The sequence below is a fragment of the Hordeum vulgare genome, chromosome 7H (assembly GCF_904849725.1).
Source record: "Hordeum vulgare subsp. vulgare chromosome 7H, MorexV3_pseudomolecules_assembly, whole genome shotgun sequence".
Lineage (NCBI taxonomy): Eukaryota > Viridiplantae > Streptophyta > Magnoliopsida > Poales > Poaceae > Hordeum > Hordeum vulgare.
Genome location: NC_058524.1, coordinates 280534919 through 280607007, shown reverse-complemented (window position 1 = coordinate 280607007; position 72089 = coordinate 280534919). Strand labels below are relative to the sequence as shown.

General features: G+C 47.1%; 1 protein-coding gene across 1 annotated transcript; it reads left to right on the top strand.

The window, feature by feature from the left end:
* Positions 1–27139: 27139 nt before the first annotated feature.
* Positions 27140–42721, top strand: LOC123413622 (14-3-3-like protein GF14-A). Its single transcript, XM_045106559.1, has 4 exons — positions 27140–27721; positions 27815–27937; positions 42193–42309; positions 42398–42721. The coding sequence occupies exons 1-4, from the start codon at positions 27236–27238 to the stop codon at positions 42449–42451; spliced, it is 780 nt and encodes a 259-aa protein (XP_044962494.1). The 5' UTR covers positions 27140–27235; the 3' UTR covers positions 42452–42721.
* The last annotated feature ends 29368 nt before the right edge of the window (positions 42722–72089 follow it).

Sequence of the window (72089 nt, the reverse complement as noted above, 5' to 3'; positions counted from 1 at the left end):
GTTAAGGAACGCTGTTTTGACGTCCATTTGCCAAATTTCATAATCATAAAAGGCGGCAATTGCTAACATGATTCGGACTGATTTCAGCTTCGCTACGGGAGAGAAAGTCTCTTCGTAGTCAATTCCTTGAATTTGTTGAAAACCCTTTGCGACAAGTCGAGCTTTGTAAACAGTTACATTACCGTTTGCATCAGTCTTCTTCTTGAAGATCCATTTATTTTCTATGGCTCGCCGGTCATCGGGCAAGTCCACCAAAGTCCATACTTTGTTCTCATTCATGGATCCTATCTCGGATTTCATGGCTTCAAGCCATTTGTTGGAATCTGGGCCCGCCATTGCTTCTTCATAGTTCGAAGGTTCACCGTTGTCTAACAACATGATTTCCATCACAGGGTTGCCGTACCACTCTGGTGCGGAGCGTACCCTTGTGGACCTTCACGGTTCAGTAGTAACTTGATCCGAAGCTTCATGATCATCATCATTAACTTCCTCTTCAGTCGGTGTAGGCACCACAGGAACAACTTCTTGCGTTGCGCTACTTTCCTGTTCGAGAGGGGGTGTAATTACCTCATCAAGTTCTACCTTCCTCCCACTTACTTCTTTCGAGAGAAACTCTTTCTCTAGAAAGGATTCGTTCTTGGCAACAAAGGTTTTACCTTCGGATCTAAGATAGAAGGTAACCCAATAGTTTCCTTAGGGTATCCTATGAATACGCATTTCTCCGCTTTGGGTTCGAGCTTTTCTGGTTGAAGTTTCTTCACATAAGCATCGCAGCCCAAAACTTTAAGAAACGACAACTTAGGTTTCTTGCCAAACCATAGTTCATACGGTGTTGTCTCAACGGATTTAGACGGTGCCCTATTTAAAGTGAATGCTGCAGTTTCTAATGCGTATCCCCAAAATGATAGCGGTAAGTCGGCGAGAGACATCATAGATCGTACCATATCTAATAAGGTGCGATTACGACGTTCAGACACTCCGTTGCGCTGCGGTGTGCCAAGCGGCGTTAGTTGTGAAACGATTCCACACTTCCTTAGGTGTGTGCCAAACTCGTGACTCAAATATTCTCCTCCACGATCAGATCGTAGACATTTAATTTTTCTGTCACGCTGATTCTCAACCTCACTCTGAAATTCCTTGAACTTTTCAAACGTCTCAGATTTGTGCTTCATCAAGTAGATATACCCATACCTACTCAAATCATCGGTGAGAGTGAGAACATAACGATAACCACCGCGAGCTTCAACGTTCATTGGACCACACACATCGGTATGTATTATTTCCTATAAGTCGGTGGCTCTCTCCATTATTCCTGAGAATGGAGTCTTAGTCATCTTGCCCATGAGGCACGGTTCACATGTGTCAAATGATTCAAAGTCAAGAGACTCTAATAGTCCATCAGTATGGAGCTTCTTCATGCGCTTAACGCCGATATGACCAAGGCGGCAGTGCCACAAGTATGTGGGACTATCATTATCAACTTTGCATCTTTTGGTACTCACACTATGAATATGTGTAACATCACGATCGAGATTCATCAAGAATAAACCATTCACCAGCGGAGCATGACCATAAAACATATCACTCATATAAATAGAACAACCATTATTCTCTGACTTAAATGAGTAGCCGTCTCGCATTAAGCAAGACCCTGATACAATGTTCATGCTTAAATCTGGTACTAAATAACAATTATTAAGGTTTAAAACAAATCCCGATGGTAGATGTAGAGGTAGCGTGCCGACGGCGATCACATCGACCTTTGAACCATTCCCGACGCGCATCGTCACCTCGTCCTTGGCCAGTCTCCGCTTATTCCGCAGTTCCTGCTTTGAGTTGCAAATGTGAGCAACAGCACCGGTATCAAATACCCAGGAGCTACTACGAGCGTTGGTAAGGTACACATCAATAACATGTATATCACATATACCTTTAACGTTGACAGCCTTCTTGTCCGCTAAGTATTTGGGGCAGTTCCGCTTCCAGTGACATTTTCCCTTGCAGTAGAAGCACTCAGTCTCAGGCTTGGGTCCGTTCTTTTTCTTCTTCCCGGCATCTGGCTTACCGGGCGAGGCAACAGCTTTGCCGTCTTTCTTGAAGTTCTTCTTACCCCTGCCTTTCTTGAAACTAGTGGTCTTGTTGACCATCAACACTTGATGCTCCTTCTTGATTTCTACTTCTGCAGACTTGAGCATCGAGTACAACTCGGGAATGGTTTTATCCATCCCTTGCATGTTGTAGTTAAGCACAAAGCCTTTGTAGCTTGGTGGGAGAGACTGGAGGATTCTGTCAATGATAGCATCATCCGGAAGTTCGACTCCAAGTGAAGTCAGACGACCGTGTAACCCAGACATTTTGAGTATGTGCTCACTGACAGAACTGTTCTCCTCCATCTTACAGCTGAAGAACTTGTCGGAGACTTCATATCTCTCGACACGGGCATGAGCTTGAAAAACTAGCTTCAGCTCTTGGAACATCTCATATGCCCCGTGTTGCTCAAAACGTCTTTGGAGCCCCGTTTCTAAACTGTATAACATGCCACACCTGACCAGAGAGTAGTCATCACTCCGTGCTTGCCAGACGTTTAGAATGTCGTGGGCTGCTGCGGGAGCGGGAGGGTCACCTAGCGGCGCATTAAGGACATAAGCCTTTTTAGCTGCTTCAAGGATGAGCTTCAGGTTGCGAACCCAGTCCGCATAGTTGCTACCATCATCTTTCAGCTTGTTTTTCTCTAGGAATGCGTTGAAGTTGAGGTTGACGTTGGACATCTACAATATTTATAAAGACAACTTTTAGACTAAGTTCATGACAATTAAGTTCATTTAATCAAATTAAGTATGAACTCCCACTCAAATCGACATCCCTCTAGTCATCTAAGTGTTACATGATCCATGTTGACTAACCCGTGTCCGATCATCACGTGAGACGGACTAGTCACCATGGTGAGCAACTTCATGCTGATCGTATTCATCCATACGACTCATTTTCGACCTTTCGGTCTCTTGTATTCGAGGTCATGTCTGTACATGCTAAGCTCGTCGAGTCAACCTAGGTGTTTTGCGTGTGTAAATCTGGCTTACACCCGTTGTATGCGAACGTTAGAATCTATCACACCCGATCATCACGTGGTGCTTCGAGACAACGAACCTTCGCAACGGTGCACACTTAGGGGAATACGTTCTCGAAATTTTAAGAGGGATCATCTTATTATGCTACCGTCGTTTTAAGCAATAAGACGTAAAGCATGATAAACATCACAATGCAATCATATAGTGACATGATATGGCCATTATCATCTTTGCTCATTCGATCTCCATCTTCAGGCATCGCATGATCATCATCGTCACCGGCGTGACACCATGATCTCCATCATCATGATCTCCATCATCGTGTCTTCGTGAAGTCGTCACGCCAACTACTACTATCACTACTACTATGGCTAACCGTTAGCAATGAAGTAAATGTAGTAAGCACATGGCGTTGCATCTCATACAATAAATTAAGACAACTCCTATGGCTCCTGCCGGTTGTCATACTCATCGACATGCAAGTCGTGAAACCTATTACAATAACATGATCATCTCATACATCATACATGCAACATCACAACTTTGGCCATATCACATCACATGTCAAACCCTCCAAAAACAAGTTAGACGTCCTCTAATTGTTGTTGCAAGTTTTACGTGGCTGATTTGGGTTTCTAGCAAGAACGCCTTCTTACCTACGTGACAGCCACAACGATGATATGCCAAAGCTATTTACCCTTCATAAGGACCCTTTTCATCAAATCCAATCCGACTAGAGTAGGAGAGACAGACACCCGCTAGCCACCTTTATGCACGATGTGCATGTCTGTCGGTGGAACCAGTCTCACCTAAGCGTACGTGTAAGGTCGGTCCGGGCCGCTTCATCCCACTATACCGCCGGAAAAGAATAAGACTAGTAACGGCAAGAAAATTGACAAACCATCGCCCACAACTTTTGTGTTCGACTCGTGCATAGAATCTACGCATAGAAAGCCTGGCTCGGATGCCACTGTTGGGTAACGTAGCATAAATTCAAAATTTTCCTACGCATGTTCAGATCTTCCTACGGAGAGACCAGCAACGAGAGAGGGGTAAGAGCATCTTCGTACCTTTGAAGATTGCTAAGCGGAAGCGTTGCTAGAACGCGGTTGATGGAGTCGTACTCGCAGCGATTCCGATCTAGTGCTGAACAACGGCACCTCCGCGTTCAACACACGTGCAGCCCGGTGACGTCTCCCGCACCTTGATCCAGCAAGGAGGAGGGAGAGGTTGGGGAAGAAGACCAGCAACACGACGGCATGGTGTTGGTGGAGAGACGAGGTCTCCCGGCAGGGCTTCGCCAAGCGCCGGCAGAGAGGAGGAGGAAGAAGTGCAGGGTTGCGCCGAGGGAGAGGGAAAACTGTGTCCTCCAAAGGCCAAAAGTGCCCACTATATATAGGGGAAGGGGAGAGGGGGTGCCACCCCTAGGGTTCCCACCCTAGGGGGTGCGGCAGCCCTCCCAGATGGGGAAAGTGGCGGCCAGATGGGGAGGAGGGGGTGGCGCACCCCTCTGGTGGGCCTAAGGCCCACCTAAGTTAGGGTTCCCCCCTCTCCCCCCTTTTCTGGTGCACATGGGCTGGGTGGGGGGCGCACCAGCCCACTTAGGGGCTGGTTCCCTTCCCCACTTAGCCCATCTAGCCTCCCGGGGTCGTCACCCCCCTTCGGTGGTCCCCCGGGACCACCTCCGGTGGTCCCGGTACGTTACCGGTGATGCCCGAAACACTTCCGGTGTCCGAAACCATCCGTCCTATATATCAATCTTTACCTCCGGACCATTCCGGAGCTCCTCGTGATGTCCGGGATCTCATCCGGGACTCCGAACAACTTTCGGTAATCTCGTATAACAATTCCCTATAACCCTAGCGTCATCGAACCTTAAGTGTGTAGACCCTACGGGTTCGGGAGACAGGCAGACATGACCGAGACACTTCTCTGGCCAATAACCATCAGCGGGGTATGGATACCCATGGTGGCTCCCACTAGCTCCATGATGATCTCATCGGATGAACCACGATGTGAAGGATTCAATCAATCCCGTATACGATTCCCTTTGCCTGTCGGTATAGAACTTGCCCTTGATTCGATCGTCGGTATACCTATACCTTGTTCAATCTCGTTACCGGTAAGTCTCTTTACTCGTTCCGTAGCACGTCATCGTGTGACCAACTCCTTAGTCACATTGAGCTCATGATGATGTTCTACCGAGTGGGCCCAAAGATACCTCTCCGTCACACGGAGTGACAAATCCCGATCTCGATTCGTGCCAACCCAACAGACACTTCCGGAGGTACCCGTAGTGCACCTTTATAGTCACCTAGTTATGTTGTGACGTTTGATACACCCAAAGCACTCCTACGGTATCCGGGAGTTGCACAATCTCACGGTCGAAGGAAAAGATACTTGACATTAGAAAAGCATTAGCATACGAACAATACGATCTAGTGCTAGGCTTAGGATTGGGTCTTGTCCACCACATCATTCTCCCAATGATGTGATCCTGTTATCAATGACATCCAATGTCCATGATCAGGAAACCATGATCATCTATTGACTAACGAGCTAGCTAACTAGAGGCTTGCTAGGGACACATTGTGATATATTCATTCACACGTGTATTACTGTTTCCTCTTAATACAATTATAGCATGAACGATAGACGATTATCATGAACAAGGAAATATGATAATAACCATTTTATTATTGCCTCTAGGGCATATTTCCAACAAATGATGTGATGGACAAGACCCAATCCTAAGCGTAGCACTAGATCGTATTGTTCGTATGCTAAAGCTTTTCTAATGTCAAGTGTCTTTTCCTTCGACCGTGAGATTGTGCAACTCCCGGATACCGTAGGAGTGCTTTGGGTGTATCAAACGTCACAACGTAACTGGGTGACTATAAAGGTGCACTACGGGTACCTCTGAAAGTGTCTGTTGGGTTGGTACGAATCAAGATCGGGATTTGTCACTCTGTGTGACGGAGAGGTATCTCTGGGCCCACTTGGTAGAACATCATCATGAGCTCAGTGTGACTAAGGAGTTAGTCACACGATGACGTGCTATGAAACGAGTAAAGAGACTTACCAGTAACGAGATTGAACAAGGTATAGGTATACCGACGATCGAATCTCGCGCAAGTTCTATACCGATAGACAAAGGGAATTGTATACGGGATTGATTGAATCCTTGACATCGTGGTTCGTCCGATGAGATCATCGTGGAGCAAGTGGGAGACACCATGGGTATCCATACCCCGCTGATGGTTATTGGCCGGAGAGGTGTCTCGGTCATGTCTACCTGTCTCCCGAACCCGTAGGGTCTACACACTTAAGGTTCGATGACGGTAGGGTTATAGGGAATTGTTCTACGAGGTTATCGAAAGTTGTTCGGAGTCCCGGATGAGATCCCGGACATCACGAGGAGCTTGGGAATGGTCCGGAGGTAAAGATTGATATATAGGACGGATGGTTTCGGACACCGGAAGTGTTTCGGGCGTCACCGGTAACGTATCGGGACCACCGGGACCACCGGAGGTGGCCCCGGGGGTCCACCGGAAGGGGGCAACGACCCCGGGAGGCTGGATGGGCCAAGTGCGGGAGGGAACCAGCCCCTAGGTGGGCTGGTGCCCCCCCCCCCACTCAGCCCATGACGGAGGAAGAAGGGAGAGGGGGAGGAACCCTAGCGCAGGTGGGCCTAAGGCCCACCAGAGGGGTGCACCACCCCTCCTCCCCCCGTTGGCAGCCGCACCTCCCCCCATCTAGGGCTGCCCCCCCCCCCCCCAGGAGAGGGAAACCCTCAAGGGGGCGCAGCCCCTCCCTCCCCCTATATATAGTGGGCACTTTTGGGCTTTTGGAGAGAAATTTTTCCCTCTCCCTCGGCCCAGCCCTCCTCTTCTTTCTCCTCCTGTGTGTCGGTGCTTGGCGAAGCCCTGCCGGGAGACCTCGTCTCTCCATCGACACCACGTCGTCGTGCTGCCGGAGATCTTCCCCAACCTCTCCCTTCTCCTTGCTGGATCAAGGTGCGGGAGACGTCACCGGGCTGCACGTGTGTTGAACGTGGAGGTGGCATGGTTCGGCACTAGATCGGAATGACACCGCGATCTGAATCGCCACGAGTACGACTCCATCAACCGCGTTCTAGCAATGCTTCCGCTTAGCGATCTTCAAAGGTATGAAGATGCTCTCACCCCTCTCTCGTTGTTGGTCTCTCCATAGGAAGATCTGAACATGCGTAGGAATTTTTTTGATTTTATGCTACGTTACCCAACAGTGGCATCCGAGCCAGGTTTTCTATGCGTAGATTCTATGCACGAGTAGAACACAAAAGGTTGTGGGCGATGATTTTTCAATTGCTTGCCGCTACTAGTCTTATTCTTTTCCGGTGGTATTGTGGGATAAAGCGGCCCGGACCGACCTTACACGTACGCTTACATGAGACTGGTTCCACCGACAGATATGCACACCGTGCATAAAGGTGGCTAGCGGGTGTCTGTCTCTCCTACTCTAGTTGGATTGGATTTGATGAAAAGGGTCCTTACGAGGGGTAAATAGCTTTGGAATATCATCGTTGTGGCTGTCACGTAGGTAAGAAGGCGTTCTTGCTAGAAACCCAAATCAGCCACGTAAAACTTGCAACAACAATTAGAGGACGTCTAACTTGTTTTTGCAGGGTTTGACATGTGATGTGATATGGCCAAAGTTGTGATGTTGCATGTATGATGTATGAGATGATCATGTTATTGTAATAGGTTTCACGACTTGCATGTCGATGAGTATGACAACTGGAAGGAGCCATAGGAGTTGTCTTAATTTATTGTATGAGATGCAACGCCATGTGCTTACTACTTTTACTTCATTGCTAACGGTTAGCTATAGTAGTAGTGATAGTAGTAGTTGGCGTGACGACTTCATGGAGACACGATGATGGAGATCATGGTGTCACGCCGGTGACGATGATGATCATGCAATGCCTGAAGATGGAGATCGAAAGAGCAAAGATGATAATGGCCATATCATGTCACTATATGATTGCATTGTGATGTTTATCAAGTTTTTCATCTTATTGCTTAGAACGACGGTAGCATAATAAGATGATCCCTCTAAAAATTTCGAGAACGTATTCCCCTAAGTGTACACCGTTGCGAAGGATCGTTGTCTCGAAGCACCACGTGATGATCGGGTGTGATAGATTCTAACATTCGCATACAACGGGTGTAAGCCAGATTTACACACGCGAAACACCTAGGTTGACTCGACGAGCTTACCATGTATAGACATGACCTCGAATACAAGAGACCGAAAGGTCGAACATGAGTCGTATGGTTGAATACGATCAGCATGAAGTTGCTCACCATGGTGACTAGTCTGTCTCACGTGATGATCCAACACGGGTTAGTCAACATGGATCATGTATCACTCAGATGACTAGAGGGCTCTCGATTTAAGTGGGAGTTCACACTTAATTTGATTAAATGAACTTAACTGTCATGAACTTAGTCTAAAAGTTGTCTTTCTAAATATTGTAGATGGCCAACGTCAACCTCAATTTCAACGCATTCCTAGAGAAAAACAAGCTGAAAAATGATGGTAGCAACTATGCAGACTGGGTTCACAACTTGAAGCTCATCCTTGAAGCAACTAAAAAGGCTTATGTCCTTGATGCGCCGCTAGGTGACCCTCCCGCTCGCGCAGCAGCCCAAGACATTCTAAACGTCTGGCAAAGGCGGAGTGATGACTACTCTCTAGTTAGGTGTGGCATGTTATACAGTTTAGAAACGGGGCTCCAAAGGCGTTTTGAGCAACACGGTGCATATGAGATGTTCCAAGAGCTGAAGCTAGTTTTTCAAGGTCATGCCCGTGTCGAGAGATATGAAGTCTCCGACAAGTTCTTTAGCTGTAAGATGGAGGAGAACAGTTCTGTCAGTGAGCACATAGTCAAAATGTCTGGGTTACACGGTCGTTTGACTTCACTTGGAGTCGAACTTCCAGATGGTGCTATAATTGACAGAATCCTCCAGTCTCTCCCACCAAGCTACAAAGTGTTTGTGCTGAACTACAACATGCAAGGGATGGAGAAGACCATTCCCGAGTTGTACTCGATGCTCAAGTCTGCAGAAGTAGAAATCAAGAAAGAGCATCAAGTGTTGATGGTCAACAAGACCACTAGTTTCAAGAAGGGCAAGGGTAAGAAGAACCTCAAGAAAGACGACAAATCCGTTGCCGCGCCCGGTAAGCTAGATGCCGGGAAGAAGAAAAAGAATGGACCCAAGCCTGAGACGGAGTGCTTCTATTGCAAGGGAAAGGGTCAGTGGAAGCGGAACTGCCCCAAATACTTAGCGGACAAGAAGGCCGACAACGTTAAAGGTATATGTGATATACATGTTATTGATGTGTACCTTACCAGCGCTCGTAGTAGCTCCTAGGTATTTGATACCGGTGTTGTTGCTCACATTTGCAACTCAAAGCATGAACTGCGGAATAAGCGGAGACTGGCCAAGGACTAGGTGACGATGCGCGTCGGGAATGGCTCCAAGGTCGATGTGATCGCCGTCGGCACGCTACCTCTACATCTACCATTGGGATTAGTTTTAAACCTTAATAATTGTTATTTAGTACCAGCTTTGAGCATGAATATTGTATCAGGGTCTTACTTAATGCGAGACGGCTACTCATTTAAGTCAGAGAATAATGGTTGTTCTATTTATAGGAGTGATATGTTTTATGGACATGCTCCGCTCGTGAATGGTTTATTCTTGATGAATCTCGATCGTGATGTTACGCATATTCATAGTCTGAGTACCAAAAGATGCAAAGTTGATAATGATAGTCCCACATACTTGTGGCACTGCCGCCTTGGTCATATCGGCGTTAAGCGCATGAAGAAGCTCCATACTGATGGACTATTAGAGTCTCTTGACTTTGAATCATTTGACACATGCGAACCGTGCCTCATGGGCAAGATGACTAAGACTCCATTCTCAGGAATAATGGAGAGAGCAACCGACTTATTTGAAATAATACATACTGATGTGTGTGGTCCAATGAACGTTGAAGCTCGCGGTGGCTATCGTTATGTTCTCACTCTCAGTGATGATTTGAGTAGGTATGGGTATATCTACTTGATGAAGCACAAATATGAGACGTTTGAAAAGTTCAAGGAATTTCAGAGTGAGGTTGAGAATCAACGTGACAGAAAAATTAAATGTCTACGATCTGATCGTGGAGGAGAATATTTTAGTCACGAGTTTGGCACACACCTAAGGAAGTGTGGAATCGTTTCACAACTGACGCCGCCTGGCACACCGCAACGCAACGGAGTGTCGGAACGTCGTAATCGCACTTTATTAGATATGGTACGATCTATGATGTCTCTTACCGACTTACCACTATCATTTTGGGGATACGCATTAGAAACTGCAGCATTCACTTTAAATAGGACACCGTCTAAATCCGTTGAGACGACACTGTATGAACTATGGTTTGGCAAGAAACCTAAGTTGTCGTTTCTTAAAGTTTGGGACTGTGATGCTTATGTGAAGAAACTTCAACCAGAAAAGCTCGAACCCAAAGCGGAGAAATGGGTATTCATAGGATACCCTAAGGAAACTATTGGGTATACCTTCTATCTTAGATCCGAAGGTAAAACCTTTGTTGCCAAGAACGGATCCTTTCTAGAGAAAGAGTTTCTCTCGAAAGAAGTAAGTGGGAGGAAAGTAGAACTTGATGAGGTAATTGCACCCCCTCTCGAACAGGAAAGTAGCGCAGCGCGGGAAGTTGTTCCTGTGGCGCCTACACCAACTGAAGAGGAAGTTAATGATAATGATTATGAAGCTTCGGATCAAGTTACTACTGAACCGTGAAGGTCCACAAGGGCACGCTCCGCGCCAGAGTGGTACGACAACCCTGTGATGGAAATCATGTTGTTAGACAAGGTGAACCTTCGAACCATGGAGAAGCGATGGCGGGCCCGGATTCCAACAAATGGCTTGAAGCTATGAAATCCAAGATAGGATCCATGTATGAGAACAAAGTATGGACTTTGGTGGACTTGCCCGATGACCGGCGAGCCATAGAAAATAAATGGATCTTCAAGAAGAAGACTGATGCGAATGGTAATGTAACCGTTTACAAAGCTCGACTTGTCGCAAAGGGTTTTCGACAAATTCAAGGGATTGACTACGAAGAGACTTTCTCTCCCGTAGCGAAGCTGAAATCAGTCCGAATCATGTTAGCAATTGCCGCCTTTTATGATTATGAAATTTGGCAAATGGACGTCAAAACAGCGTTCCTTAACGGGAACCTTAAGGAAGAGTTGTATATGATGCAACCAGAAGGTTTTGTCGACCCTAAGGGTGCTAACAAAGTCTGCAAGCTCGAGCGGTCACTCTATGGGCTTGTGCAAGCATCTCGGAGTTGGAACATTCGCTTTAATGAAGTGATTAAAGCGTTTGGGTTCATACAGGTTGACGGAGAAGCCTGTCTGTACAAGAAAGTGAGTGGGAGCTTTGTAGCTTTCCTCATACTGTATGTGGATGACATATTATTGATGGGGAATAATATAGAGATGTCGGAGAGCATAAAGGCCTATTTGAACAAGAGTTTTTCAATGAAGGACCTTGGAAAAGCTGCATACATATTAGGCATCAAGATCTATAGAGATAGATCGAGACGCCTCATAGGTCTTTCGCAAAGCACATACCTTGACAAGATATTGAAGAAGTTCAATATGGAAAACTCAATGAAAGGGTTCTTGCTAGTTTTGCAAGGTATGAGATTGAGTAAGACTCAGTCGCCGACCACGACAGCAGATAGAGAGAAGATGAGTTCTGTCCCCTACGCTTCAGCCGTAGGCTCTCTTATGTATGACATGCTATGTACCAGACCTGATATAGACCTTGCCGTAAGTTTGGTAGGGAGGTACCAAAGTGATCCCGATATGGAACACTGGACAGCGGTCAAGAATATCCTTAAGTGTCTGAAAAGGACTAAGGAAATGTTTGTCGTTTATGGAGGTGACGAAGAGCTCGTCGTAAAGGGTTACGTCGACGCTAGCTTCGACACAGATCCGGATGACTCTAAGTCACAGACCGGATACGTATATGTTTTGAATGGTGGGGCAGTGAGCTGGTGCAGCAGCAAGCAAGAAGTCGTGGCAGCATCTACATGTGAATCAGAGTACATAGCTGCTTCAGAAGCGGCTCATGAAGGAATTTGGATGAAGGAGCTCATCACCGACCTTGGAGTGGTTCAAAGCACGTCGGGTCCAATGACTCTCTTCTATGATAACACTGGGGCCATTACCATAGCCAAGGAGCCCAGGTTTCACCGGAAGACGAAGCACATCAAACGCCGCTACAACTCCATCCAGGACCATGTTCGGAGTGGAGTAATAGAGATTTGTAAAGTACACACGGATCTGAATGTTGCAGACCCATTGACTAAACCTCTTCCACGAACAAGACATGATCAACACCATAATGCTATGGGTGTTCGATACATCACAATGTAACTAGATTATTGACTCTAGTGCAAGTGGGAGACTATTGGAAATATGCCCTAGAGGGAATAATAAAATGGCTATTATCATATTTCCTTGTTCATGATAATCGTCTATTGTTCATGCTATACTTATATTAACAGGAAACAGTAATACATGTGTGAATAAATAGAGCACAATGTGTCCCTAGCAAGCCTCTAGTTGGCTAGCTCGTTGATCAATAGATGATCATGGTTTCCTGATCATGGGCATTGGATGTCATTGATAACGGGATCACGTCATTGGGAGAATGATGTGATGGACAAGACCCAATCCTAAGCGTAGCACTAGATCGTATTGTTCGTATGTTAAATCTTTTCTAGTGTCAAGTGTCTTTTCCTTCGACCGTGAGATTGTGCAACTCCCGGATACCGTAGGAGTGCTTTGGGTGTATCAAACGTCACAACATAACTGGGTGACTATAAAGGTGCACTACGGGTACCTCTGAAAGTGTATGTTGGGTTGGTACGAATCAAGATCGGGATTTGTCACTCCGTGTGACGGAGAGGTATCTCTGGGCCCACTCGGTAGAACATCATCATGAGCTCAATGTGACTAAGGAGTTAGTCACACGATGACGTGCTACGGAACGAGTAAAGAGACTTACCAGTAACGAGATTGAACAAGGTATAGGTATACCGACGATCGAATCTCGGGCAAGTTCTATACCGATAGACAAAGGGAATTGTATACGGGATTGATTGAATCCTTGACATCGTGGTTCGTCCGACGAGATCATCGTGGAGCAAGTGGGAGCCACCATGGGTATCCAGACCCCGCTGATGGTTATTGGCCGGAGAGGTGTCTCGGTCATGTCTACCTGTCTCCCGAACCCGTAGGGTCTACACACTTAAGGTTCGATGATGGTAGGGTCATAGGGAATTGTTATACGAGGTTATCGAAAGTTGTTCGGATTCCCGGATGAGATCCCGGACATCACGAGGAGCTTCGAAATGGTTCGGAGGTAAAGATTGATATATAGGACGGGTGGTTTCGGACACCGGAAGTGTTTCGGGCGTCACCAGTAACGTACCGGGACCACCGGAAGGGGGCAACGACCCCGGGAGGCTGGATGGGCCAAGTGCGGGAGGGAACCAGCCCCTAGGTGGGCTGGTGCGCCCCCCCACTCAGCCCATGGCGGAGGAAGAAGGGAGAGGGGGAGGAACCCTAGCGGAGGTGGGCCTAAGGCCCACCAAAGGGGTGCGCCACCCCTCCTCCCCCCCTTGGCCGCCGCACCTCCCCCCATCTAGGGTTGCCCCCCCCAAGAGAGGGAAACCCTCAAGGGGGCGCAGCCCCTCCCCCCCCCCCTATATATAGTGGGCACTTTTGGGCTTTTGGAGAGACAGTTTTCCCTCTCCCTCGGCGCAGCCCTGCTCTTCTTTCTCCTCCTCTCTGCCGGTGCTTGGCGAAGCCCTGCCGGGAGACCTTGTCTCTCCATCGACACCACGCCGTCGTGTTGCCGGAGATCTTCCCCAACCTCTCCCTCCTCCTTGCTGGATCAAGGTGCGGGAGACGTCACCGGGCTGCACGTGTGTTGAACGCGGGGGTGCCGTGGTTTGGCCCTAGATCGGAATCACACCGCGATCTGAATCGCAGCGAGTACGACTCCATCAACCGCGTTCAAGCAACGCTTCCGCTTAGTGATCTTCAAAGGTATGAAGATGCTCTCACCCCTCTCTCGTTGCTGGTCTCTCCATAGGAAGATCTGAACATGCGTAGGATTTTTTTTTGAATTTATGCTACGTTACCCAACAGAAGTGACAACAATCGAATACTCACATTAGTCCGAAGAACTCGTACACTTATTATCGGTAACTCTCTATCTAGTTAGGAAATTCACAAAGAGACAAGAACCCCGAGGAGGAATGTTTGGGGGTTCGGTTATCCTTGCGCATCCTCGACTCATGGTAACGTGAGGGTATTCTATATATTCCAACCCCTCCAGGGGTTAGCGATCAATTTAGTAGCTAGAGGTCTCAACTAATTTTTAATTTTTGATAACCACACGGATTTCCCAAAATACGACACCTATCACTAATAGGCTAAAGCTCTTGGCACCAATATTCCAAACATTACTCAAATCAATACCTCAAAACTATTGCAAGTTAGTACTATACTTAAATAGCAACCTCAGATACCTACTTATGCAAGACACACAACTCAGTGCAACAAGCCAACTCTCTAAACAATATAAGCATGATAACTCAAGAGAGTTTCAAAATCAACCTAAATAAAAGCTCTTAAGAAGATAAGCATGAAAGCTAAGAGTTAAGCACGACAGTAGCTACGAAAAGATGAAGAACACAAAAAAAAGAATAAGCATGAAAAACTATGTTGTGTTCTAGAGTGGAATGGAGCGTGTCTCTCTCCCAAACAAGGTAGGCTAGGTTCCGGCTTGTTATGAATAGCAAGCAAAACTAAAACAAACTAAAAAGTAAATAGCGGGACGCTCCATGCATAGCACATATCATATGAAGTGATAAAAATATAGTATGGGGATGGACGACCTGATGATTGTTGATAGGGAAGGGGATGCACGGGGGCATCCCCAAGCTTAGACGCTTGAGTCTCCTTCGAATATTTCTTGGGATGCATGGGGGCATCCCCAAGCTTGAGCGTTTGACACTCCTTTATCTTCTTTCATCATCTATCCCATCGTAATACTTAAAAACTCCCTTCATACAAAACTCATCATAAGCTGATTAGAGTAGTTAGTTCCCTTAATAAAATAAATCAATACCTGCTGGAAATAAAGATTCTCATGAAAAGCTACTGATTCTCATGAATGCCAAAAGATTTTTGCAAATAAAAAGCAAGCTTAGGATTCGCAAAACAATGACAACACAAAACATGGCAGAATCTGTGAAAAACATGACAACAAGTAGTAAATAATTTATTTGGGGCACTTCTTCGACTCAAATCAAAAAACTCCGAACAGATGCCAGAAATACAGTTGTATAGAGCATGCTGTCAAAACAATTCGGATCAAAAAGATGAGTTGGTGATTTTTTTCCGTCAAGCAGACACAATTTGTTTCTGGACATCATGTCACAATTTTTGAACTTTCTTGCAAACGGAGGCTATAACTTGGCACAAAGCTTAAAAATAAAGATACAATGATGTTGCTACAGTAGTAACACACATCAAGACCACTAAAACAGAAAGTAAAAACATATTGGGTTGCCTCCCAACAAGCGCTTTCTTTTATGCCTTTGAGCTAGGCATAATGCAAGAAGATCAAGTGTTATCAACTCCAAAAGAATAGCTTGCCCGTGTAACGGACTCATGAGGTAACTTAATCTTCTTTCTAGGGAAGTGTTCCATTCCCTTTTTAAGAGGAAATTGGAATTTAATAATTTCCTCTTTCATGTCAATGATAGCACCAACGGTGCGGAGAAAAGGACGTCCCAAAATAATTGGACATGAAGGATCACATTCAATGTCCATAATAAGAAAATCAACGGGCACATAATTATCATTGACAATAATAAGCACATAATCAACTCTCCCTAAAGGTTTCTTTATGGAAGAATCAACAAGACGAACACCAAAAGCACATGGATCATAAGGTTTCCAATCAAGCATATCATACATTCTTTTGGGCATAACGAAGGCACTAGCTCCAACATCACACAATGCAAAGCAAGAGATATTATTAAATTTAATTTTGAACATAGGATCCCGACCATCTTCTAGCTTCCTAGGAATAGAAGTCTCTAGCTTGAGCTTCTCCTCCCTAGCTTTGATAAGAGCATTGGTAATATGCTCGGTGAAGGCAATATTGAGTGTACTAGTGTGGGGGTATTTAGCCATTCTTTGCAAAAAGGTGATGACTTCGGAGAGACTACAATTGTCAAAATCAAGGTTACTACCATTAATTAAAGTGATAGTAATGTCATCAAAGCTCATTCTTTTGGTAGTCTCTAAATTCATAGGACCTTTGTGACAGCCCGATGCCGACGTTCCAGAAGATTCCCCTCTCTTTCCGTTTTCGTCGTGTCTATTTTTATTTGTTGCATCATCATCGCATCATGCGCATCATCAGCATTGCATCGGCGTCTCCGTTGCCGTCCGTTTTCAAAACTTGCATCCGTTGTTAGTTGCCGGTTCGCGTCGTCGTCCGTTCTGAACCCGACCGCACTCGCACGCGCCCGCGGCACCGTCGAAACCCTGTTTTAAAAGTGTGTTTAAAACTTTCTCTGATCGAGGTGAAACTTGGCACGCGGTCGCGATTAGATATAGCTGGGCCGACTGTCGAATTTCGTCGCGATCGAAGACCGTCTGGTACCCGAAATGGCGCCCGTAGCGGCACCGTCTTCGGTTATTCGTCGGACGTCTGTCGGTGTTTTAAGAATTCGTTGCCATGCCGCCCGTTCTCCCTCTCCTCTCCGGATGTCTACACAACACGGCCGCTTAGCACGTCCCGCGTTCGGAATTGTTTAATTCCGACCGCGTGGTTGAAACCGGGGCGAAAAACTGCTAAACCTAGCCCCCCCCCCCATTTGTTATAAATAGCCCCCCTCCTAAATTTTAGGCAGCTAACCCTAGCCACCTCGGGATCCACGCCGTCCCGAAACCCTAGCCGCCCCCGACCTCCTCCCTGTCTCCCTCCTCCAGCCGCCGGCCCGCCAGGCCCAGATCGGGCCCGGCCGAGCCCATCCGCTGCCGCCGCCTTGCCCGAGGCCTCCCCTCGCGCCTCCCCTGGTTCCCATCGCGCCGCCGCCAGCAGCCAGTGGCCTCGCCGGAGCCGCCACCGGCCGGAGCCCCGCCGGCCTTCCCCTGCAGCACCGCCAGCAGTCGCCGACGCCCAGCCCCGGCCGCCTCGCGCCGTTCCTCGCAGCTCCTCGCCGGCCGCCGCCTCGAGCGCTCGCCGGAGCACCGGCCGCTCCTCCCCCCTGCAGATCCGGTCGGTCCCCAAGTCCCACGGCCGCTCCCGCAGCTGCCCGTCGCCGGCAAGAGCCGCCGCCAGCAGCCCCTGGTTGGGAGCGACAGGGAGCGTCGCCCTGCTCCCGCGACCACCGAGCGCCCGCTCCCGAGCGCCTCGCCTGGGCCGGCCTCCCGACCGCGGCCTGCTCCAGCGCGTCCCGGCCCAGCCGCTCGCTCCGCCGCGCGGCCCAGGTGGCGCCGAGCCGGCCCAATCACCCCGAGGCCCGACCGGCCTCCCTTGCCAGGCCGCCTCCGCCTCAGTCTGCATGGGCCGAGCCCACCCGGTGAGGCCTCCCTATACCCCGCCCCATCGCATTTTTATTATGCTGCGCATGATGTAGGCCCGTTAGTAATATAGTTGATTTCGGAATTATAATTAATTCCAGAAAAATATGACGATATTAAAACGGTCGTATCTTTTTATCCGTATGTCGGATCGCGATGAGTTGTATATGTTTTTCGGGTAGTTTTACGCGTAGAACCCGTTTATAAAACTTGCATAATCTTTCGGCGTAGTTTAACGTGTCCAATGCATAGATTAGCGTGCTGTCCCAATAGTATTTTGTCCGTATTTAATTTTCGTGCAAGTCCGTACTGCCCGTATCCCGTAGATTAAATGCCTATGGTTTAGGGGCTATTTTTCCATGTATTTTAGAGCGGTCGTAGGTATTTTTGCATGTAGGGAATTGCCTCTAGTTTATTTTCCCGTATATAGGGTATTTTCCCGCATTAATGTGTGGCTTTATTTTGTGTTGCAAACCCCACGTATTTTATATGTTTTCGGGGTAGAAGCTTTTGAGCAAGTTACTTCGCGTGATATTTTGCTTTGTTGCCCTTTTGTTTAATTCGTAGGATTTATTCAGTGCGTCGTTTGACGGAGTTGTCAACTAGAGAGTTGATCTTGGATGTTTGGATTAGCCCCTGGTATTTTTAGTTGCAATAGAAATGCATGTTTAGGTGTTGTTTGCTTGCTCTCAAGTTGATAGAAATAGTGCTGATTTAGAGGAGCTGAAATATTTCTAAGTCTGGAATCTGTTACATTTTGTTGCTGTCTTGTCTTGCTTGCATCTTGTGATCTATAGCTCTTCTGAGGTTGGTCCAATGGAGTTAGTTGTACCCCTTGTGTTTCTCTAGCATGATGTTAAGTTTCATGTCATTTGGAGTCCTGTAGCTATAGGTTTTGCTGCTGTCAATATTGCTTCAGGCTGAAAACTGCACTTTCACGAGGTGTTATTTTCACTAAGTCTGAAATAGTGTGTGGGAAGCCATTTTGTGACTTCTTTCCCTAGTGTTCCTTGCTGCCATGCTAGTTGTTGTTAGTTGTTCGTAGCAGTGCTTCTTGCCCTCTTCCATGCCATGCCTTGCTTGAGCATATCGGAGTTGTGTATCCGTAGTTGTGAGACGTAGAAATGCTATGTGGCTGATTTTGGCAGATTGTAGTGATTTCTTGTTTTGCTCGTAGTTTTCGAACCGTAGCTCCGATTTGATCGTGTCCTACATGGAACTTGCTTAGAATCTCGTGTAGTTTCATTTTCTCTTGTTGTTTGTATGATTTGAGGTGCTCGTAGCCGTCGTTGCACACATTTTGCATTCATGCCATCATATCTTGCGGTGCTTGTAACTTTTGATCCGTAGCTCCGTTGGAGATGTTCTTTATGTGTAGATTGCTTGAAATGACGCGTAGAATCACGTGAACCTATTTGTTTTGCTGTTTAAAAACCAATTAAATGTGTTAGATCAGATCTGGACAGAATTGTAAATTAACATGTGAGGTCGTTTCGGAGATGCTATATGTCATTTCCGACCTCATTTAAAATGCCTAGATAGGTAGTTTAATTTCCGCTTCACCTCTTGCATGTTTGACAACATTAATATTGCCGTGTAGATAACCGGGAGTGAACTAAATAATTAACGTGGAGTTTCGTCAATATGCAACTCGTGCATATTGAACTTCACTTAATGTGTAGTGTTTGATGTGTGATTTGCCATGTCGTGACTTGCATGTATTCAGTAGCTCATGCATCATATGTGTTGTGCATCGTGTGGTGAATTCCGTGTGTTGATTTGTGTTTCCGGTTTGCTTCGTCTCGATAGAGTTCCGCAGCGTGTCGGATGTGAGGACCCGTTCGACTACGTCGGTTCGTCTGCTTCACGGAGGCATTCTTCTTCCAAGCGGGATCTCGGGCAAGATGATCATTTCCCCAGATACCATTACTATCATTGCCATGCTAGTTTTATCGCTTCTATCGATTATGTCTCGTTGCCTACCACATGTCAAATATCAGCCTCTCAACAATGCCATGAAACCTTCAACCTGTTCAACCTAGCAAACCACTGAATGGCTATGTTACCGCTTGCTTAACCATGTTGTTAGCGTTGCTAGTTGCAGGTGCAGTTGCTTCCATGTGAAAACATGGGTTCCTTGTTATATCACCATATTAAATGCTACTTAATTTAATGCACCTATATACTTGGTAAAAGGTGGAAGGCTCAGCCTTTCTAGCCTGGTGTTTTGTTCCACCTTTGCCCCCTTAGTTTTCGGCTACCGGTGTTATGTTCCATAAACGAGCGCTCCTAACACGGTCGGGGTTGTTATGGGGACCCCCTTGATAATTCGTTTTAGATTAAAGCTGGTCTGGCAAGGCCCAACTTTGGTTCTACATTTGCCCAGCATAATAATTCTGTTAAATTGAAATGCATAGGGAGTTAGCGCTACCCGAGGAGTAATTTTACATAAACAGGGGGGCCACTGCTGATGGTGTTGGTCCCAAACGGTCTGCCTACGGGGCCACCGCGAGGAAACTCGAGGTTTGGCACCCGTAGCTAGTTCCACCCGTCGTATCCTGAGAACGAGATACGCGGCTCCTATCGGGTACGTCGACACGTCGGGCGGCCTTGCTGGATTAGTTTTACCTTTGACGAGATATCTTGTGCATCGGGATTCCGGTGAAGCTTTGGGTAATCTCAGAGTTGAGGTTTTCCACTAGGGAATCCGACGAGATCGCGAGTTTCATGATTGAGGATTTCTATGCGGCTTGTGGTAATTTGTGATGGACTAGTTGGAGCACCCCTGCAGGGTTAAATCTTTCGGAAAGCCGTGCCCGTGGTTATGTGGCAACGTGGAAACTTTGTTTAACACTGGTTCTAGATAACTTGAAGTTAACTTAATTAAAATATGCCAACTGTGTGCGTAACCGCGACTGTCTCTTTCGTGAGTTCCTTCTCCGATCGATGACACGGTGGGGTTATGACTGACGGAGGTAGGTGTTCAGGATCATTCATTTGATCATCTGTAGCTCACGTCCGCTATGCGTAGATTTTCCCCCTCATACTTCTTGTACTCGTAAGTTAGCCACCAAATATATGCTTAGCCGCTGCTGCAACCTCACCACTTAACCATATCTTACCCATTAAGCTTTGCTAGTCTTGATACCTTTGGAAATGAGATTGCTGAGTCCCCTGTGGCTCACAGATTACTACAACACCAGTTGCAGGTGCAGGTAAAGGTTACTTGACGCGAGCACGTTGATTGTTCATTTGGAGTTGCTTCTTCTTCTTCTTCTTCTTCTTCATCGATCTAGGATGGGTTCCAGGCCGGCAGCCTGGGATAGCAAGGATGGACGTCGTTCTTATTTTTCTCGTTTGTTTTCGTCCGTAGTCGGACCCTGCTCTTACTTTTGATGTTTATGTAATGTACTGAAGTGACTCTGATGTAGCTTGTGGCGAGTGTAAGCCAACTCTCTTTATATCTCTTATTTTCAGTACATGTACTTGTAACGATATCCATTCTTGCGACACGACGAGATGCGCTTCTATCCCTGACGAGGCCTTCGTGCCAATTTGAGGATAGGGTCGCATCTTGGGCGTGACAACCTTCTTGTCTTATAGATGAAGTATTAGCATCACCATTAATAGGTCCACTTGGACTAGGAGTGCGATGGGTGCTAAAAGTTTTGAGATCCTCAACAACTTGTATAGTAGCAATGGTAGTGTGTGTAGGAAGGCTCTTAATTCTCTCTTCCTCTCCTTGAGGTATAACCACTTCGGGTTTGGCTGCCATTTGATTTATCAAAGTGGGCTGTGTGTGAGACATATTGGAAACTTGGGTCTCCATGGTGGTGAGTCTAGTTTGGAGGTTGGAAATCTCACTATTCAGGCTCTCAAGTTGTCTTTCAATGTTTTGCAAAATAGAACTATGCTCGTTTAATTGTCTAGAGAAGACTTTGTTTTGTCCATATTGGGTGTGCATATAATTCTTTGTAGCCTTCTCTATCTCTAAAAGTTTCTCATAGGCATTCTATCATTAGGAGCGTCGCTATTCCCATAGTTGTTGGATGGGAAAGGTCTAGGATTGCTAGCAAAATTACTCCTATGTGCATTGTTATTGAAGTTGTTCCTAAAAAATAAAATTAACATCCACTTGCTCTCTTTCTTGAGCAACCAAAGAATTTAAAGGAACATCATGAGGATTAATAGGAGCTTGCTTACTAAGTAGAGTCTTGATCATGTCAACTTTATCATTAAGGGAGGAAATCTCCTCAACAGAGTTTACCTTCCTACCTGTTGGAGCTCTCTCGGTGTGCCATTGAGAATAATTTGTCATCATCTCATCCAATAGTTTTGTGGCAGCACCAAGTGTAGTTGACATAAAGCTTCCTCCCGCGACCGAGTCTAACAGATTCCGCGAGGTAAAGTTCAATCCTGCATAGAAAGTTTGGATAACCATCCAAGTAGTCGAACCATGAGTAGGGCAATTCTTAACTAGAGATTTCATATGTTCCCAAGCTTGAGCAACATGTTCATTATCTAGTTGGCTAAAATTCATAATGTTACTCCTCAACTGGATAATCTTAGCAGGCGGGTAATACTTCCCAATAAAAGCATTTTTGCACTTATCCCAAGAATCTATGGTATTCCTAGGCAAAGATTGAAGCCACACTTTAGCTCCTCCTCTCAAGGAGAAAGGAAAACGCTTAAGTTTAACAATATCACCATCTACTTCTTTACATTTTTTGCATATCACGGAGCTCAACAAAATTGTTCAAGTGCAAGGCATCATCATCTCGAGCACCGGAGAATTGATCTTTCATAACTAGGTTCAGCAAAGCAGGTTTAATCTCATAGGACGTGGCCTCAGTGGCGGGAGCAGCAATAGGTGTGCAGATAAAGTCATTGTTGTTGTGACTAGTGAAGTCAAATAACTTTGTGTTCTCGGTGGAACCCATACTAGCAACAACAAGCAAGAGCAAAGCAACTATTTTTTTGTGGTTTTTGGGTATAAGACTCTAAAGCAAAAACTAGAAAGCAAACTAACAAGACTAAAAAGCAAAGGTAAAATATAGTGTGCAACTCCCCTATCTTAAAGAGTGGAGTCCCCGGCAACGGCGCCAGAAATTCGTTTGATGACGAGTTGATGTATATACTTCTCGCTCCTCATTGGATACCCCAAGTGGAATGTGGAGATGTAGTCAGCAACAAATTTCTCTTACACGGAGACTGTAAGGTTTATCGAACCAGGAGTACTCCTAGGTTCATCAAGCAGGTGTCTTCCACCCTGGCGCTAGTAGAAGACGTGGACCTGCACACACAACAAATAACTTTGCTCCCAACGAGTACAAAGAGGTTGTCAATCTCTCCGGTCTTGTAGTTTGCAAAGGATCAAAACACAAGCGGGAAGGTAATAGTGATTGCAACGGAAAAGTAAAGAAAGTAGTAAATGATGGAGGTGTAAACAATGATGGTGATATGAACCGGAGTCACATGATGTTCACTAGTGATGTCTCTCTCCCAAAATACGATAAACAACTATGCTAGGGTAAACAAATCATAGTTGGTAAATTGACAGAATTATGATCGCACCGCAATGCTAATTATGCTCCTTGATAGTTAGAGGTTCAATAGTAATGGGCAATACGCCGAAATAAGTAGACCATTTATTCATCAGCATCTACTTACTAATCATCCACCTTGAGATATCTATCCATAACATTTCTCCGATATTAAGTTGCGAGCCCCATCCAAATTGTAAACTCAAAGCAACAAACAACTGCATTAACGAACTATGCGTAAGGTAAACAATCCTTGCAGCCTTGGTCACAAGCACCGTTGTTTTCTCCCTGGTGGCAAAAATCACATCCCCTAGTCTCATGTTTCTGTCACTCAAGCTAGACATCGAGGGGCCCGAACCCACAATCATGCATAACACTACCTCTTGGAGTTACGATCTACTACTTGGCCAAAGCAATAAAAAGTAATGGAGAACATGCAAGAATCACTAAGGAACATAATATAAAAGAATAATCAAATATATAACTCATAACAATCTAAACATAATCTCATAATCCATCGGATCCCAACAAACCGGACATAGCAATAGCAAGAAAATTACATAGATACCTTGATCATGTAGGGCAGCTCACAAGGACTAAACATTGAAGCACAAGAGTGGAGAGAAGACATCACATAGCTACTGGTCATGGACTCATGGTCCAAGGTAAACTACTCACGACATATCCGGGAGGCGTCCATGGTGGTGGAGAACCTCCCGGAGGTTAATCCTCCCTCCGGTAGGTTGCCGGGAAGAGGTCTCCTGACGCTCCCGATCTCGGAAGCGTTGCGGCGGCGGAATGATGGAGAAATTCGCGATTCTAGATAGTCTGCGAGGGTTTCCTCACGGAACACTAAATATAGGCCAAAGGAGGGCACCGGAGGAGGTGGGGCCCACCGAGGCGACCTCCTGGCGCGGCCTGGGGCCTGGCCGCGCGAGGAGGCCGCCTGGGAGGCCCTTGGCCTCAGCCTGTGCATTCGTTTTTTCGGTTTGATTCGGTTTGGTTTATACGGTTTTTATACTTCGGTTTATACGATTTTATACATAAATATGGTTCGATTTCGGTAATAACCATTTAATTTCGGTTCGGTTTCGGTAATAACCAAAATAACCAAAGTTGATGCGAATTTTTGAACTACACATAACCTTTTATCGCATGATTAGGTTAGTTTTTTCTTTTGTGTAGTGTGTACGTATATTAAATTACTATACGACATACATGATTTGGTGGCATATAGTATACCATACGCATGTACCAGATCGAGGCATATATGCGGTAGACTCAAGGATTATTTTACGTCAAAAAAATATATGCCACGAGAAACACACAGCGCTGCATAAAATACATGCGTGTAGTCCTCGTTCTAGCTGGGTCGCGACTCGCGAGCGTCCTTCAGCCACAACCCACACGCGCTAGGCAGCACAGGCCCAGGCGGCGAGGCCCAACCGCCCAAGCACAAGCCTGGCAGCATGGCAACCTCTAGCTCGTGCGCTACCCAGTAGCCACGCTCAGCATTTAGTCCCACCTCGCTCCGCGAGCAACGATGAGATGGCTTGACGTCTATAAAAGGAGGGGCGACGAGAACAAACATCTCATATCTTCGGTTGTTCAACACACAACCAAGCAAACTTCGGTTATTTCCGTTTAACCGAAAACTGATCAGTTTCTAAACGAAAAAACTGAATATTAAATGATTTTTATTTGGAAACTGAAACCGAACCTGAAACCCGAAAAAACAATAATTTCGGTTCGGTTTGGTTTTTGGTTGTCGGTTCGGTTTTGCACAGGCTGACCCTGGCCCTCCTTCGGTGATCCCGAAGGTTCTGTTTCGTTGATTCTTTTATATATTTTTTTTGGATTTTTTGGGTTTTAAAAAATTGGGGAAAACCCCCTGCAAAAAAGACATCAGCAGACAAAAACTGGCACTGGGTGTACTGAGTTAGTTGCGCTCGGCGTAGGATTAGGATGCCGCCATCGCAACACAAACGAGTTGCTTGTTGCAAACACGAAAGACGTTGCAACCGCACATTGCAACGCTAGTGGGTCGCCCCATTGCAACACATACGATGTTCGGGTCGATCATTCCAAACCCCGATGACGTTAGCAGTCACCTCACTGCAAGACGAATGATGTTATGGTCAGCCATTAGCGGGTGACATTAGTTGTCTCCCGATTGCAACAAAAATGATGTTGCAATTGCCCTCCGCAAATGAACGACATAAGTGGTCTCGCGATTGCAACACATACGATGTTGCGGTTAGCCATTCCAAACACGAGTGATGTTAGCGGTCGCCCATTGCAAGCGAATGACATTAGCGGTTGTTCTATTGCAACACCGAATTGATGTTGCGGTAGCCTATTGTAAATTGTAAACACAGGCGACGTTGTGGTCGCTCTAACATTAGTGATAGCTCCATTGCAACACAGACGATGTCGTGATCGCGCCATTGCAACACTACCGATGCAACGTCAATAAAACCTTGCAGCGGTATGGGTTCCCACTTACAAAGGTGGTGGCGCATGACACTTGCAACGCACCATCCCGGCTCGTGGTAGTGCCAATTAGCCTTTGCAACACACCCTCTCGACTACGCCAACTATAATATGTAGTGGTGCAGATCTTGCAACGTTTGACGGATGGGCTTGTAGTGTCATGTGTCTCACTTGCAGCACCGACGACCGACCTCACAACATCGTGCATCTAGCTTACATAAGTGACATGCGGTCAATAATATAAAACGAGTTTGCATTAATGATGCTTGAGTGAGCTGCAATAACAAAATGTAGCCACGTATCTCCATGAAAAGTGTGTGCTGGCTATCAAAGAAAGCATTAGGCTGGTTGTAATGGGTAGTATCATATACTAGTATCATGCATATGATACCACAATCGTTATGCATAGTACTATCATATGTTAGTACTCCATCCGTCACGGTTTAGAAGGCATGCTTGGAAAATCTCTAGGACCAAGGTAGTCACCGATTGGTTGTGAGATGTAGCAGGTGTAGATGCTAATGCGCCTAATCAACTGAGAAAATACTAATACTAATGTGTGAGCAACGAATTGGGAGGGCACATGCATGAATAATACTAGTACTAGTTAATAGGAGTAATTGCTTTCGTGCTTTAAACCTGGTCTATTTTGGAAACGCACGCATGTGCCTTCTAAACCGTGACGGAGGGAGTATCATAGGATGGTTCATTTATTGTCATGCAAGACACATAGTAGTACATCATTTAGTATGATACGGTATCATGATATGATACTCAAACCTCTATTTCTTCATTTAATTTTATGACACCTTATCAAAATTGTCTAGTTGGCATACATAATACTACCTATGATACTAACATTACGGGGCAGCCTTAGCTTGCTAGTGCCAAATCCTTTGATTTCGTGCTTCTTCGTGTTGTTATTTAACTATGTAATAAAAGCATTGCGTGTGTGAAGTAAAAGTAAAAAACAACTGAAAATAAACAGTCACGTAAAGCACCGTGTTGAGACAGCTTCACGATTTCAGGTTGCCATGCACAACATCTGAGACTCTGGATGGGCGTGGTTCAGGAATCGGATCGGGTCGAAGAGTGATGAAATCAAAAAATCACCCGCGGACTATTTTAAAGTTTTTCTCAAAAACCGCATGGCGCTCCTCTTCACCCACCCACTCCGCTTAGAAACCGCAACAGCCACACACGAGCGTTTTTGGGGACGGTGGGGTCGATTGTAGACGCCCCCCCCCCCCCCCCCCATCCCCCCCGTGTTTTAAAACCGCAGCTGCTCCTCCTCCCCACCTTCCCCTCCTGCATCCACCCACTCCCCACTCCGCCAAGAAACAGCAACAGCCACACGCCCACGCGCACACACCAGATCGTCGACAGCGATGGCAGCGGCAGCGGGAACGAGGGAGGAGATGGTCTACATGGCGAAGCTGGCGGAGCAGGCCGAGCGGTACGAGGAGATGGTCGAGTTCATGGAGAGGGTCGTGGCAGCGACGGGGACCGGCGAGCTCAGCGTCGAGGAGAGGAACCTGCTTTCAGTAGCGTACAAGAACGTCATCGGGGCGCGTCGTGCTTCCTGGCGCATCGTGTCCTCCATCGAGCAGAAGGAGGAAGGGCGCGGAGCTGCGGGGCACGCCGCCGCGGCGCGCGGGTACCGCGCACGTGTCGAGGCCGAACTCTCCAACATCTGCGCGGGGATCCTCCGTCTCCTCGACGAACGCCTAGTCCCCGCCGCCGCCGCCGTCGATGCCAAGGTATTCTACCTGAAGATGAAGGGAGACTACCACCGCTACCTCGCGGAGTTCAAGTCGGCCGCCGAGCGCAAGGATGCCGCCGACTCCACCCTCGGTGCCTACCAGGCCGCTCAGGTATCCCCTATCTTTTAACTAGCTTTTCTCCCTTCCTCTGATGAGCGGTTTGACTTTTTTTTTTTTTGGATCTTGGGTGGTTCCTTGCTCTAGGACATAGCCATGAAGGAGCTGCCACCGACTCACCCCATCAGGCTGGGCCTCGCGCTCAACTTCTCTGTGTTCTACTACGAGATCCTCAACTCGCCTGATCGCGCGTGCTCGCTCGCCAAGCAGGTACTTCGCTGTTACTCTCTCACCTTCCGAGCAAGTTTACTAGTTCATGAACTTTGGGCAGTTCTATAACTTGGCACAGATCAGAGTCGCGGAAGATGCTAGAGCACCATTTGTTTCTCCTTTTCTCCAATGCACTGCATATACAATGTTTTTCATTTCATATGAAGTAGATTCTTGTGCAGCTTAGGGAGTGGACATATTCTAATTGTTTGCATCCGCATATATATGATTAATTTTCATGTGAAATAGTTGTAGATTCTTACGCTGCTTAGGTAGTAGAATGTTCTTCAGTTACAATCACTTTCGGCAATATTGAGCTGCTTTGCATATTTGGTCATTTTTTTTGCGGGGATATACTTGTATTCATCAAACAGTAGGGTTACAATCAGATTCACAAACTTTTTATGCCTCATCAGGTCTTGAACCAACCAAACAGCCGTGCGGCTCTGAACCCTACCATAACTTGCCATAGAATGGGTTATAACGGGAGAGAAAATAACACACGCTCTTAAGCCAATAACCATGACTCAAGACCCAAATAGGTCCACGTCCTTTATTTTCACATGGCATCACATTTGTGTTGCTGACCGTGGCCTCAGTGTTCACACAATGAAAACGTATTTGAAAGTGGTCAGTCCTAAGGCGTCTCTCTCTCACGCACACTTGCTCGGAATAAGATGAGAAATATGTTATTTTCCCGTGAGGTTTTTCAGAGGCGTGCATGCGTGGTTATCGATGTTTTCTTTCCTCTCAATCTATTTTTAATGGGTGTTTTGTTTGATATTCGGATCACCGTCGGTACGAAAGAAAAAGGACTATGCACTATAGGTTAAGTTTGCACCAAAACTAATATTTTAGAAATATTTAACACCTAAAAATAACATCATATTTAGATTTTACATATATTTTTTAATCAAATTTCATATATAACATGTTAAAATCAAAGTTACGGTTTAAAAGATATGGATAATTTTGTTTTAGATAAATTGCGAATTGATTAACTGAAAAGTCAGATGGGTTTTTGTTAAAATGGAGAAAATGACTCGGCTGACTTAAATATGGACGGCGCGTTGATTACCTAAAACGTCAGGTGATTTTTTGAGAAAATAAAAAAAAGGTTTGGTTGTGACTTATACGTGTATTGTGGGTTAATTTATAGAAAACAGATGGGTTCTTTTGTAAAGTGGCAATTTATGGAAAACAGATTTCTTTTTTGTAAAGTGGCATGACGGTGAGCGGGCAGAAGCACTCCGTGCTTTATTATTAGGTATAGACTAGTATTCCGTTGAAGTAGTTTCCTTTGGATCTTCTTGATCAAGAAAGGTAGAGGAAGTCTCAAAAAGCGAAGGCTCACTCGCCCCTTACTTTTCCTTTGCCACTATTACGAACCCACAGGTGCAGAGCGGAATTTCGCAAGCTAGGAGGAATAGAAAAACTAAGATCGCTCGGGGTTGGATAATCTATAACCCTGCCTCACGTTACCTCCTTTCGAGCCTACGACATTCTAGCCAGCATATCTCGCGGTCGAGTTTCAGTTTCTTTAACATATCAATTTCCTTGCTTCTCAACAAGTTGATGGCATCAAGACAACCCGATTCTACATTGATAGGCAGATTGCTCCATCGTAGAGCTGAAGATACACCTTGAGAGATTGCTGACAATTCTAACTCAAGGGCATTCTAACTCAAGGGCATTATCACATTTGATTAGGTGACTACATGCTGTAAATATGATCGCTCCACTTGAGGATCCACTTGAGTCTCTTAGGGTGTGTTTGGTTCAGGTCATCAAGTGGAATGTCATGGGTCCGTCCCATACCCAGGCATGATTCTCGCATTTGGTTCGGTTGAACCAAGTCATTCCCTGGAACGACATATTCGCCCCAGATGCGGAATGTGTTGGTCCCTCCAAATCGGAGGAACCACACGGAACGCCTCGCGTCTCCCCTTATCCGCTGACTCGCTCTCTCCCTCAACCAAGCAATGCTCCCCTCCCCCTCACCTCATATCTCGGCACACTCCTGTTGCTCGTCTCCCCCCTCGACCAAGGGTCTGACGAGAGGAGGCGGAAGGAGGCGAGCGCTCGCGGGATCCTCGGGTCGGACCGGGAAGAGTGCAGTGGCAGCGTCCGACCTGGAGGTAGAGCAGTGGCGACGACTATCGAGCTGGGGCAGAGCAGTGTCGGTGACGAGCAGCAAATAGGCGTCCTCATCCTTGCCGGCTGAGTTTCATGGTTTCTGTCAAGTGACACAACAGGTGGAGAATCCATTCAGGTCCTGTTTTCAACAAGCGTGATACATCCGGGAAAGACCAGGAGGCCAACATCTCCTTCCCGAGGGCTCTAGCCAAAGTATAGAGGCACATGGCATGAAAGGAGTCCTCATGATCAACTGAACATAACGGACCATCATTGACTTCCAATTTTCTCGAGCGCTTAATGTCGCAATTTGGCAAAGATTTGAAGCAAGTTTCTAGGAAAAAACTTTGACCTTCGGTGGTGCTAATCCTGCCCAAACAAACTTCCACAGACACGTTGCCGTTGTGCGAGGAGCTCGAAGAACTCTAAGCAACATGTCTTTGCTCTTCCAACGCCATCCGATGTGTACTCCAGAACTTAAAGTTGCCAGATTTCCCCCTGCCCAAGCAATGGAATCTTTAGAGTGTCAGGAGAGTTCTTATTTTTAGAATCTCCTCAGCGTCAAGCGGGAAGTACCGCGAACAATATTTGTGTCCCACCAATTGATGTCCATTAGCTCGGAAACCCAACGAAGTTTGCATCTTCCTTTTGGTGAAATCACTTTATATGAATGCTTTCGTGGAATCCATTTGTCTCGCCAAATTCTGATTTGTGTGCCATTTTCAATGTGCGAAACCAAGCCCTCTTCAATAATTCAAGTCCATGTGCTATGCCTTGCCATGAAGATGAAGTATTCCTTGAGAATACCATGTCCTCCAATCTGCCATGGGAGTAATATTTTACTCTTAGCACCCTTGTACATACGCTGTTCGGGAATGCAATGAAGACAATTTAGTTAGATTTTTGTGGATGCTAGAGTGAGTTGTTGAGAAAGAGCCTGATTAAATAGACGGAAATCTCGGAAACCAAGACGTCCCATGCTCTTTGATTTGAGAAGATCACCCCACGACTTTCGATGCGCCTTTCTTTTCCCCTTCTCAGATCCCCACCAATAGTTCCTAGCCATCGGGTTTAGATCATCACATAGGCCTAGCGGGAGCTTAAAGGCGCTCATGATGAATGTTTATATGGACTGTGGTATATATTTTATAAAACTCTCCTTACCACCTTGTGGCGGGCAGCCCCATGAGTTGGCCGCGAGATCTTATGGGTTTCACCTCTAGCCTACCCCAACTTGCTTGAAACTAAAGGCTTTCTTGTTGTTGTTGTTGTTGTTTTGAAACTTGCCTCTCACCATACGTCTATCAGTTGTGGGTAAGCCAAGATACCGTTCTTCAAAACCAAATGTCTCTATCCCTAGGGTATCATGGATATCAATCTGTTGAAACAATGGGCAGGCGGAGCCAAACATAATTGTGCACTTAATGTTATTCATTAGCTGACCTTGGGCCAAAGCATACTTGTTGAAAATATTTATAACTTGGACTGCTTGCTCATGTTTAGCCTTAATGAATAGTAAGGTGTTGTCTTGTAATTAATTTGTGGGATATACCTGATGCTCGTCGACACACCTTAACCGGTGTTACATTTCATTGGGCTATTCCTTCCTCAAGCAGAGCAGAAAGGTCATCAAGAGAAACAATAGGGGGCGTGTTCTTCAGATACAATGTACTCCCTCCGTCCCAAAATAAGTGTCTTAAGCTTAGTACAACTTTGTATTAGACCTAGTGTAAAGTTGAGACAGTTATTTTGGGACGGAGGGAGTACTATTTATAGTTGTGACCCATACCATGCCGGCTCAAATTGCCACATGCATCAAAATGTGACTATGAGAGTGTAGCCTCACATGCTGTATTATTTTCCCTCATTGGCCCCTTTTGAAACTTAAATACTTCAGTCAGGCCATTCGATTTAGTGTTTTTAAGAGGATGTCACGCCATATGCATTGGTGTTTTTACTATTGCACCAGATTGGCGCATGTAGTGGATGTTGTCATCTTGTTTGTTCGACAGAGTAGAGAGGTGGCACTACATTATGGTAAAAACTACCTCGTCCGCTTATTTCACAACCATACATTAACTTAGATGGTAAGGTGTTTGATACGGGGCAAACCCTATGGTGGCCCAATCTTCATGAGTTGGAGGTGGATTCAAGGAAGAACACAAAGAACACATAGGGAATCGTGAGGAAACAAATCAACACACATAGATGCAATAAAAGATATACATAGATAGATCCTTGACCCGAATCATCCACGAGAGAGAGAGAGAGAGATAGGGTTCTTCCCCAAGTCCTACGTGCTTTGAATCATTGCTATTTGACTTGGACCTGATGTGGGCAAGGAGGGCTTGAATTCCACATGGGAAAAATTCGCCATGGATGGAGGTCTTATACTCAAAGAGCCTACACCCTTAGGTGGCCTTGAACTCCTTGGAGTCTTCACTCTTAGGTATAAAGGTGGCTTTGAACTCCTTGGAGTCTTCACCCTTAGGTGTCCTTGTACTCCTTGCCCAAAACAGGTCCGAAGGGGAGATACATGAGCTAAGCTCTATTATTTGACGATGAGACACTTACATCAGGGGCGATTTTACCGTCGGGGCACCCTGGGCACGTGCCCGGGGTCGATCCCGCTGTTTAGATGAATTCGAGCGAGGTACCCAAGCCATCAGAATCGTTAAGCATATTAAAATATGCTGAAAAATCGTGAAATAAACATTGGAAACAACGAACAACACTATCTGGGCCAGTTTTGACCATTTCCTTGCTTATTGGGCCTTTCTCGGTACAAAGAGGAGGCCATAGGTTCGCAACAACAACAAAAAAAGCCCGCCCGTGAAACACGATTCACAGGATCGATCGATTGAGGAAGACATCATGTTAGACAAGGGGATTCCCTAGATGAAATTGACGCTCGATGGCACCCACACTGCCTCAGCTACCGATCTCGGAGGCGGACTAGTTGTCGATGGAGTGCGGAGAGCCGGCGAACGGTCGACGAGAGATATGGCAAGTGTCGAGGCCTTTACTCTGGCCGGCAAGCACGAGGGCCGAAGTGGCGACTCCCCACACTGGAATAAACTAAGTGAGTTTTTCTAAATAATTTATCAAGAAATTGTGCAGTTAACCGTTGATTGTGCCAGATTCAAATGCTTGTTTAATTTTAGAATCGAGTAGATTATTTATTTAACTAGAATTATTTCACTAATGGAGTCGCATTAAAGCCCACAACAAAGGGATGGATATTAATCTAAACGGAGATTGGAAATTTCTTGTATAAACATCAGAAGTCTTTAAGGAGTTATTTGGTATTGTATCCGATGTTTTTATTTACTTCTACTATATACGAAACAATATTACGTATATTACCCATCATGTTTATCCAAATATGATACTTATGACGTGCCCAGGCTGTGGCAATTCGCTAGCTCCGCCACTTCTTGACATGGTGATGTCCATGGAATGCTCTGCATCACCCCCCTGGGAAGATCCGTCATCGGATCAAGATCCTCGTCACCATGGGACAAAAATTATATTGTCGTGTGGTATTGGACGCTCACCATGTACTCGAGACCTATACCCAAAAGACAAAGAATTTGTGTGCATGGTACACAAATGCATCATCCATCATGATGCATCTCTTCGCTTGCACATCACCGTTAGCCCAAAATATGGACAATGATAAATGTTGTACGCATGACATAGGTCATAAGCAACATTTGTCATCATGCATATGTGCAAAGGAAAGCAAGCATGTTTCACATGTAATATGTCAACATCTCCAATCATAAGTGAGAACGCTGGATACCGACCCCTTTCTCCTGTTGCTCCCGTGGGCGGCGGTTGGGCGAAACCCTAGCTCCAGCCGCCCGGCGTTTGCGGCGGCCCCTCCTCACACGGGGATCGTCAGTGTAGGCTACGACTTCTTGTCGGGGGTGCGACGCTGGCATGGGGCGTTACGGTGGTGAGGAGCGCGGCTGAGACGACGACTCGAGCACGCTGTTATGCTGCGGCGGTGGCTACGCGGTGTGGCTTAGGTGTGTGGCAGCGCCCAAACAGAAGTTCTTGTCTCCCTGAGTCCATCGTCAAGCGGTAGGGCATAAGTGGACCTCGACAACGGACATTGGAGCTGGTGGCGGCGGTGCGTGCCCGGTAGGTGCAGCGTCGCAGCTGGACGCCTGGCTACCTTTATTGGCCCTTGCCCGGATCAGGAGTTGGCAGTTCTGGTGGGTGGTGGTGGTTGCCGTGCCAGTCGGCGGTGGCCGGTGTTGTGGGTATGGCCATCGAGGAGCTCTCCCTTGATTGCGTGGCTGCCCCCTTGTGTGCGGTACTTGTTCGCCGGCTTCCCCTTTCCATGTTGAGGTGGGCGTTGGTGGTAGGTGGGTGGTGACCTAGGGTTGTTGTGGTGACGTGGAGGTCCGGTTGGGTGGGGTTAGGTGGTTGCACGGGTTGCTGATGCGACTATGGCTACCCTTGTTACCCCGGTGGCCGTGGTTTGTGTTCGGTGGCGGGCTGCGGTTGGTGGTAGTGCCCTGCCTTCTCTTGGCTTTGAACCGATTACTCATGGGTTGCTCGCGCTATGGGGTTGGCGATGATCCGGGGCTAGTACTCGGGCGGGCCAACTTTGGGTTCGAGGTGGGTCGGAGGTTTTGCTGTGTGTAAATGGTGTTGGCTCATTTTTGGTGGTGCCCATGGGGGTGCATTGCTCCTCTCGTGCGACGCGGTGGGCTGTGGTGGTGGTTGTAGCATCGGTGCATCATTGCTTGGATCAGTGTCGGAGTCCGCGGGCATGGTGTCGTGCTCTGCCATGGGTGTGTTTGGCGGCAGCCATTGGCAGTCATGGAGTCATGTCCCCCTAGTACACCGGGGTTGGCTAGGGACTCGGGTGTGAGTACCTCCTATCGTGGAGGCACTCACCCAAATTTGGTGCCTGATGTTGGGCTAGGAGTAGAGGGGTGTTGTGATGTGGGCGGTGTTCGATGCGGGCTTCACGATGAGGATGGGTCAGCCCTTCATACGGTGGTGGCTAGGACTTCTCTCTTTGGTGGTGGCGAGTGTTCGAGCGAAAGCTTGTGTTTTTGGTGCCGGCGACGGTGGCACCGTTGGTGTCGCTTGCTTCTTGATGACTCGTCGTGGGGCTCGCCCTGTCTGGTCGAATGCGAAAATGGCGACGCTTTGCGTTGTCACTCTGTGGGGGCGTTGTTGTGGAGCACATGGGTCTTTGGTCAGGCCGCAGCGAGGTGTTAGGCTCATTCTAGGTTTATGGTGTATCTTGTGTTCTGCTTTGTAGGGGGGCCTCCCCACCATATTGTATTGTTCGATCGTTATGTTGCTTTATATATAATAAAGCGGGGCGAAACTTGTTTTGAGAAGTGAGAACGCTATGGGTGCAATCTCATATCAAAGAATAACATCATTGCTCTCAACACATAGCAAATAACAATCTTCCAATATGACAGAGGCAACATATGTACTAAATTGGCAACATTGACGGAAAAATCATGTGCAAAGCATGGAAATGTTTGCCATCAACCCTATGGAAAAAGCAAGTAGTTACCATGCCCCCTATTGTCATATTAGTGATCATGTCGTGCAAAGAAATAGTAGGCATAGTCAATGAACATGAAAAATCACAATCTCCAAAACAAATCATGCATCATAGCTGTGTTGGCACGGGTCTTATGTAAAGAACAATTGGTCAACATGACTCTCCCAACACAAGCATCATGAGTAGCATGGATCCCAAATTGAACATGGCAATAACCATGTCTCCACCAAGCTTCTAGACATACAGGGGTCAAAAAGACATGTCAACAAAATGCAATGATCAAAGCATGCAATGTGAATATGGTAATATGGGTCAAGATATGTAGTTGACAATACCCAAGAACCATGTGAGGGCCATGTAGAAGACTGTTGCAAAGTCTCATCTCAAAGAGGATGGGTGGAGAATAAGCACTCCACAGTAGCCCATACCTTGATTGCTCTCAAGAGTTGTCAAATAAGCGATATGTATGTGCACGTGATAGTTAGCCCAAGATATTCAATGTACAAAGAAATTTTACGCACGGTATGAAAATACTTCATCCATCATGAAGTGATAATTTTATGCTCAACATTATTGGGACGCAATGTATAACACAAGTATGATGCATCGCTAATTCGTGATAAACATATGCATAGCATTCATATCAATTTAACACATATTAATGCATATTGTTGGACACAAATATGGGGAGCATGCGAAGCAAAAGATATAGATCTCCTAACCATAGTTTTAAGGCGTTGGGGGGGGGGGGCGCCTCAATGCCTAGGCGCTTAAAGCGCGAGGCGAGGCGACGCCTTAGTTCATTTTTGTCATCAGTATGTTCCCCACTCTCCCCCCAGCACAGCACAACAACACAGAAGTGAGGGGCGGAGAGGAAAGAGACCATGGGGAGAGAGGGCAGTCCTACCTTGTTGCCCTGCTGGGGGAGGGATGCGCCAGGGGAGGAGAGGAAGCTTGGCCGGCGGACAGGATCTGGCGGAGGAGGGGCTGGCCGCCTGAGAGGAGAGAGCTCTTCTTCTCTCTCAGATTGATTTTTCTGCACCGGTGTGTTCCCCACTCTCTCTTCCATCTATTTCAGCTCAGATTGGCCCCAAATTTCTATCCTATCCCGCCCAATTTCCGTTTCCTGCTCCGCCACTCACCAGTTCCCGCCCAACCCTGCCCAATCCCGCCCAAGGCGTCCAAATTGGACCAAAGCGACGCCTTGCCCGCCTAGGCGACGCCTTGGACGCCTTGAGAAGGGAATCTGGACGCCTTAGTCCATGGCCTAAGGCGAGCTCGATGCCTCGCCGTCTCTGGGCGCTCTGACGCAGGCGACACTTCGGGGATGCCTTAAAAACAATGCTCCTAACGTATATGAGGAAACTATGGGGCTTTACTCATGAGCAATAGTAGAAGCATGGTTGCAAGCAAGAAAAGTACTTGAAGCAACAAAAAAGAATTTGAACAACATCTAAACCAATGCATGCCCAAAACTAGGAACCGAATTGCTCGAAGGATGTAATGGAGGAGCGTAGTAGTATCATCATAAGATATGCAAATACCATAAACAAAAAGCTTGTCATCTGTGCCAGATTCACATATCAAGTTGAATTTAATGGGAATAGTCACTACAAAATGAGCTCAAAGATGTGATATTGGAAATATCACTCATAGCATGTCAAGGATTGAGGAGTTGCAAACATGATAGGACATATGGAATTATCACAAGATATCCTATGTATCATGGTATCTTTCATAGTCACGGGGAGCGGGGTCCCCAGGGGACAACTGTAGATGGGCCTAGCCAGGGTCGTGTTTGGAATGTTTTAGAAGGCTTATCTGCTCGGACCATGCGAGCAGGAGGGTAATGAGCACCTGAGGGGCCAACACAAAGTTTCCCTCTCCAGGGCTCCTAGCGGGCTCACAAACCTATATGGGCATTAATTGCTATGCCTGAGCACCGATGAAGACCTACATTTCGTAGGAGATGATGATGCAACATGCCGATGGTTAAGCAACTTATAAGAAACGCAAGACAATCAATACGAAATGCTAGGAAAATGACCGTGCGTAAAAGATGCCCTTAGCGTCTAGGAACATATGCTAGGGTGTATGTGCAACTCGTTCAAACCATGACTTCAACATTACAATGGCTCGCATCGGGCCCAGTTGATAAGGCCTGGAGCGTATCAGAAGATATTGTGGGCGCCGCTATTCCTTTTGACCAAAGTGACCATTTCTTAAGCCGCATGTTTCCCCGTCCCTCTTCATGGGCTGTTGGGGGGGGGGGGGGGGCTACAATTGGCAAACAGGGAGAGAATTGTCAAAACCCATTTGGGGGCGGCCCTATCTTCTAACATACCCGTGTGGGTCGTGCAGGTAAGCTTGGCTAGGATCATCTATGGCAAGAGGGATGATGGGATGTAGCGGTGCTCCCTCGTCACTATATAAGGGGAGGACCGGGCCCGAGAGGATGGCGAGAGTTAATAGGCTAGCTTCCCACCACATAGAGAAAAAAAAGGAAAATGAGCAGTTCATCTTGTAGTGAGTGAGAAACAAAGGAAAGGGTAGTTTATCTTGTAATGAGTGATGTATGAACAGAGGAAGAAACACTAAGAACATGATGTAGGTTATTACACCATCTCCGTGGCCTGTCTGGGTAAAACACCCTTGTGTCATGTGCGGAGATTTCTGAAGTGCCCCTGACCGGACAAATAAATGAGCCTATCATCGACAATCAACTACTCGACATCACTTACATCACAATCATCATAGATGGTTGGCAAATAAAAGCATGTAGAGGGCAAAATAGCATGCGAGATAGCAATAGGAGCATCAATATCATGCAAGCAATCCATGTCCAGGCACATCACCATCACCTATATAATTACCTTTGTTCTCCCGCTCATCTGAAGGTGTGATGGAAAGGACCAACTTGTGGCCAACGTCATCATCTTGATGGAACTATGTGGGGGTGCATCTTCTTCCACCGTGACCATTGTCTTGTCCAAAAGAGGGACGAAGTTACCAAGGATCAGCGGATCATCATCATCCATGAGACCTAGCACCACATGAGAACACACAATAGAGGAAGATGTTAAGTTAGAAGTGCAAATGGCCTCCCATGACCTATCAATTACCTCTCAACTCTTGTGGTGGTTCATTCCCACAAGGTGGATGCTCTCAAACTCACATGTAGTGGAGTCAATCAAGTGGTGGTAACTCTCCTCACATAAGAACCGGGGCATTCCTATCATATGTGGGGCTAGTGGTGAAATCTCTCACTCAATAGGGGCGCACATGTCTCTCATTCATCACCATACACCGCCATGGTTGAAGGGAAATCCCATGCTCAACCATCTCATTATTGTCACCATAGATGAAGGAGTGTGGCACATTATCACTTGCTTGCATGACCAATGTCAATATAGCCCATGCTCGACCATCTCACTATCGCCCCCAGAGGTGGAAGCTTGTTCCTTACTCACCACCAAGTCGCTTGCCTCCAAAGCATGGTCCTTGAATGACTCCGTCGTCGTGTCGTCTTAAAAAAGAATCATGCTTGACTCGGCATCATCAATGCCATGACAAAGAGGGATGGCAGTGAAGTCGAACTTTGGAGCGTTACCTCGGAGTATCGTCTCGTCAGGCTTGGACATCTTGGTGGAACTATCCTCACGCTCACCGTCTTGGAAGTGCGCATGGGGTCAAGTACCCTTGTTCTTTTTGATTGCACCATTGTGGAGGTTGTTGGAGGTTCTTGATTTCTCCTTCAGCCTTGTTCTTCTTGATTTCTCCTTCAGCCTTGAGAGCACCATTGTGGAGGTTGTTGAGAGACTTGTAGTTGTTGAGGAAGGTATTCTTGGCGATGTTATACTTCAATCCTGTAGTGAAGTTGTACTTCATCCAAATGGGGTCATCCACATCGCCTCATCGCAAGCCTGACTTCGTCGCCAAGAAGAACTCGTTGAGGGGCTTGGGTCCTTTTGTGGTGTTCCCTAATTGGCGACGATATTTCGAGTATGTGAAAGGCACAAACTCTCTCCGCACACGCTTCTTCATCTTGGACGATCTCATTTGGAAGCTCTTCAAAGGTATGGGAAGCCACCATGTCGACACATAGCCGTGGAGATGTCTTGTGGCGCATCACTTGATTGACGTGTAGCTGTCCATTCTTCGCTCCCACTCGAGGTACTCTTCGGGGTCATGAGCCGCATAGAATGGTATCTCAATGTCATTGTCGAAGTCGGAGTAGCTTGTGGAAGTGGTGGACTTGAGCTTGGGAAGCTTCTCTTGTCCATAATCGTGAGTGGCTTGTCGATGTTCCCTTGTATATGAGTTCGGTGGTGGCTCTTGTCTTTGCACCTTCTTGATGCAGAGGTACTTGTGCTTGTTGGCGGAGTCGCCATGGCACCATCATCCTTATTGCTTGTGTGTACTCTCCTAGAGTGGTGGTGATGAAGTTTTTGAGGCTTCGCCACATGTCCATCCATGTTTGCTTCACTCTCCCTATACATCATGGCACTAGGTCAAATAGTAAGTGGCTAAAGGAATGAATAATATCAAGCTACCTTCTCTACTCCTTCGATGAGAAGGATCGGAGATCGTCCAATGTGTACCAACTATTGCGTTGATACGTGTTCCCAACGCACACATACATGCTCCCTACAAGGCCTCGATAAGGTTAGCAGACGAAATCAGTGATTGGGCAAGATCCAAATGAACTCAAAGTAATGCAAATTGATCTCAAATGTAAAGGAAGGACAATAGGAACACACATGCAAAGATAATGTGGCTTGTGCAACCAAATGAATGAGCATACATGACTTGGCATAACGAAGGCTAAGCTCGTGTATAAGCTACTAGTGCATTTATTTCATGAGATACGGATGGCGTCACGTCCTCTTAAAAGGCAGACACAACTAATACGCTCGTCCACCCTAGCTTGTAATGCTGTGAATCAGTTAGCTTCCTTTTGAACAAATTAACTTATGCTTTTTTAATAGTAGAATTCACTTTTCTGGTACACAAAATCTGCTTTGATTTATTTGGATTTTTATTTCCTTTGTAACGTGAAATTTTGTTTGAGTAGCATCACTATCTTGCTTCCATATGAGAATTGATTTCAACTTCCTTCCATTAAAAAGAAAATTATTCCGCATGTTTGAGAAGCATCTTAGTCTTGTTTTCATTAACTAGAGAATTGCTTCCAACCAAATATTATATTGCTTACACTAAAGGAAAACAATATTTCCAGTCGAAAGGAGAGTATGCTTCAAGGCAAAGTCAAGTTAGTTCCATGCGTTAAATTTCACTAATTCAAATGTGATCCATCATGTGCTGGAAGTCATTATCCACATTATCCATGGCGGCAATCTTCACATTGATCTTGCCTGAGCACTTTGATCTTCACTTTGCCAACCTTGAGGTTGTATACCTGGATAGCCCGCATGTGGATCTTTGTATGAACTTGACTTGTCGTCTTTGAAGTAGACACATCCAACCTTGATCCTCTAGTGGCCCCCTCGTCAACATTGAGGTGTATGTGAGAGATCAAAAGGGGCCAACACAAACAAATGATTTGATGCTATCACACAGTAAAAGTATGGAATTTGATTTGAGAAATCTACACGCTTGGTAGGCAAGATTTTATTGCACAAATTTAATGTTCACGAAACATCGTTGTGTTGCGATGCTACATGTCTACATTCCAAGCATATAGTAGAAATCAAGGAAGCATGATTAACAAGAAGCACTAATTTGGTGCTATTCAACTGGTTGCTATTCACCAATTGATGCATACTGTATAGACTGAAGACGCATATCTCTATCCATATATCTTATATAGACAAACTCCACTACGAGTCATTAATTGCTATTTTTGAGCACACGCATGCTTCCACACCATCAAAATTGTTTTAGCCATTCGATTTGCTAGGTTGGTCAACTAACATCCGTTTGATTTGTACATAAGAGTCTCTACCATGCATGCATCGTTGATTTTTAATACCACCACATCTCATTCATGACATGTTCAATTTTATTCTTTTGCCTTTTGTTTCTACATACTCCCTCTGATTCATATTAATTGACGTAGCTTTAGTACATTTTAGTACAAAGTTGTACTAAAGCTGCGTCAATCAATATGGATCGGAGGGAGTAGCATAGTTTAAATCTTAATGGTGAATCTATGATCGGTGTGGTGTTTACAATATCAGAGAAACCAAATCTCTGATTGGGGTATCCTCTAGTGATCACAATGTACTTAGAAGCACAATGGACAGGGAGCATGAAAATAGTGCTTCGGTACATAAGTAGTGTTCTTTTTAAGCATGGGTATTTGAAAAACAAATCATACAAACAAAAATTCGGCCAACAAGGGTAATCATATTTGTGTCATGTACATACCGAGTAGACATGTTTGTTGATGATTTAGTGATCCAGGACAGGATGAACAGAACAAAATCAGCCACCCACGCAATATATGCACATAGAGAATTCAAACAATACTTATCAGAACATAAATATTTTTGGAAATCAACTCCCCTATGTTTCCTTTTTTGTATGTGATCACACTCCCTTATGTTTATAGGCTTTCGATGAAGCCATTGCTGAGCTGGATTCCCTCGGGGAAGATTCCTACAAGGACAGCACCCTGATCATGCAACTTCTCCGTGACAATCTCACCTTGTGGACCTCTGATATGCAGGTAGAGTGTACTGACCAGTAACAAGGAAAAATGTGTACATAGCACTAGACATTTTTCTTGAATAGTGCTCAGCAATTTATGTCAGCAGGATGACGCTGGCGATGAAACGAGGGATTCAAGCAAGCCTGAGGATGAGCAGTAGTGAAGGGTCCTAGCTACTGCGCTCTTTCTCTCTTAACCTTCGGGTAGTTATGATGCTTGTACAAGGACCATTTTCGTTTGTCCTTTGTCGCTGGATCTTTTACCTACCCTTTCTTTGGTTATATTGTTTTATACATCGCCGGCCACGTGCATGATTTTACCTTCCAACTTGAATCCTGCGCCTGTATGCACGGCTTCCTTAAGAATTCAACCACAGGGTTGTCAACTCTTGCCTCCTATAATCAAACGACTATGCATGTTCGGCGTTTAACAAAATTTCTTTCTGGCTAGGTTATACTACTCCGTGGTTTGAATTGGCTGTGCAATTAAATTCATCGTGAGAAAAGAGGCCACCCAGAACTAGCCCTTGGCGGCATTAAAAAAAGAAGACTATTTGCCTGATTCAATGGGTACATACTTCGCTACAGAGCAAACAGTCCATGAATCAAGATTGTATAATTTGCCAGCACATAATATTTATCCACCGTGAGCATTCTCCATAGAGTATTACAGAGCACGACAATGATACCTTAGATCGGCTGATATCTTTGTTCATGTCCGGGGATGGCATGTTGCGCGCCCCCGCCAACAATAATATGATGATGGGACAATGTTTAGGAGGTAGATGAGTAGATGGATGTGCTAATTGAAAAATCTCTCACCAAGCATGATGTATGCTTATGATGGTTTGTATAGATTGAAGGGTGAAATTTGAGCTCTTATTTGTCTGAATGAATTCTCGTCGTCGATGTGGTCTTGATGATAGGAGTGAGCATCTATGCATCAGGATGACCATAGGCCATATGCCTGAGAGAAGTAGAGCAAAGAGGAGGAGGCATGAGTCCCTTCTACTTGTTATAGGAGAAGGGCTATGTCGGTGTCTAAGAACCTTTTGAGAGTTTGGCTAGGGACTGAACGTCATCACACACAAAGGGAGAATGCAAGAACACACCGGAGATATCCACGTCCAGACCATCGTGGTGGTGTAATATCCTATTTTTGCTTGTGTTTTGATATTGCTGTGTGTAGAGCTACAAGATGTCTTCGTGGGTGGTAAAAGTTGTCCTCTCCGCTTGGTCGCCACCTATTTATACTATCCAAGGGTCCTTTGCCCATTGTCGGGGCTTTCTTATTGGTTCAATATAAACGAAGGAGAAAGACTAAAGTGATATGTACAAGTGATAGTTAAGCAAATTTTCCTTTCTTCCTGATCAGAGATCCACTGCCCCCGCATCATCCCTGCTAGGGCGACTCGGGCGCCGCCCAAACCGTAGCTGCCGGGGGCGCGCACTCCCTCATCCCATCCCTTTGCCGATGTTGGAGGAAGTTGTCGGGCTACGCCCGGGGGCCAATGGCGATTGCGGGGGACTCCATCTCTCCTCCGTCTCAGGGGTGGTGCGGGGCCCCTACACACGTGGAGGCGCGACCAATCTGGCGGAGTGACGTGGATGGCTATGGCGACGACGGCGGTGGTCGGCCCTACCTCGGGCGATGGCGGCTGCAGGAGTGTCGGGCATCCCAGTCATGGGCGGCGGCGTGCGGTGGTTGGCCTGGTTCGGGCAGCGACGCGATGCGGTCGGCAGCGGCGGCGGGCCATCTGGTTTCGGATCGGCGGCGGCATGGAGGGTCTGGTGGACGGCTCGACGACACCTCTGGTCAAATCTATTCTGGCTGGTGCAGCCAGTGGTGGTGGTCATCTCCTCATTCGGAGGTGGTTGTCCTCACGCTGGATGGTCGGATCTCGAGATCGATCATCTAGTCCCGGTGTGAGTTGGGGAGATATAGTTGTCGATGAAAACCGAGCCGACGATAGTCGATGACGGTGTTCTGCGTCGTTACCTTGATGAAGGCATCGTCGTGTAACTACTTTTGACCTGCTCGTGCTGCTCCGGAGGAAACCCTAGGATCTGGTATTCCAGATCGGATGATAGTGCCAGATCGAGCGATGGCGACTCTATGGTGTCGATTCTCTCTTGAGAGCATCGTTTGTAGAGCAGCGCTGAAAGATAGAGGCAGGAGGTGGAGCAACTTCATCTTGAATGGAGCTTCGGTGGAGATGTCAAGTCATGCCTGGCTGACAGGTGCTATGCTGTGTCATGCGTGTTCGGCAGGCGCTACGCACAATAGATCTTCTAGAGTCTTCGCGTCGAAATGGACGAGTGCAGGGCGGTGGAGCCGTTAGGCGTCGTGGTGGCATCAACAGATGGACGGACTGGCAAGGATGATGCGGATCTTTCGCCTAAAGATGGGACAACGTCTCGATGATGATGGCGATTTCTAAAACATGTGCATGTGGTATACGCTTTAGGTCTGCTGCACCGGTTGTTTGGTCCGATACGTTATATGGATGGATTAGGAACGACATCGATTTTAGATATGGGGAGTGAGATCACTCCACATTATAAAGGTTGTATGTGTGAGTGGTAGCTTCGGGTGGCTTGATGTATGTTTTTGTTAGACCTTCGTGAAATAATTAATAAAGATGGTTGTATGCATCGATTGATGCAGAGGCCCGGGGTTTAACCTCCTTTTCTAAAAAAATGCCCATGGCACGCCGACTTGCACAAAATTGATGATTTGCGGGGCAGTCGATTGCTCGATGGACAATTAGTCGTATGCCCACCCACACAAAAGCGCATGTGAAAGGACGTGGATGTCGCCTAGAGGGGGGGGGGTTGAATAGGTGATTTAAATTAATTACGGTTTTGGATTGAACAAATGCGGAATAAAACTGACGTTTAATTTGTCAAGCACAAAACCTAAAACAAATAGGCTCAACTATGTGCACCAACAACTTATGCTAAGCAAGATAAACAACTAACTGATAGCAAGATATATGACAAGAAACAATATGGCTATCACAAAGTAAGGTGCATAAGTAAATGGTTCGGGTAAGAGATAACCGAGGCACGCGGAGACGATAATGTATCCCGAAGTTCACACCCTTGCGGATGCTAATCTCCGTTGGAGTGGTGTGGAGGCACAATGTTCCCCAAGATGCCACTAAGGCCACCGTAATCTCCTCACGCCCTCGCACATTGCAAGATGCCGTGATTCTGCTAAGGGACCCTTGATGGCGGTCACCGAACCCGTACAAACAAGGTTGGGGCAATCTCCACAACTTAATTGGAGGCTCCCAACAACACCACGAAGCTTCACCACAATGTCATATGGCTTCGAGGTGACCATAAATGCTCGGGGCAATCTCCACAACTTAATTGGAGACCCCAACGCTTGCCCGGAGCTTTACACCACAATGATTGAGCTCCGAGGCACCACCAAGCTTCTAGGTGTACGAAGTACCCAAGGGTAATAAGCTTCTCAACTTCTCACTTCCACGTATCACCGTGGATAAGTCAAACCGATGCACCAAATGCAATGGCAAGGGCACACGGAGTGCCCAAGTCCTTCTCTCCCAAATCCCACCAAAGCAACTAATGCTAGGAAGGAAAATGAGAGGAAGAGCGAAGAAGAACACAAAGAACTCCAAGATCTAGACCCAAGGGGTTACCCTCACTTAGAGGAGAAATTGATTGGTGGAAATGTGGATCTAGATATCCTCTGTCTTTTCCATCAATAACCAGCAAGTATCATTGGAGGGATTGAGAGTTAGCAAGCTCGAAGAAGGTCAACAATGGGGGAAGAACACGAGCTAAAGAGATAAGGTTCAATGGGGAAGAAGACCCCCTTTTATAGGTGGGGAAAAATCCAACCGTTATGCTTCACATCCCGCACAAAGCGGTACTACCGCCCATGGGAGCGGTACTACCGCTCGGTAGGTTCACCAACCATGCTGAGGCCAAAAAGGATGCGCAAATAAAGCCCGACGGAGCGGTACTACCGCTCCTAGAGCGGTACTACCGCTAGGGAGTAGTAGTAAAAAGTTAGTACCGTTCCTAGAGCGGTACTACTGCTCCGAGAGCGGTACTACCGCTCGGGAGCGGTAGTAAAAAATTACTACCGCTCCGGATGGGGGGGGGGTACTACCACTCCAGGAGCGGTACTACCGCTCTAGGAGCGGTACTACCACTGGCACCAGGAGCGGTACTACCACTGGGTACTGAAACTGCTCTAACTTTCGCATACGAACTCCGAATCGAGCAAACTCAAGCTTGTTGAATTCACAACGACAAGAGCTACATATCTACATTCCAAGCATATAGGTCCAAGGCATGATGGGGTAAGTTGGGCAAAAAGGGAAAGATAGAAGGGCCATGCCCAAACTCTGCTTGCAGGCAACACTGTAGGACTGTCTGGTCAGGGGGTAGGGGGTGGGACCTGGGAGGGTGGGGGTGGGCCGTCTCGTGGCCACATAAGGTTTTGGCCTTCGTGTAGATGTTGACTGGACTGTACAGTAGTGCAAAATTTTACTCTTCTTCCTGTTGAGGAACGTCGCATGGGAAACAAAAATTTTCCTACGCGCACGAAGACCTATCATGGTGATGTCCATCTACGAGAGGGGATGAGTGATCTACGTACCCTTGTAGATCATACAGCAGAAGCGTTAGTGAACACGGTTGATGTAGTGGAACGTCCTCACGTCCCTCGATCCGCCCCGCGAACAATCCCGCGATCAGTCCCACGATCTAGTACCGAACGGACGGCACCTCCGCGTTCAGCACACGTACAGCTCGACGATGATCTCGGCCTTCTTGATCCAGCAAGAGAGACGGAGAGGTAGAAGAGTTCTCCGGCAGCGTGACAGTGCTCCGGAGGTTGGTGATGACCTTGTCTCAGCAGGGCTCCGCCCGAGCTCCGCAGAAACGCGATCTAGAGGAAAAACCGTGGAGGTATGTGGTCGGGCTGCCGTGGAAAAGTCGTCTCAAATCAGCCCTAAAACCTCCGTATATATAGGTGGGAGGGAGGGGACCTTGCCTTGGGGCTCAAGGAGCCCCAAGGGGGTCGGCCGAGCCAAGGGGGGAAGACTCCCCCCCCAAACCGAGTTGGACTTGGTTTGGTGGGAGGGAGTCCTTCCCTTCCTTCCCACCTCCTCCTTTTTTTTCTTTTCTCTTAATTTTCTCTTCTTGGCGCACAGGGCCCTTTTGGGCTGTCCCACCAGCCCACTAAGGGCTGGTGTGCCACCCTCAAGGCCTATGGGCTTCCCCGGGGTGGGTTGCCCCCCCGGTGAACTCCCGGAACCCATTCGTCATTCCCGGTAACTCCGAAAACCTTCCGGTAATCAAATGAGGTCATCCTATATATCAATCTTCGTTTCCGGACCATTCCGGAAACCCTCGTGACGTCCGTGATCTCATCCGGGACTCCGAACAACATTCGGTAACCAACCATATAACTCAAATACGCATAAAACAACCTCGAACCTTAAGTGTGCAGACCCTGCGGGTTCGAGAACTATGTAGACATGACCCGAGAGACTCCTCGGTCAATATACAATAGCGGGACCTGGATGCCCATATTGGATCCTACATATTCTACGAATATCTTATCGTTTGAACCTCAGTGCCAAGGATTCATTTAATCCCGTATGTCATTCCCTTTGTCCTTCGGTATGTTACTTGCCCGAGATTCGATCGTCAGTATCCGTATACCTATTTCAATCTCGTTTACCGGCAAGTCTCTTTACTCGTTCCGTAATACAAGATCCCGCAACTTACACTAAGTCACATTGCTTGCAAGGCTTGTGTGTGATGTTGTATTACCGAGTGGGCCCCGAGATACCTCTCCGTCACACGGAGTGACAAATCCCAGTCTTGATCCATACTAACTCAACTAACACCTTCGGAGATACCTGTAGAGCATCTTTATAGTCACCCAGTTACGTTGCGACGTTTGATACACACAAAGCATTCCTCCGGTGTCAGTGAGATATATGATCTCATGGTCATAGGAATAAATACTTGACACGCAGAAAACAGTAGCAACAAAATGACACGATCAACATGCTACGTCTATTAGTTTGGGTCTAGTCCATCACGTGATTCTCCTAATGACGTGATCCAGTTATCAAGTAACAACACCTTGTTCATAATCAGAAGACACTGACTATCTTTGATCAACTGGCTAGCCAACTAGAGGCTTGCTAGGGACGGTGTTTTGTCTATGTATCCACACATGTAAATGAGTCTTCATTCAATACAATTATAGCATGGATAATAAACGATTATCTTGATACAGGAATTATAATAATAACTATATTTATTATTGCCTCTAGGGCATAATTCCAATAGTCTCCCACTTGCACTAGAGTCAATAATCTAGCCCTCACATCATCATGTGAATTACATTGTAATAAATCTAACACCCATACAGTTCTGGTGTTGATCATGCTTTGGCCGTGGAAGAGGTTTAGTCAGCGGGTCTGCTACATTCAGATCCGTGTGCACTTTGCATATATTTACGTCCTCTCCCTCGACGTAGTCGCGGATGAGGTTGAAGCGTCGTTTGATGTGTCTGGTCTTCTTGTGAAACCGTGGTTCCTTTGCTAAGGCAATGGTGTTGGGGAACGTCGCATGGGAAACAAAAATTTTCCTACGCGCACGAAGACCTATCATGGTGATGTCCATCTACGAGAGGGGATGAGTGATCTACGTACCCTTGTAGATCGTACAGCAGAAGCGTTAGAGAACGCGGTTGATGTAGTGGAACGTCCTCACGTCCCTCGATCCGCCCCGCGAACAATCCCGCGATCAGTCCCACGATCTAGTACCGAACGGACGGCACCTCCGCGTTCAGCACACGTACAGCTCGACGATGATCTCGGCCTTCTTGATCCAGCAAGAGAGACGGAGAGGTAGAAGAGTTCTCCGGCAGCGTGACGGCGCTCCGGAGGTTGGTGATGATCTTGTCTCAGCAGGGCTCCGCCCGAGCTCCGCAGAAACGCGATCTAGAGGAAAAACTATGGAGGTATGTGGTCGGGCAGCCGTGAGAAAGTCGTCTCAAATCTGCCCTAAAAGCCCCATATATATAGGAGGACGGAGGGGGACCTTGCCTTGGGGTCCAAGGGAACCCCAAGGGGTCGGCCGAGCCAGGGGGGAGGACTCTCCCCCCCCAAACCGAGTCCTACTTGGTTTGGTGGGAGGGAGTCCTTCCCCTTTCCCACTTCTCCCTCTTTTTTTTTTCTTCCTTTGATTTTTTCTTCCTTGGCGCATAGGATTTGGTGGGCTGTCCCACCAGCCCACTAAGGGCTGGTGTGACCCCCACAAATACCTATGGGCTTCCCCGGAGTGGGTTGCCCCCCTCCGGTGAACTCCCGGAACCCATTCGTCATTCCCGGTACATTCCCGGCAACTCCGAAAACCTTCCGGTAATCAAATGAGGTCATCCTATATATCAATCTTCGTTTCCGGACCATTCCGTAAACCCTCGTGACGTCCGTGATCTCATCCGGGACTCCGAACAACATTCGGTAACCAACCATATAACTCAAATACGCATAAAACAACGTCGAACCTTAAGTGTGCAGACCCTGCGGGTTCGAGAACTATGTAGACATGACCTGAGAGACTCCTCGGTCAATATCCAATAGCGGGACCTGGATGCCCATATTGGATCCTACATATTCTACGAAGATCTTATCGTTTGAACCTCAGTGCCAAGGATTCGTATAATCCCGTATGTCATTCCCTTTGTCCTTCGGTATGTTACTTGCCCGAGATTCGATCGTCAGTATCCGCATACCTATTTCAATCTCGTTTACCGGCAAGTCTCTTTACTCGTTCCGTAATACAAGATCCCGCAACTTACACTAAGTTACATTGCTTGCAAGGCTTATGTGTGATGTTGTATTACCGAGTGGGCCCCGAGATACCTCTCCGTCACACGGAGTGACAAATCCCAGTCTTGATCCATACTAACTCAACTAACACCTTCGGAGATACCTGTAGAGCATCTTTATAGTCACCCAGTTACGTTGCGACGTTTGATACACACAAAGCATTCCTCCGGTGTCAGTGAGTTATATGATCTCATGGTCATAGGAATAAATACTTGACACGCAGAAAACAGTAGCAACAAAATGACACGATCAACATGCTACGTCTATTAGTTTGGGTCTTAGTCCATCACGTGATTCTCCTAATGACGTGATCCAGTTATCAAGCAACAACACCTTGTTCATAATCAGAAGACACTGATTATCATCGATCAACTGGCTAGCCAACTAGAGGCATGCTAGGGACGGTGTTTTGTCTATGTATCCACACATGTAAATGAGTCTTCATTCAATACAATTATAGCATGGATAATAAACTATTATCTTGATACAGGAATTATAATAATAACTATACATTTATTATTGCCTCTAGGGCATAATTCCAACAGTCTCCCACTTGCACTAGAGTCAATAATCTAGCCCTCACATCACCATGTGAATTACATTGTAATAAATCTAACACCCATACAGTTCTGGTGTCGATCATGTTTTGGCCGTGGAAGAGGCTTAGTCAGCGGGTCTGCTACATTCAGATCCGTGTGCACTTTGCATATATTTACGTCCTCCTCCTCGACGTAGTTGCGGATGAGCTTGAAGCGTCGTTTGATGTGTCTGGTCTTCTTGTGAAACCTTGGTTCCTTTGCTAAGGCAATGGCACCAGTGTTGTCACAGAACAAGGTTATTGGATCCAGTGCACTTGGCACTACTCCAAGATCCGTCATGAACTGCTTCATCCAGACACCCTCCTTAGCCGCCTCCGAGGCAGCCATGTATTCTGCTTCACATGTAGAATCTGCTACGACGCTTTGCTTGGAACTGCACCAGCTTACTGCACCCCCATTAAGAATAAATACGTATCCGGTTTGCGACTTAGAGTCGTCCGGATCTGTGTCAAAGCTAGCATCGACGTAACCTTTTACGGCGAGCTCTTCGTCACCTCCATACACGAGAAACATCTCCTTAGTCCTTTTCAGGTACTTTAGGATATTCTTGACCGCTGTCCAGTGATCCACTCCTGGATTACTCTGGAACCTGCCTGCCATACTTATGGCCAGGCTAACATCTGGTCTAGTGCACAGCATCGCATACATGATAGAGCCTATGGCTGAAGCATAGGGGACGGAGCGCATATGCTCTCTATCTTCATCAGTTGCTGGGCACTGAGTCTTACTCAATCTCGTACCTTGTAACACTGGCAAGAACCCTTTCTTGGACTGTTCCATTTTGAACCTCTTCAAAACTTTATCAAGGTATGTGCTTTGTGAAAGTCCTATCAGGCGTTTTGATCTATCCCTATAGATCTTAATGCCTAGAATGTAAGCAGCTTCTCCTAGGTCCTTCATAGAGAAACTTTTATTCAAGTAACCTTTTATGCTCTCCAAAAGCTCTACGTTGTTTCTAATCAGTAATATGTCATCCACATACAATATTAGAAACGCCACAAAGCTCCCACTCACTTTCTTGTAAATACAAGATTCTCCAACCACTTGTATAAACCCAAATGCTTTGATCACCTCATCAAAGCGTTTGTTCCAACTCCGAGATGCTTGCACCAGTCCATAAATGGATCGCTGGAGCTTGCACACCTTGTTAGCATTTTTAGGATCGACAAAACCTTCGGGTTGCATCATATACAACTCTTCCTTAAGGAAACCGTTAAGGAACGCTGTTTTGACATCCATCTGCCAAATTTCATAATCGAAAAATGCAGCTATTGCTAACATGATTCTGACGGACTTAAGCATCGCTACGGGAGAGAAAGTCTCATCGTAGTCAATTCATGGAACTTGTGAAAAACCCTTTGCCACAAGTCGAGCTTTATAAACGGTCACATTACCGTCAGCGTCCGTCTTCTTCTTAAAGATCCATTTGTTCTGAATAGCCTTGCGGCCCTCAGGTAGTATCTCCAAAGTCCATACTTTGTTCTCATACATGGATCCTATCTCGGATTTCATGGCTTCTAGCCATTTGTTGGAATCTGGGCCCACCATTGCTTCTTCATAATTTGCAGGTTCATTGTTGTCTAACAACATGATTGTCAAGACGGGATTACCGTACCACTCTGGAGCAGCGCGTGATCTCGTCGACCTGCGTGGTTCAACAGAAACTTGAACTGGAGTTTCATGATCATCATCATTAACTTCCTCCTCAACTGGCGTCGCAATCACAGGGGTTTCCCCTTGCCCTGCGCCACCATCCAGAGGGATGAGAGGTTCGACAACCTCGTCAAGTTCTATCTTCCTCCCACTCAATTCTCTCGAGAGAAACTCCTTCTCGAGAAAAGTTCCGTTCTTAGCAACAAACACTTTGCCCTCGGATTTGAGATAGAAGGTGTACCCAACTGTCTCTTTTGGGTAGCCTATGAAGACGCACTTTTCCGCTTTGGGTTCCAGCTTTTCAGGCTGAAGCTTTTTGACATAAGCATCACATCCCCAAACTTTAAGAAACGACAACTTTGTCCTTTTGCCATACCACAGTTCGTATGGTGTCGTCTCAACGGATTTCGATGGTGCCCTATTTAAAGTGAATGCAACTGTTTCTAATGCATAACCCCAAAACGATAACGGCAAATCAGTAAGAGACATCATAGATCGCACCATTTCTAATAAAGTACGATTACGACGTTCGGACACACCATTACGCTGTGGTGTTCCAGGCGGTGTTAACTGCGAAACAATTCCACATTGTCTTAAGTGAGCACCAAACTCGAAACTCAGATATTCACCCCCACGATCAGACCGTAGAAACTTGATCTTCTTGTTATGATGATTTTCTACTTCACTCTGAAATTGCTTGAACTTTTCAAATGTTTCAGACTTGTGCTTCATTAAGTAGACATAACCATATCTACTCAAATCGTCAGTGAAGGTGAGAAAATAACGATATCCGCCGCGTGCCTCCACGCTCATCGGACCACACACATCGGTATGTATGATTTCCAATAAGTCACTTGCACGCTCCATTGTTCCGAGGAACGGAGTTTTAGTCATCTTGCCCATGAGGCATGGTTCGCAAGTGTCAAGCGAATCAAAGTCAAGTGACTCCAAAAGTCCATCAGCATGGAGTTTCTTCATGCGCTTTACACCAATATGACCCAAGCGGCAGTGCCACAAAAATATGGCGCTATCATTGTTTACTCTAACTCTTTTGGTCTCAATGTTATGTATATGCGTATCGCTATCGAGATTCAATATGAACAATCCTCTCACATTCGGTGCATGACCATAAAAGATGTTACTCATAGAAATAGAACAACCATTATTCTCAGACTTAAAAGAGTAACCGTCTCGCAATAAACAAGATCCAGATATAATGTTCATGCTCAACACAGGCACTAAATAACAATGATTTAAGTTCATCACTAATCCCGATGGTAGTTGAAGTGACACGGTGCCGACGGCGATTGCATCAACCTTGGAACCGTTTCCTACGCGCATCGTCACTTCGTCTTTCGCCAGCCTCCGTCTATTCCGCAGTTCCTGCTTCGAGTTGCAAATGTGAGCAACAGAACCGGTATCGAATACCCAGGCACTACTACGAGAGCTGGTTAAGTACACATCAATAACATGTATATCAAATATACCTGATTTTTCTTTGCCCGCCTTCTTATCTGCCAGATACTTGGGGCAATTGCGCTTCCAGTGACCCATACCCTTGCAATAGAAGCACTCTGTTTCAGGCTTAGGCCAGCCTTGGGTTTCTTCGGCGGATTGGCAACAGGCTTGCCGCTCTTCTTCGAATTGCCCTTCTTGCCTTTGCCATTTCTCTTGAAACTAGTGGTCTTGCTCACCATCAACAATTGATGTTCTTTACGGAGTTCAGACTCTGCGACTTTCAGCATCGCAAACAACTCGCCGGGAGACTTGTTCATCCCTTGCATGTTGTAGTTCAACACAAAGCCTTTATAGCTTGGCGGCAGTGATTGAAGGATTCTGTCAGTGATAGCTTCTTGCGGGAGTTCAATCCCCAGTTCAGCTAGACGGTTTGAGTACCCAGACATTTTGAGCACATGTTCACTGACAGACGAGTTTTCCTCCATCTTGCAAGCATAGAATTTATCGGAGGTCTCATACCTCTCGATCCGGGCGTTCTTCTGAAAGATGAACTTCAACTCCTGGAACATCTCAAATGCTCCATGACGCTCAAAGCGACGTTGAAGTCCCGGTTCTAAGCCATACAAGACTGCACATTGAACTATTGAGTAGTCCTCCTTACGCGCTAACCAAGCGTTCTTAACATCCTGATCAGCCGTAGCGGGTGGTTCATCTCCTAGCGCAGCATTAAGGACATAATCCTTCTTTCCAGCTTGTAAGATTAGCTTAAGATTACGAGCCCAGTCTACAAAGTTGCTTCCATCATCTTTCAACTTAGCTTTCTCTAGGAACGTATTAAAATTGAGGATGACACTTGCGTGAGCCATGATCTACAACACAAATATATTCAAAGTGGACTTAGACTATGTTCAAGATAATTAGAGTTCAACTTAATCAAATTACATGCTAAACTCCCACTCAAAAAGTACATCTCTCTAGTCATTTGAGTGGTTCATGATCCACCTACACTATCCCAAGTCCGATCATCACGTGAGTCGGGAGTAGTTTTAGTGGTAAGCATCCCTATGCTAATCATATCATCTATATGATTCATGATCGACCTTTCGGTCTCATGTGTTCCGAGGCCATGTCTGCACATGCTAGGCTCGTCAAGCTTAACCCGAGTGTTCCGCGTGCGCAACTGTTTTGCACCCGTTGTATGTGAACGTTGAGTCTATCACACCCGATCACGTGGTGTCTCGAAACGACGAACTGTAGCAACGGTGCACAGTCGGGGAGAACACAATTTCGTCTTGAAATTTTAGTGAGAGATCACCTCATAATGCTACCGTCGTTCTAAGCAAAATAAGGTGCATAAAAGGATTAACATCACATGCAATTCATAAGTGACATGATATGGCCATCGTCACGTGCTTCTTGATCTCCATCACCAAAGCACCGGCACGATCTTCTTGTCACCGGCGCCACACCATGATCTCCATCATCATGATCTCCATCAACGTGTCGCCATCGGGGTTGTCGTGCTACTTATGCTATCACTACTAAAGCTACATCCTAGCAAAATAGTAAACGCATCTGCAAGCACATATGTTAGTATAAAGACAACCCTATGGCTCCTGCCGGTTGCCGTACCATCGACGTGCAAGTCGATATTTCTATTACAACATGATCATCTCATACATCCAATATATCACATCACATCATTGGCCATATCACATCACAATCATACCCTGCAAAAACAAGTTAGACGTCCTCTAATTTTGTTCTTGCATGTTTTACGTGGTGACCAAGGGTATCTAGTAGGATCGCATCTTACTTACGCAAACACCACAACGGAGATATATGAGTTGCTATTTAACCTCATCCAAGGACCTCCTCGGTCAAATCCGATTCAACTAAAGTTGGAGAAACCGTCACTTGCCAGTCATCTTTGAGCAAAGGGGGTTACTCGTAACGATGAAACCAGTCTCTCGTAAGCGTACGAGTAATGTCGGTCCAAGCCGCTTCAATCCAACAATACCGCGGAATCAAGAAAAGACTAAGGAGGGCAGAAAAACGCACATCACCACCCACAAAACCTTTTGTGTTCTACTCGAGAAGACATCTACGCATGAACCTAGCTCATGATGCCACGGTTGGGGAACGTCGCATGGGAAACAAAAATTTTCCTACGCGCACGAAGACCTATCATGGTGATGTCCATCTACGAGAGGGGATGAGTGATCTACGTACCCTTGTAGATCGTACAGCAGAAGCGTTAGAGAACGCGGTTGATGTAGTGGAACGTCCTCACGTCCCTCGATCCGCCCCGCGAACAATCCCGCGATCAGTCCCACGATCTAGTACCGAACGGACGGCACCTCCGCGTTCAGCACACGTACAGCTCGACGATGATCTCGGCCTTCTTGATCCAGCAAGAGAGACGGAGAGGTAGAAGAGTTCTCCGGCAGCGTGACGGCGCTCCGGAGGTTGGTGATGATCTTGTCTCAGCAGGGCTCCGCCCGAGCTCCGCAGAAACGCGATCTAGAGGAAAAACTATGGAGGTATGTGGTCGGGCAGCCGTGAGAAAGTCGTCTCAAATCTGCCCTAAAAGCCCCATATATATAGGAGGACGGAGGGGGACCTTGCCTTGGGGTCCAAGGGAACCCCAAGGGGTCGGTCGAGCCAGGGGGGAGGACTCTCCCCCCCCAAACCGAGTCCTACTTGGTTTGGTGGGAGGGAGTCCTTCCCCTTTCCCACTTCTCCCTCTTTTTTTTTTCTTCCTTTGATTTTTTCTTCCTTGGCGCATAGGATTTGGTGGGCTGTCCCACCAGCCCACTAAGGGCTGGTGTGACCCCCACAAATACCTATGGGCTTCCCCGGAGTGGGTTGCCCCCCTCCGGTGAACTCCCAGAACCCATTCGTCATTCCCGGTACATTCCCGGCAACTCCGAAAACCTTCCGGTAATCAAATGAGGTCATCCTATATATCAATCTTCGTTTCCGGACCATTCCGTAAACCCTCGTGACGTCCGTGATCTCATCCGGGACTCCGAACAACATTCGGTAACCAACCATATAACTCAAATACGCATAAAACAACGTCGAACCTTAAGTGTGCAGACCCTGCGGGTTCGAGAACTATGTAGACATGACCTGAGAGACTCCTCGGTCAATATCCAATAGCGGGACCTGGATGACCATATTGGATCCTACATATTCTACGAAGATCTTATCGTTTGAACCTCAGTGCCAAGGATTCGTATAATCCCGTATGTCATTCCCTTTGTCCTTCGGTATGTTACTTGCCCGAGATTCGATCGTCAGTATCCGCATACCTATTTCAATCTCGTTTACCGGCAAGTCTCTTTACTCGTTCCGTAATACAAGATCCCGCAACTTACACTAAGTTACATTGCTTGCAAGGCTTATGTGTGATGTTGTATTACCGAGTGGGCCCCGAGATACCTCTCCGTCACACGGAGTGACAAATCCCAGTCTTGATCCATACTAACTCAACTAACACCTTCGGAGATACCTGTAGAGCATCTTTATAGTCACCCAGTTACGTTGCGACGTTTGATACACACAAAGCATTCCTCCGGTGTCAGTGAGTTATATGATCTCATGGTCATAGGAATAAATACTTGACACGCAGAAAACAGTAGCAACAAAATGACACGATCAACATGCTACGTCTATTAGTTTGGGTCTTAGTCCATCACGTGATTCTCCTAATGACGTGATCCAGTTATCAAGCAACAACACCTTGTTCATAATCAGAAGACACTGATTATCATCGATCAACTGGCTAGCCAACTAGAGGCATGCTAGGGACGGTGTTTTGTCTATGTATCCACACATGTAAATGAGTCTTCATTCAATACAATTATAGCATGGACAATAAACTATTATCTTGATACAGGAATTATAATAATAACTATACATTTATTATTGCCTCTAGGGCATAATTCCAACAAATGGCACCCATGTTATCACAGAACAAGGTTATTGGATTCAGTGCGCTTGCCACCACTCCAAGATCCGTCATGAACTGCTTCATCCAGACACCCTCCTTAGCCGCCTCCGAGGGAGCCATGTACTCCGCTTCACATGTAGAATCTGCTACGATGCTTTGCTTGGAACTGCACCAGCTTACTGCACCCCCATTAAGAATAAATACGTATCCGGTTTGCGACTTAGAGTCGTCCGGATCTGTGTCAAAGCTTGCATCGACGTAACCTTTTACGGCGAGCTCTTCGTCACCTCCATACACGAGAAACATCTCCTTAGTCCTTTTCAGGTACTTCAGGATATTCTTGACCGTTGTCCAGTGATCCACTCCTGGATTACTCTGGAACCTACCTGCCATACTTATGGCCAGGCTAACATCCGGTCTAGTGCACAGCATTGCATACATGATAGAACCTATGGCTGAAGCATAGGGGACGGAGCGCATATGCTCTCTATCTTCATCAGTTGCTGGGCATTGAGTCTTACTCAATCTCGTACCTTGCAGAACTGGCAAGAACCCTTTCTTGGACTGTTCCATTTTGAACCTTTTCAAAACTTTATCAAGGTATGTGCTTTGTGGAAGTCCTATCAGGCGTTTTGATCTATCCCTATAGATCTTAATGCCTAGAATGTAAGCAGCTTCTCCTAGGTCCTTCATAGAGAAACTTTTATTCAAGTAACCTTTTATGCTCTCCAAAAACTCTACGATTGGAAATGTTTCCAATCAGTAATATGTCATCCACATATAATATTAGAAACGCCACAGAGCTCCCACTCACTTTCTTGTAAATACAAGATTCTCCAACCACTTGTATAAACCCAAATGCTTTGATCACCTCATCAAAGCGTTTGTTCTAACTCCGAGATGCTTGCACCAGTCCATAAATGGATCGCTGGAGCTTGCACACCTTGTTAGCATTCTTAGGATCTACAAAACCTTCGGGTTGTATCATATACAACTCTTCCTTAAGGAAACCGTTAAGGAACGCCGTTTTGACATCCATCTGCCAGATTTCATAATTGAAAAATGCAGCTATTGCTAACATGATTCTGACGGACTTAAGCATCGTTCGGGTGAGAATGTCTCATCGTAGTCAATTCCTTGAACTTGTGAAAAACCCTTTGCCACAAGTCGAGCTTTATAAACGGTCACATTTCCGTCAGCGTCCGTCTTCCTCTTAAAGATCCATTTGTTCTGAATAGCCTTGCGACCCTCAGGTAGTACCTCCAAAGTCCACACTTTGTTCTCATACATGGATCCTATCTCGGATTTCATGGCTTCTAGCCATTTGTTGGAATCTGGGCCCACCATTGCTTCTTCATAATTTGCAGGTTCGTTGTTGTCTAACAACATGATTGATAAGACGGGATTACCGTACCACTCTGGAGCAGCACGTGATCTCGTCGACCTGCGTGGTTCGACAGAAACTTGAACTGGAGTTTCATGATCTTCATCATTAACTTCCTCCTCAACCGGCGTCGCAATGACAGAGGTTTCCCCTTGCCCTGCGCCACCATCCAGAGGGATGAGAGGTTCGACAACCTCGTCAAGTTCTATCTTCCTCCCACTCAATTCTCTCGAGAGAAACTCCTTCTCGAGAAAAGCTCCGTTTTTAGCAACAAACACTTTGCCCTCGGATTTGAGATAGAAGGTGTACCCAACTGTCTCTTTTGGGTAACCTACGAAGACGCACTTTTCCGCTTTGGGTTCCAGCTTTTCAGGCTGAAGCTTTTTGACATAAGCATCACATCCCCAAACTTTAAGAAACGATAACTTTGGCCTTTTGACATACCACAGTTCGTATGGTGTCGTCTCAACGGATTTTGATGGTGCCCTATTTAAAGTGAATGCAGCTGTTTCTAATGCATAACCCCAAAATGATAACGGCAAATCAGTAAGAGACATCATAGATCGCACCATCTCTAATAGAGTACGATTACGACGTTCGGACACACCATTACGCTGTGGTGTTCCAGGTGGTGTTAACTGTGAAACAATTCCACATTGTCTTAAGTGAGAACCAAACTCGAAACTCAGATATTCACCCCCACGATCAGACCGTAGGAACTTGATCTTCTTGTTACGATGATTTTCCACTTCACTCTGAAATTGTTTGAACTTTTCAAATGTTTCAGACTTGTGTTTCATCAAGTAGACATAACCATATCTACTTAAATCGTCAGTGAAGGTGAGAAAATAACGATATCTGCCGCGTCCCTCCACGCTCATTGGACCACACACATCGGTATGTATGATTTACAACAAGTCACTTGCACGCTCCATTGTTCCAAAGAACGGAGTCTTAGTCATCTTGCCCATGAGGCATGGTTCGCACGTGTCAAGTGAATCAAAGTCAAGTGACTCCAAAAGTCCATCAGCATGGAGTTTCTTCATGCGCTTTACACCAATATGACCTAAGCGACAGTGCCACAAAAATATGGCACTATCATTGTTAACTCTAACTCTTTTGGTCTCAGTGTTATGTATATGCGTATTGCTATCAAGATTCAATATGAACAATCCTCTCACATTCGGTGCATGACCATAAAAGATGTTACTCATAGAAATAGAACAACCATTATTCTCTGACTTAAAAGAGTAACCGTCTCGCAATAAACAAGATCCAGATATAATGTTCATGCTCAACGCAGGCACTAAATAACAATGATTTAAGTTCATCACTAATCCTGACGGTAACTGAAGTGACACTGTGCCGACGGCGATTGCATCAACCTTGGAACCATTTCCTACGCGCATCGTCACTTCATCTTTCGCCAGCCTTCGTCTATTCCGCAGTTCCTGTTTCGAGTTGCAAATATGAGCAACAGAACCGGTATCGAATACCCAGGCACTACTATGAGAGCCGGTTAAGTACACATCAATAACATGTATATCAAATATACCTGTTTTTTCTTTGCCGCCTTCTTATGTGCCAGATACTTGGGGCAATTGCGCTTCCAGTGACCCATACCCTTGCAATAGAAGCACTCTGTTTCAGGCTTAGGTCCAGCTTTGGGTTTCTTCGTCGGATTGGCAACAGGCTTGCCGCTCTTCTTCGAATTGCCCTTCTTGCCTTTGCCGTTTCTCTTGAAACTAGTGGTCTTATTCACCATCAACACTTGATGCTCTTTACGGAGTTCAGACTCTGCGACTTTCAGCATCGCAAACAACTCGCCGGGAGACTTGTTCATCCCTTGCATGTTGTAGTTCAACACAAAGCCTTTATAGCTTGGCGGCAGTGATTGAAGGATTCTGTCAGTGATAGCTTCTTGCGGGAGTTCAATCCCCAGCTCAGCTAGACGGTTTGAGTACCCAGACATTTTGAGCACATGTTCACTGACAGACGAGTTTTCCTCCATCTTGCAAGCATAGAATTTATCGGAGGTCTCATACCTCTCGATCCGGGCGTTCTTCTGAAAGATAAACTCCAACTCCTGGAACATCTCAAATGCTCCATGACGCTCAAAGCGACGTTGAAGTCCTGGTTCTAAGCCATACAAGACTGCACATTGAACTATTGAGTAGTCCTCCTTACGTGCTAACCAAGCGTTCTTAACATCCTGATCAGCCGTAGCGGGTGGTTCATCTCCTAACGCAGCATTAAGGACATAATCCTTCTTCCCAGCTTGTAAGATTAGCTTAAGATTACGAGCCCAGTCTACAAAGTTGCTTCCATCATCTTTCAACTTAGCTTTCTCTAGGAACGTATTAAAATTCAGGATGACTGTCGCGTGAGCCATGATCTACAACACAAATATATTTAAAGTGGACTTAGACTATGTTCAAGATAATTAGAGTTTAACTAAATCAGATTATTCGCTAAACTCCCACTCAAAAAGTACATCTCTCTAGTCATTTGAGTGGTTCATGATCCACTTACACTAGCTCAAGTCCGATCATCACGTGAGTTGAGTATAGTTTCAGTGGTAAGCATCCCTATGCTAATCATATCATCTATATGATTCATGATCGACCTTTCGGTCTCATGTGTTCCGAGGCCATGTCTGCACATGCTAGGCTCGTCAAGCTTAACCCGAGTGTTCCGCGTGCGCAACTGTTTTGCACCCGTTGTATGTGAACGTTGAGTCTATCACACCCGATCATCACGTGGTGTCTCGAAACGACGAACTGTAGCAACGGTGCACAGTCGGGGAGAACACAATTTCATCTTGAAATTTTAGTGAGAGATCACCTCATAATGCTACCGTCGTTCTAAGCAAAATAAGGTGCATAAAAGGATTAACATCACATGCAATTCATAAGTGACATGATATGGCCATCATCACGTGCTTCTTGATCTTCATCACCAAAGCACCGGCACGATCTTCTTGTCACCGGTGCCACGCCATGATCTCCATCAACGTGTTGCCATCGGGATTGTCGTGCTACTCATGCTATTACTACTAAAGCTACATCCTAGCAAAATAGTAAACGCATCTGCAAGCACAAACGTTAGTACAAATACAACCCTATGGCTCCTGCCGGTTGCCGTACCATCGACGTGCAAGTCGATATTTCTATTACAACATGATCATCTCATACATCCAATATATCACATCACATCGTTGGCCATATCACATCACAAGCATACCCTGCAAAAACAAGTTAGACGTCCTCTAATTTTGTTGTTGCATGTTTTACGTGGTGACCAAGGGTATCTAGTAGGATCGCATCTTACTTACGCAAACACCACAACGGAGATATATGAGTTGCTATTTAACCTCATCCAAGGACCTCCTCGGTCAAATCCGATTCAACTAAAGTTGGAGAAACCGACACTTGCCAGTCATCTTTGAGCAACGGTAGTTACTCGTAACGATGAAACCAGTCTCTCGTAAGCGTATGAGTAATGTCGGTCCAAGCCGCTTCAATCCAACAATACCGCGGAATCAAGAAAAGACTAAGGAGGGCAGCAAAACGCACATCACCGCCCACAAAAACTTTTGTGTTCTACTCGAGAAGACATCTACGCATGAACCTAGCTCATGATGCCACTGTTGAGGAACGTCGCATGGGAAACACAAAATTTCCTACGCGCACGAAGACCTATCATGGTGATGTCCATCTACGAGAGGGGATGAGTGATCTACGTACCCTTGTAGATCGTACAGCAGAAGCGTTAGTGAACGCGGTTGATGTAGTGGAACGTCCTCACGTCCCTCGATCCGCCCCGCGAACAATCCCGCGATCAGTCCCACGATCTAGTACCGAACGGACGGCACCTCCGCGTTCAGCACACGTACAGCTCGACGATGATCTCGGCCTTCTTGATCCAGCAAGAGAGACGGAGAGGTAGAAGAGTTCTCCGGCAGCGTGACAGTGCTCCGGAGGTTGGTGATGACCTTGTCTCAGCAGGGCTCCGCCCGAGCTCCGCAGAAACGCGATCTAGAGGAAAAACCGTGGAGGTATGTGGTCGGGCTGCCGTGGAAAAGTCGTCTCAAATCAGCCCTAAAAGCTCCGTATATATAGGTGGGAGGGAGGGGACCTTGCCTTGGGGCTCAAGGAGCCCCAAGGGGGTCGGCCGAGCCAAGGGGAGAAGACTCCCCCTCAAACCGAGTTGGACTTGGTTTGGTGGGAGGGAGTCCTTCCCTTCCTTCCCACCTCCTCCTTTTTTTTCTTTTCTCTTGATTTTCTCTTCTTGGCGCATAGGGCCCTTTTGGGCTGTCCCACCAGCCCACTAAGGGCTGGTGTGCCACCCTCAAGGCCTATGGGCTTCCCCGGGGTGGGTTGCCCCCCCCGGTGAACTCCCGGAACCCATTCGTCATTCCCGGTACATTCCCGGTAACTCCGAAAACCTTCCGGTAATCAAATGAGGTCATCCTATATATCAAGCTTCGTTTCCGGACCATTCCGGAAACCCTCGTGACGTCCGTGGTCTCATCCGGGACTCCGAACAACATTCGGTAACCAACCATATAACTCAAATACGCATAAAACAACGTCGAACCTTAAGTGTGCAGACCCTGCGGGTTCGAGAACTATGTAGACATGACCCGAGAGACTCCTCGGTCAATATCCAATAGCGGGACCTGGATGCCCATATTGGATCCTACATATTCTACGAAGATCTTATCGTTTGAACTCAGTGCCAAGGATTCATTTAATCCCGTATGTCATTCCCTTTGTCCTTCGGTATGTTACTTGCCCGAGATTCGATCGTCAGTATCCGTATACCTATGTCAATCTCGTTTACCGGCAAGTCTCTTTACTCATTCCGTAATACAAGATCCCGCAACTTACACTAAGTCACATTGCTTGCAAGGCTTGTGTGTGATGTTGTATTACCGAGTGGGCTCCGAGATACCTCTCCGTCACACGGAGTGACAAATCCCAGTCTTGATCCATACTAACTCAACTAACACCTTCGGAGATACCTGTAGAGCATCTTTATAGTCACCCAGTTACGTTGCGACGTTTGATACACACAAAGCATTCCTTCGGTGTCAGTGAGTTATATGATCTCATGGTCATAGGAATAAATACTTGACACGCAGAAAACAGTAGCAACAAAATGACACGATCAACATGGTACGTCTATTAGTTTGGGTCTAGTCCATCACGTGATTCTCCTAATGACGTGATCCAGTTATCAAGTAACAACACCTTGTTCATAATCAGAAGACACTGACTATCTTTGATCAACTGGCTAGCCAACTAGAGGCTTTCTAGGGACGGTGTTTTGTCTATGTATCCACACATGTAAATGAGTCTTCATTCAATACAATTATAGTATGGATAATAAACGATTATCTTGATACAAGAATTATAATAATAACTATATTTATTATTGCCTCTAGGGCATAATTCCAACACTTCCATTGTTGTGTCTTCGTCCATCGCCGCTTCCACGCTTCACTCATGGGCAGGAGTACTCTTGTGCTAGCACTCCTTGTCGAGTGTGGTGCTTCGCTCAAACCTATGCATGCACGAGGGAGAATCAAGTAGTATACCATACATGAAAGTGTGAAGCAAGAACACATAAAGAAGGAGATTCACCTTTATATGTATGAAGTAGATGTTGTGCGTGTCTCTTGACGATGGTGCACTTGATATGGTGATGTCCATAGGATGACCAAGTAAACACACCTATAGGAGGAGATTCACCTTTATATGATGAAGTAGATGTTTGAGTTTCTCTTGATGATGGGGCACTTGATATGATGATGTCCATTGCATGCTCCGCATCAGTGTTTGCCCACTATGTAGGTTCCGTCTTCGAGCCCTTGCTCTGTCACATTTCTTGATTTTTTCCATTTAGTTTGCTGCCTAAATAAATGTTGCAACTTTATTTGTTCGCACTTGCTGTCCAAATGCTTGATTTATATTCTTCTAGTTTGCTGACCGAATAAATCTCGCAGCTTTGTTTGTTCGCAGGTGCTAATGGCACATGCATGTTTAAATTGCAAGTCTTTCATTTTTCTCGGATACAGAATATGGGATAATAGAAAATGGTTTCATATATTTCACAACTCAAAGTTAGGGTCAATGGTACACATTGAATCCTCTCTCTCTGTTAGTTTTCCTTTTTCTTTGTTTAATATTGAACTGTCTTCTAAAAACAAGAGTGGAGTATCACATATAAAGAAAATGATTCCATCCATGATCCGAGAATAACAAAGTTCCATATGTGGATCCGTGAAAAACAATGTTCCATATGGGATAAAAGAAAACAATTCCATACGTTTTACAAGTCAAAATTAGGTTGAATTGTAAACTATTTACGTAGCAAAGGCTCATGTTGTAATTTTTTTTACTGTTTACATCTTTGTATTTTTTTTATGTGTACGCCTGAAAAAACAAAGGGGTTGAAGGAGAAACCTGTAAGTAAAAAAAAGAGGCAAATCAATGATTTTAAAATTCCTAAATGCTAACAATCTGATCAGATTTTTAGCCATTCTAGCCATTCTGAGCGAATGCTCTCACGTATGTCGGATCGTGCGTGGGAATCCTAAACCGTTCACTCCCATGCACCCCTTTGACCAAACTGCGACCTGCCGGCGTTGAACGGTTCACTTGGGATGACAATTTTCACCTTTTCCATTGACGGCGATTCCCTTCTGTCAGCATGTCAATTTAGTTGAACAATGGAACACTGCACTTGTATTCACATATGTTGGGGGTATTTATACAGCAGATGTACAAGGGGGTGAGGGAGTCGTGGGCAACGGGCGTGGCCCGAGCACGCCGGTGCGTGCGAGAGAGCCGCAGTCCACGCGCAGAGCGCGGCGCCCGGGCGAAGCGGTCAGGGCAGTTGGCCCGCGCTGGGCGTAGCACGCGGGTTGACAGTGGGCTTCCAACAGCCCCCCACAGCCGAAACGGGAGGCTCCCGGATGTTGAGGCTGGACCGGAAGTCGAGGAAGACACTCGTGGGCAGCCGCTTGGTGAAGACGTCGGTGAACTGGGAGCTGGTCGGCACATGAAGGACGCGCACTTCGCCGAGCGACACACGCTCCCGAACGAAGTGCAAGTCGATCTCCACGTGTTTGGTGCGCTGGTGCTGCACCGGGTTCCTGGACATGTACATGGCGCTGACGTTGTCGCAATAGACGACGGTGGCACGCGTAGGCGGTTGATGAAGTTCACCGAGGAGTTGGCGCAGCCAGACGGCCTCGGCGACGGCATGAGCGACGGCGCGGTACTCGGCTTCTGCGCTGGAGCGGGACACGGTGTGCTGCCGTTTGGAGGACCAGGACACAAGGTTGCCACCGAGAAACACGCAGTACCCAGACGTGGAGCGACGCGTGTCAGGGCAGCCGGCCCAGTCGGCGTCGGAGTACGCGAGGAGGTCGGTGGAGGCGGAGCGGTGCAGTTGGAGCCCGAGGTGGGTGGTGCCGCGAAGGTAGTGAAGGATCCTTTTGAGGAGCTGGAAGTGGGAGTCCCGGGGAGCATGCATGAAGAGGCAGCATTGCTGGACACCGTAGGAGAGATCGGGGCTGGTGAGGGTGATGTACTGGAGAGCACCGGCGAGGCTGCGATACAGCGAGGGGTCGTGGAAGAGAGGACCGGCATCAGCGGGGAGTTTGGCGTGTGTGTCGACGGGGGTAGCGATGGGCTTGCAGTTTAACATGCCAACCCGATCGAGAATCTCCAAGGCGTACTGCTCTTGAGATAAGAAGAGCCCGGCGGAGGTGGAGGCGACGTTGATGCCGAGAAAGTGGTGCAGGGACCCGAGGTCCGACATGGCGAACTCTTGGTGGAGAGAGGAGATGATGGACTGGAGGAGGGTGGCGGTGCTGGCAGTAAGAATTATATCATCGACATATAACAGGAGGTAGGCGAGGTGGGCATCGCGGCGAAGAATGAAGAGAGAAGAGTCTGAGCGGGAAGCCACAAACCCTAGCCGGAGTAAGAACGAGGTGAACCGTGAAAACCACGCCCGTGGCGCCTGTTTCAGCCCGTAGAGCGATCGGTTCAGCCGGCAGACACTGGTGGGTTTGGTGGTGTCGACGAAGCCAAAGGGTTGCTGAGCATAGACTGTCTCGGCAAGATGCCCGTGCAAGAAAGCGTTCTTGACATCGAGCTGGTGGATCGGCCAGGAGCGCCCCGCAGCGAGGCCGAGGACGGTGCGGATGGTCGCCGGCTTGACCACGGGACTGAAAGTCTCGCCGTAGTCGACGCCGGCCTGTTGCGTGAAGCCGCGGAGGACCCAGCGCGCCTTGTAGTGAGCGAGCGAGCCGTCGGGATGAAGTTTGTGCCGGTAGATCCACTTCCCTGTCACCACGTTGGAACCTGCAGGACGAGCAACCAAATCCCAAGTGTCATTCTGCAAAAGCGCGTTGTATTCCTCAAGCATAGCGCGGCGCCAGTTGGGATCCTGCAGGGCAATCTTGTAGGAGGAGGGAATGGGACTGACGGTGGTGGCGGAGGCGTGGAGGCTGAGCTGTGTTTTCGGGAGGTGGAAACCAGATTTGGCGCGCGTGCGCATGGCGTGCTGGTTAGCAGGAGGAGCGGTGGGAACGGCTCGGGGAGGAAGAGGTGGTGTGGCAGGCGTAGGTGAGGGTGCGGGCGCGGTAGGCGCAGGAGAAGCGCGAGGTCTGGCGCCGGTAGGTGAGGGTGGAGGGGAGCCTGCATGCGATATAGGAGGAGAGATGGGCGGGAGATTCCCGTGGGACCTGGTACGAGGTAGGTGGACGGGGTCTATGCGGTTGGTGGGATCTGCGGCAGGCGCGTGGGTTGGCAGGTGCGCACGAGTGGGCCGAGGTAGGTGGGGGGTTCCGCGCGACGGGGAGGCGCGGGGATTGGCGGCATGTGGGTGGCAGGAGGGTGGGTGGGATTTGGTGGGGCCCCAGTACGAGGTAGGTAGTGCGGGGGGGGGGGGCAGGTTCAGGGGGATCTTCTCTGGCCACCGGTGGCGGAGGGGAGCGCGGCGTGTTGTAGGGAAAAATGGACTCGTCGAAAACAACGTGTCGTGAGATGATTACTTTGCGAGTGGTGAGGTCGAGCAGCGATACCCTTTGTGTTCTAGGGGGTAGCCGAGAAAAACGCAGCGAACGACACGAGGGGAGAGTTTGTGGGCAGTGGTGGGGTAGACGTTTGGAAAACACAGGCACCCAAAAACTCGAAGGTGATCGTAGGTTGGGTGTTGGCCGGAGAGGCGGAAGAAAGGTGTGCTGTTGGCGATGGAAGAGGAGGGACGCCGGTTGAGGAGGTGGGTGGTAGTGTGAAGAGCCTCGACCCAAAAGGTGGGTGGTAGGTGTGCATGAAGGAGGAGTGTGCGGAGGACATCATTGGTGGTGCGAATCATGCGTTCGGCTTTGCCGTTTTGGGGTGATGTATATGGGCATGAGAGGTGTAGGGAGGAGCCGCGAGAGGAGAGGAAACTACGGAGCGAGGCCGTGAGGAATTCGCCGCCGTTGTCGCACTGGAGGCACTTGATGGGAACACGGTATTGGGTGGCGATGAAAGCGAAGAAACGAAGCAGGGTGGGGGAGGTGTCGGACTTGTGGCGCAGTGGGAATGTCCAGGAGAAGTGGGAGAAGTCGTCGAGAACGACGAGGTAGAACTAGTACCCGGAGACGCTGGCTACCGGGGAGGTCCAGAGATCGCAGTGCACTAAGTCAAAGTGAGCAGTAGTACGAGAGTGCGACGAGACAAACGGCATTCTTGATTGCTTGCCCAATTGGCAAGATTCACAAACATGAGAAGGGAAACTAGTACGATTACATGGTGTTTGGAGAAATGATTTAGCTAAAGTAGAAAGGGAACTATTGCTAAGATGTCCAAGACCCTGGTGCCATAGGTCGCCGTCGACGGTAAGGAGCTGCTGGACTGTGCTGGAGCTGAAGAACGGGTAGAGATCTCCGTGGCTACTGGACGTCATGAGGATGCGGCGGGTTTTGAGGTCCTTCACAACAAAACCAAAAGGATTAAATTCAACGGTGCAAGAATTATCACGGGTGAAACGACTTACAGAAATGAGGTTTTTGATGATCGTGGGAGACACAAGAATATCGTGGAGAGAGAAAGGGCCAAGACAGGCGGAGCCAGTGGCAACGACAGGGATCCGCAAACCGTCACCGACGACAATGCCATTGGAATGACACGAAGCAGAGGACAGGTGGGAGAGATTACCCGGCTCACCAGTGACGTGGGAAGTGGCGCCGGTGTCGAGGAACCACTCGCCGGTGCCCTGCTGCTGCTGCTGCGCGATGTTGTTGAGGGCAGCATGGAGGGCGGCGTAGTTGTCCCAAGAAGCCATGGAGGAGGAGCCGGATGCCCCGGCGTTGTAGACTTGATGTTGCGGGGTTGGCCGGGGGCTAAGGACGCCGACAGAGTTGGGCGCCGTCCAGGGGGCGCGGGTCTGCTGTGGAGGTAGGAAGGGGCTCCCGTACGGCGCGAAGTAGCCCATCCACGGGTGCGCGCCGAGAGGTGGATGCGGAGAGCCGCACCCAGAAGGAGCAGAGTTGCTGCCGGGGTGGTGACGGCCACGGCCGCGACCTCGCCCACGGTCGCGGCCGGAGGAGGGCTCGACGGGGGACTTCCTCTTGTCCGTCTGATTGCCAGTGTAGGGGCCGTCAGATCGGGGCCTCCCGGAGGAGCCACCGACGTTGGTGCCGATGGAGAGGGCGGTGGCGCCGTCAGAGCGGCCTTCGGTGCGGGCGCGCTCGTTTTGAGTGATCTCCTCGAGGAGGAGGTGGGAACGGGCTTGGACGAAGGTGGGAAAGGGCACCTGGAGAGGGAGCACCGTCGCGAGTACGTGGAAACGGCGACTGAGCCCGTTGATGAACTGAAGGGTGAGGGTGCGGTCGGTGATGGGTTCGTCGACGTCGTCGAGCGCGGCCGCCACCGACTGAAGGCGACGGGCGTACTCGGCGACCGTCAAGTCGCCTTGAACGGTGCTGCGGAAGTCGGCCGAGAGGTGGAGAGCGCGCCCGGCCTGGTTGTCGAGAAGAAGAGGCGGAGGGTGTGCCACACCTGGCGCACCGTGCTGGCCGGGGACACGACGATGTCATACAGCTCATCAGAGATCGTGGAGTAAATCCACAATATGATGGTGATGTCATCGTTGCGCCACACGACGTCTTGGAGAAGAGGGTCGCGTTCCTCGTCGACGTGATGCTGGACATTGTACTTGCAGAGAATACAATAGAAGAGGTGGCGCCACTTGGAGTAATTACCGACGGCGAGATCCAGCTTGAAGCGGAGGAGGTGGGTGATGGTGGCCGGCAGACCGTCAGCAGGTGGTGGCGCCGGTGCGTCGGGCGGGTCGACGATGGGGACGAGGGCGTCGCCGACGCCGTGATGGAGACGAGCCGCGACGGGAGCGGCGTTGCCCGCTGCAGGAGCGCTGGGAGCACCGAGATAGAGGGGCGCAACCGGGACGTGGGGAGGGCCTGGCTCTGCAGGGGCGGCCGGGATGGCAGCAAGAGGTGCTAGGGGAGGAAGGTTCGCCGCCGCTGCTAGGTCAGCAGAACGGGAGCGGCGGAGCAGGCGGTTCATGGCGGAAGCGTGGGGTGGATCAGGAATGTGCTCAGGTACCAAGTTGAACAATGGAACACTGCACACACTTGTATTCACATATGTTGGGGGTATTTATACAACAAATGTACAAGGGGGTGAGGGAGTCGTGGGCAACGGGCGTGGCCCGAGCACGCCGGCGCGTGCGAGAGAGCCGCGGTGCGCGCGCAGAGCGCGGCGCCCGGGCGAAGCGGTCAGGGCAGTTGGCCCGCGCTGGGCGTAGCACGCGGGCTGACAGTGGGCTTCCAACAAATTTCACCATTTTATTTTAACTGAGACTAGCAATTCTACATGCTTCAATCTTGGCAAGTACCTAAAAACTACCTAAAAACGCACTGCAATTATGCATGGCAATTTTTTGACAATCTTTTTGTACAACATGACATTTTTTACTCTAGAACATGGAAAATATTTGCACAACAACATGACAAATTTATCATTTTGGCATGACAATTCTGGAGTGTTTGTTTTGGAGTGTTCTTTTAGTAAGCAAAAACGTTAGTTCTTTCCTACCTGGCTGGAGGAAGGATGGTTCGGTCGGGTGGCCTACATGAGTTAATTTCAGTGTGTTATTCACGTGCTTAAAAATAAATATACAGAAATGCAGAAGTTAAAGGAAAAATGCAAAAAAGGTGACTACCGCTCAAGCTATATAGTTCACTTTTACTACAAGTAGTCTAAAATTTCTTTTCTTTTCTTTATTTTATATTGGATTGTCTTTAAAGAATTGATGTGTGCGCTTGAAAAAAAAGTAGTAAAGGCGTTGAAGGAGAAAATAAACTGCAAAAAGAAGGCGACAATCTAAGCTACCAATACTTCTATTTTGTATAAGCTACTAGTGCTTTTATTTCATGAGATATAGTTTGCTTTTTTAAAATATAGGGTAGTCTGTAAGAGAAGATTAAAAAGAAAACGAAGTGGAGAAAAGAAAATAGAAAAACTATAAGAGAAGAGTACTTTGGCTGCACGAGATATAGTTTACATTTATAATATAGGTAGTATGCAAGAGAAGCGAGAAAAGGAAATGCAGTGGAGAGAAGAGGAAAAAGAAAAACTGTTAGAGAAGAGAAAGGAAAACGTAGTGTTGCGGATGTTGACGTGTATATGTGGATTGCCTTAGTTTTTTCATCAGTTCGGACTTTTCTTTGCGTTGACTAGGGATGAAAAGGAAAACGTAGTGTTGCGGATGTTGACGTGTATATGTGGATTGCCTTAGCCTTTTCCATCAGTTCAGAATTTTGAT

Excerpts from the sequence above, each read along its gene's own strand:
- LOC123413622 (XM_045106559.1), top strand. The coding sequence starts at position 27,236 with ATGGCAGCGGCAGCGGGAACGAGGGAGGAGATGGTCTACATGGCGAAG. Across the intron at positions 27,938-42,192 it reads CGTGCTCGCTCGCCAAGCAG|GCTTTCGATGAAGCCATTGC; the intron begins GTACTTCGCTGT and ends TTATGTTTATAG. Across the intron at positions 42,310-42,397 it reads TGTGGACCTCTGATATGCAG|GATGACGCTGGCGATGAAAC; the intron begins GTAGAGTGTACT and ends TTATGTCAGCAG.